Below are 72,089 nucleotides of genomic sequence, written 5' to 3'. Positions count from 1 at the left end.
CTCCTTGTTAATACAAGATTCATTTGTTTGTGGAGATGAAGATTACAAGGAACAAAATTCATTGCGGCCCCCACGGGGACTCGAACACCGGTCTCTCGCTTGCCGGACGAGTGCTATACCATCTAAGCTATGGAAGCAGATAGCATATGTCAAACTTGGACCGTATATATATATGTTGAAAGGCTTCGTGGACGGCGGCAGCAATCAACTAATAGCTCGTGTATGAGTCATTCATCCTCCCGGGGATTCTTGTTAATGACATTGGGGGAAGGAAAGAATTTCCCAAATAAAAACATTTTATAAGGAATTTATTCAATCTTTTGCCACATAAATGGAAAATCCAACAGGGCTGTAACTAGGATATTTGGGGGGGGGGGGGGCAAATATGGTTTTGCTGCGGCAACCACTGTAAAACTCCATGATTTGATAATGGCATTTTTGTTCCCAACGTTCTAAAGTTTGGCACCCGGGGAAGTTGCTCCCTTTAGCCAATCTTGTTCTGGCCCTGATATATGTATATCAAATCAATATGTAATGTTTTAACCCTTAACTATTTGAGAAATTTATCACAAATATGTTAAAATTCTGCATCTTTCTGCAGTAATGTTGCTCACCGCTGATTTTGTTCTCAAAGAATTTTCAGGGATTTTGGAGCACTGAATCCGAATCGGTTTCTAATTTTTGAGTTAAAGTGAAGGTTAAATTCTAGTGGTAATACATAAGGAGCATACAAATCACATTCGAAGTGTGCGGAATGTAAACCAATAATAAACTTAATATAAAGAAACAAAGACCACACCGAGATGTATGATTATTATGCATAAGATTATGCGTACAGCATAAATTACACAAAACGGTAGTTTTTTCGCTTCCTTGTTTTCTATTATTAATATTATAGTTTTGTGTTTAGTGGGGGGGGGGGGGGGCATTATCAGCTCCGTAATCGGTAAAAAATATTCTTCTTGAAAATAGGTGGCAATTTTTAAATAAGGCTTAGTGATTTCCACTGTGGCAGTTATAAATGCGGATCAGGAAAATTTTAAGAACCGCTCTTAAAAGTTTAAATAAGATGTTTGATGGTAGATGGCCATGTTGGAAAAAAATGGTCAATTTTCTGTACTTTTTTTCATTTTATTTCGAACGAAATTTGAAATTTGATGTTCTTATGCTGTGTAGCTATTTGTTTGGACACATGACTTTTTTTGCTGGGGGTGTTGCGTGACCCACCTGAGAAAAAAAATTTACAGTGGAGTAAGTCACACTGTACAATTTTATCGATTTTTGTACGTGTTTAAACATGCCTTACAGACTCCATTCCCAAGCCTTTGATGTGCGATTAGTTGGAGTGATTCCATTGCTCTGATTTTCAGTCGAAAAGGTGGTAGCCGGCTGAAGTTGGTTTTCTGTGGTTCCTAACTTCGAGGCGCGAATGCGAGCCAATTTTCCCTGTATAAAGTCTCGCCACAGAGAGCAACGGGCGTACAATGGTGCAATTATTCAATCGTTGCCCTTCACTCACAGTTTGAAAATTTTATGGCAGATCGCAGCATTACACAGAAACAAACTTAACGTTAGGTTCACAATACGTACACTCCAACATATACCAATACCAGTTCGTTAGAAGTTCCGCAGAGGAATATGGAAGAGGTGCATGTGTGATTTAGTAGCAGTGGTCGGAAAGGCGATCTTTCTTCACAAATGTGCCATTCAAAATGCCTGTAACATACAAGATATACTGAAAAACTGGCTGTTTATGTAGAGATACTGAGTTCTGAAAAAATTTCACCTTTGATCCTACCGGGACACGAACCCGGATCCCGCGGATGCCTGGCGAGTGCTCTACCAATTAAGCTATATACAAATACAAATACAATGCCACAACAGACAAAACGCCCAACGAGGTGGCTGAGAAAAAGATGCCCATAATGAATATGGATGTCATGTATTTCAAAAAATACAGCAACTCGATTAAAAATGCAATTACAAACAATATATATGGTGGCAGAACGTTTGTCCCTTGTAGTTCATGTATATGTTGAATGGCACCGTGCAATGGACGGTAACAAAAATCAGCTAATAGCTCGTAAATGACATCAACGCCACCAGATGCCGACAAATGTACATAGAAAGATGTACTTCATCTGGTGGCCTTGATGTCATTTACGAGCCATTAGCTGATTATTGTTGTCAATCGCTTGTTACCATCCACTACACGGTATGATAGAGCACTCAGCCGGCATCCGAGAGATAAGGGTTTGAGTCTCGGTAGGAGCAGAGGTGAAATTTTTTCAAAAGTAATTTTCTCTACATAAACAGCCATTTTTTAAGTATATCTTGTTTTCACAAATGGGTATAGAGCGTACTTCTTTCTCTACGTTTGTCAACATATTCGTTGAGATATATCGTGCTCTCATTAGATAAATATACCTTCATCGCCATTTCTCTGATCTTCGACTATCATTTACATCAATTCTTTCAGAGATTCATCTTCGATTGACAATACCAACATGACAGTTTTGGAAATATAATATATTTTTTTTCTTTTTCTTGGCCTTCACATCAAGAGACTTTGTAGATATTGTATAGAGGAGACCTTTGGAAAGAAAAGCCGGTTGTCTGGTTTCTGTGGTGTAAACTTGCCGGGATCGCAAGAGTTTCACGGTTCGACTTCCTGTGGAGGCATCAATCTACCTTTTCTTCCCGAAATTCACAGCGACATAATACCCAGAAGGTCTCTTGATTTGATGAAGACATCTTTGATCGGATGAATACAGTTCAAGACAATCTCAAAAATAAAAAGCTCATATGTAAGGACTTATTTCTCATTTTGGGAGTTCATACTGTATATGTAGGATGAACGTGGCATGCTCTGCCAAACGAAAGGGGGTGATAGACGAGCCCAAGTGGAACATGAAACACCCTACTAGGCTTGCACCTTTGAAAAGAATGCGTCAAGTATGAAACAACCAAAATTTGTGAAGTTATTGAAAACCTACATAAAAACTAAGCACATATTTGGAAAGAACAGAAAAACTCCAATATATATATAGAATGATACCAATTTCATCGAAATGTCTCTATTTAATGGCAAGCTACAAGCGCTGAAAGATTGGCCAAGTTCAAAATGTAATTGTCGCCAAAATTTTTCACACCACACACACACATCGCCAATTACGCAAACACCCTTCTAGATACAATCGGTTACATTTACCAAAAGTTGTCCATTGCACCAGCTTCTGGAAGTAAACAACTTCAGGAAGCTGGAGTTTTTACAATAAACCGTATCGGTTTTCTGATTCAGGAGAAATTTAGTCTTTTGTTTGCAATATACATCACTGAAATCCGCGTTTGTCGAAGTAGATATTCGACAAAAATTCGGAATTGGTGGATACAGCTTTTATCGACAATTTGATTTTTCAGAAAAAAATCCTACAAGGTGACACTTCCTCCATCTGCAGGATATCTCTATTTAATAGCAATTTGCAAGCGCTGAGAGATAGGTGAATTGAAAAATCGAATTGTCGCCAAAACCTACCAAAATTATTTCAACAAATGCAAATGTCAGTGATGTATTACAAACAAAAGATAATTTCTCCTAAACTATATCACCGATATGGATTATTGTAGGCTCTTTTGAAAGCTGGTGCACTGGACAGGGCCGTTATAAGAACATCATGCCCACCCCGCGGGTCAAGTGATTTTTCTAACTCCACCTAGTTAATTCTAGAAAATTTTAGGCAGATCTCATTTTTGTGGGACCCCTCTCACTGGCAATGAACAACGTTTTGATAAATGTGGGCAATTGTTGCTAGAAGAGTATTTGCGTAATTGGCGTTGAAAAATTTTGGCGACAATTCGATTTTGAATTTTGCCAATCTTTCAACGCTTTGCAGCTTGCCATTAAAAACAGACATTTGATGAAATTGATGTCACTTTATAGAATTTTTCTGCTCTTTTCAAACATGTTCAGTTTATGTCTAGGTTTTTCAAGAGCTTCACAAATCCGTGTTGTTTCGGACGTGACGCATTTTTTTCCCCATAATCTTCGTATCCACCATAACTCGAAAACGGTTCGAGATAGAGCAGGGTTGGTATTGTGTTTCATGTTCCACTTGGGATCGTTTATCATCCCCCTTTGGTTTGGCAGAACATGTCACGTTAACCCTGTATACTCAGAAAATGGTGGCAACGACATCACTACGACGACATCAGTTCTCTGCTTATTTTCGTAATGAGAGCAGCTACAAAGAGGGGGGTGGGGAATCAATAGCTGTAATTCATGGAATTTTCTTTTTGTATATGTGCTACATGGAACATTCCACAAAACCGAATCAAGCCAATGGGTGAAAAGGAAAGATTTAAAAACAACTCATGTCGTCGTCGCATCGATTCTTCGGCGACGGAAACTATTGGTCAGTAACCTGCAGTTACAGCAGCAGCAGAAGATGGTCTCAACTGACCATCACCTTCTTCTTTTCACTTTCTAAAATAAAAAAAATTGCTGAATGTCGTTGTGCGTGATGCGAAACATTAAAAGTCTATTATTTTGAATACGTGAATAGGATTTTTTTCCCCTTCCTATTTTTTTACCAATAAGGCTTTCTTACTCTCGTGCTCAATGTCAACGAACCAAAGATTGCACGTCATTCAAAGCCTTCTGAGAAAAAACTCTCGTTCCCTCTTCTCTAATTCAGTATTTTTTTCTCTGAAAAAGAAAAAAAACGCGTTGTTATATATTAACTTTTCCAGATGATCACATGCTCTACATGAATTCGTTCCGATCAATCGTCATCACACAGCGGAAAAAATATTGTGCGGAAAAAAAACGGGTGAGAGACATTTATAGGCATTAGCTAGTTTTTTGACAAATGTTGGTTCATCAGCATCGCAAGTACATTTTCGTAAATAATATCTGTACATTAAATACTGCGAATACACGTTTTTCTTTACTAACTTTGATCTTTATTTTAAAAAGGTCATCAACTGACAGCTGATGGGTGTACGAATGACACGACGATTAGTTCGTAAAATCAATTCAATTAAGTTCTGGAAAATAAAATCACACTAAGCATTGCTAGATTATCCCGAATGGCGCTCTTTTTCAAAGTCATCAGTTGTTTTCTCACCTGACGCTCCAGAACAAGGTCAGACTAAAACATACAAGAAACAGATTCGATTCGATTACGTCTAAGGCCATTCGACTATCGTTCAAGAATGATTTTCCAACTTCGAGACGCAAATACAAAAGCCGGCTTGTCTTATACGCCAGAGGAGTGCTAACAGGACGTCTCGTGCGGGTGACAATTTTTTCTTGAGCCTCTCCTGCGAGTCGGTCTACCATTTTGAAAAAAAATATTGCGCCACAGCGAGTAACAGATTTTACAACATTTAAAATTGCTTAAGTTGGTATATTCATTCATTTACAGTTTTAGACAGCTGCATCTGAACGCATATAAGCACGAAACTTACAAAAATGCACAGTTTATGTGGCAATAATTAATTACATCCCTCATCGTTTCAGTTCGTTCAGAATAAATTCACCGATTCGTAGAAGTAATATGCACTGTTATTATACACGAGAGAAAAGCTTTACGCGGGGACTACTGCTGCCACCTATCGAATAAAAACAAAACTGTTTGTTATTCTCGAAGTGTAATTGATTGCTGGGTTGAAACCAGTGTGCAGCGTGAAAATGAAGAATATGTGGTATGACGTCGTATATTGGTTTTTTGCTCTCTAAGAGTTGAGTTGTTTTTCCTAGCTAACATCTAAAGCATAGTTTCCCAACCTTTTTTGTCCCATCGCCCCCTTCTTCAGAAATTTTTTTCCTTCCATCGCCCCCAACGCAATCTAACCCATAGGATCCTATGTTATATCCGTAGCTTCTACCACCCCCTGGAACATTCCATCGCCCCCCAGGGGGCGTTAACGCCCACGTTGGGAATCACTGATCTAAAGGAAAAATCGTTTTTCTTCATCAAAAAGATCAATGAAATTTTTTTCTCCCATGCTCAAGATCCAGGATTTCCTCCAGCAGTGCAAGGCTGGTCCAAGTCTTGCGCTTCTCTTACTTTTCTTGTCAAATACCACGACTTACTTTTTCATTTCTCATCTCATAATATCACTACTGACATCCATTTGGCATTAACCAACTTTTTTATATAAACCAGCTAAATTAAAAAAAATTTCCAATCTCTTTCTCTTTTATTACTCTTCCCACACACACAGTCTAAACATAAAACTTCTATACTTTCTCTCTTCACCAGCTCGCACGGAGCCGTAATAGTAAAAGGAAAAGTAGAAGGAGATCAACAGATGATTAACCCTTTCACTCCCATCGGGACATATTTGTCTATACAGGTTCAAAAAATGGTAATGAAAGTCGTCATCCAAAAGTCATTGGAACAGTTGAAGGGTTAAATAGTTGTACTTAGTTCCTGTGAAAAGAATTTGAAGCATATGTGTCGAAAACTCACGTCAAAGCAATTCAAATCAGTTTTTTTGTAAACTCTCATTTCGAGCAAACACTATCTATAAATAACAACGTCCTAAAAATAATGCTCTCCCAACTCTCTTATAATATTGTATATCAAAATTTTATAATACACAATATATTAATAAAGGACAATATCCGACACGGTTGTTTGTCGTCGTACGGAAAGGATTATCTTTGAGAGCGCGTGCTTCCATCGACGATGTTAGTGGACGGACAGGAAAGCAAAAGAGGCTCTAATAATGAACGGAACGAAATATACGAGGCTTTAAAATGAGCGTGCGTGTCAATTTGCCATTGAACAGACACTCGAAAGTGTCCCTGTCTCTCTCTCGTAAATTCCATCTGGAGGTTAACAAGCACTAAAAGCAATAAACAAGGCAATTCCACGTGAAGAGAAGGAAAAAAAAGGAGTTAAAAATCTCAGATCTTCTTCTCCCCATGTTCAAGCTACTTCTCTCGCGTCTCTCTTTCTCTCCTCTTTTTTTTCTTTCTTTCATGTGGAACATGAATGGCCCACGAACTGAATTATTATGAAACCGAAAATAAAAGTAGCTCTAATCTTAATAGAGCGCGAAAGAAGCACCGCGACTGGAATGACAATCAATAGTAGCCAAAAAGGAAAAACATAGCATTGAAAAACAAAAATATTGAAAATGCCATTTAAGAAGTCGTAAATAAATCAACGAGTTATTAATTACTTCAGCCTCGTTCGCTCTAATACGATGATAATGAAAGAAAAGAGACAGAATACACACGCACTACTGTGTGTCTTTTTATATCATAATCTCAATGGCGCTATTGATCCGCATCAAAATCCACAAATGATGAAAGAAGTAACAACGTTAAGAAAGTATTAAATCGATTTCAATACAAATCTTTTTTTTTAATCGTTTTAAGAAGTCGTAGTTTTTTTTTTTTCAAAAACAATGTGTTATAGGTATTAAACAAGTACGTAAAGGTGTTTGATCGAGTAATTGATGTTACAACTACAGAATGACGCTGGATATTTTCCGACAAAGTGAAGCCTTGAAATGGATATAGGCGATCTCACTTAAGATTGCGGGCTCTTAACGGGTGGGAGAACGGGGATCGGGCCCATTGTTCTCTGAGTCCAACAGAGATGCCAAATTACTGAAGTTTTTTTTTTTATTGACACTCACATACACAATGAAAATCCTACATGATAACACTCTTTACCAGAAATGCACGACCTTTTCAGTCCGCAGGCCAAATATGTGGCATTTCTGCCGTTTGCAGACCAAAAACTGATATGCAAGTTGATTATAAAACAGGGGGTATGGCATTTTAGTGGCGAACCGTTGATTCTAGAGAAATACTTCTAATTGGAAACAGTATCCAAATAACGTGTAGTACCCAGATGTGTCATTCATGTTTCAAGGGATTGTATAGCTATTAAAATATAAAAAAAATTAACTTTTTATACAGTCCCCGTGTGCCCCAAGACTTAATAAGAAAGTTGTTGCCCTGTCTCTCCTGATGCCAACAAAAAACTTCCACTTTCTCAAGTGCAATATTCACTGAGATATTCGAATTCGAAAAAAGGAGGAAAATTTAAAAAAAAAAAAACCAGCATTAAATGCGGGTAAAACGGTTTTTCTTCATTCAACACTGTTTTTTCCCAAATGTTTTCCGTTTTTCGAATTCAAATATATCAGCCAAATATTGCACTTAAAAATGTGGAAAATTTTTTGTTGGCATGAGGAGAGACAGGGAAACAACTTTCTTGCTGGATTTTGAGGCACACGAGGACTGTATAAAAAGTTAATTTTTTTATTTTAAAAACAATAGAATCCCTTGAAACATGAATGACATATCTGGGTACTGCACGTTATTTGGATTACTGTTTCTAATTCGAAGTATACCTCTAGGATCTCCAGTAAAATGCCACACCCCTCTGTTTGCTATGCACCCTATATATATGTTACTGCCAAAGTTAGAAGTGCGGCCAATCCGCGATGGGGCCGACCGTCGTGAATTGGCCAAAATTTTGTCCAAATTGCAGAAATAATTCGGACTTGGGCCGGTCATTTCGCGAAATGACTAGAGATCCCTTGCCAGATCTCGATGTGCTGATGAAAGACGGCTCGTTAGGAGCCAAATTCATTTTTTAAATCGCCACCGTGTGATCCATGTTTATATGTTGCAGCTGAATTGGATTAACTCCATGTGACGAAAAAAAAAAAGTGAAATTTGAGAGGAAAAAACTATAAAAATAATTCTATAAACATATAGCTGCCAAATATTTACTGCCAAATTTTGGGGAGAAAAATGATTACTACATTGTGAGTGCAGTTTGATGGGTTGCCATAACTAAGGTGGACATAATTATCGAAAAAATATGCCAACTTGACAATGATCCTGAATCATGTCTTTTGTTATCGGACTTTGGCCAAGACTCCCCTTCCACTTAACGAACTGGCCGTTTTAATATTTAACGAAATTGGCCAATTTCGGGCTTTGGCAGCAACATATGTATAGAAAGAGCTACCACATTACCCGTATTCTGAGGCATTCAGTAATTTTGGCTGTCCAGACATTTTTTAATTCATTTCTGGCTGGCCATATTTCCTCTGAAGAAATACAAGAAAACGTGAATTACACGGTGGCAAAGGTAAGCAAAGTCGTCAATTACTCAATAAAAACTCTTTAAACTCGCTAATGGCGAGCAATGAAGTATATACAACTGCGAATCGCGATGTATTAAAATGAATGAATTTAAAAATCCCTTCACACGACAAAAGTGAGATGATTATTCATCTATTCACAGCCATAATTACCGTAATATAATTTGTTAGGTGGGAAAATAATTTTGATTTTTTTTATGTCAGAGAATAATAATATCTCGAGTTTCTTTGATGAACGCACTGGAAAAAAAAAGTATATTTTTATTTTTAAAAAAATCGATGTGGCCAAAATTATGGGAAATACGGGAATCTCCCAGGAATACCAGTCATGATTCCTCAAAAAGAGGGGGCTGACAGGGGTCCAGCTCTGAGCCTGGAGCAATTCTTAATTATTACTATTATTATTCTTTTCTTTTGCACTATAATTTCATTATACAGAGGCCCGGGCTACTAGAAACGTTGTTGCAGAATGTGGCGGGCCGTGCATATGGTCAGCCCATCCATTTTTTATACTTATCAAACATATACTTGTTTTAGTGAATTACATTTTAATTCATTGCTACTTGCTGTAGCCCTCTACTATCGCCATTGGTGATTTTCCTGCAATTTTAGCGATAGTTAACATTTCTATTAACCTCTGACAACGTTCTTGGCTATAATTTTACATTTTACTTTCTTTCGACAATTTGTTTAAGATAATTTTCCATGCGACGATATGGATTCCGATTTTCCGTATTTCATGAAGGAAATATGGTTAGCCTTTTTAGTATTGATACTTTTCCACCAGAACACCTTCTGTGGGCCGGATGGAACCCCTTGGTGGGCCGCATTTTGTCCGCGGGCCAGAGGTTGTGCATCCCTGTTCTTAACGATAATCACTTCTCAACGATAATATTCTCTGGTCTCGATGCACTTTTCATATCGATAACTTCTTTATAACGATACCTTTCTCCGTTTCTTGAGTATCGTTATGTGTATAGACGTTTCATTGTATTTACAATGTACATACAATAAAGCCTGTCAGTTTTGGATACCTCCCTACATTGAAAGGTTTTGAATTGAATACAAATACAACACAACTATACCTTTATATTTTGGGCAACTCGCTAACTTGGACAGATTTTAATGGAACCCTAGGTATCCAACTTTAACAAACTTTACTAAATAAGATTTTTTATTTTCAGATCCAAGTGTAACGGAGCCCAAAATGTGTGGGCCCTGGCATGGCACGGCCCCCCCCCCCTTTTAATCGGGGAAATTGGGGGAGGGAAGCCGGCCACAAAAATATTATGCCCACTTTTCCCTCGTTCAACCACCCAAATCAGTATTAATGCACGTTACAAATTTTCAGTGACAGAGTCCAGTTTGATTTAGTGAGATAATTGTGATTTATGTTTGCGATTATTATGTTTGTGAGATAAGTTTGATTAGTGTAGTGTAATGTTATATGCCATTGAGATAATAACCATACAAAAAAAATACAAATACAAATAGGCGTTCGGAAAATTGCCCAATAAGGTGGCTGAAAAAAGATGTCCATAAAAAAGATATGCCTACCAATATATGCCCAACAGATTTACACGCTAATAACTAATTACCAAGAAAGCAAATATTTCAGTTAATTTGAATTAGAGACAAAGTGCTATTCGGTTTGCTCCTATTTGCCAAACAATACAGCTTTTGCTCTAATACGTTCATAATTCTATTATTGAGCCAATTTCACCCCGTATCGTCACCTGATAGCTAATGGTTGAAAATAAATTTCAATAAAAAAAATTGACAAATCTTAAAATAGCTGTTGGATTTCACTATGGAAACGAATGACATCACAATGGCACATTCCTCGGGGTGCGAGGAAAAGTCGCCAGGGTGGATGGGACGATATTTACCGAATGCGGCATTGAATTTGTGAGAGTGGGCGACTGCTGAGAGCAAAAATAGATCGATTTAATCAAGCCAAATTTAGTGGTGGCATCTATTTGGCCGTCAACATCGTCTCTCTCTCCTCTCCAGGAACACATATATGTACTCTCTTTCTTGAAGGAAAAAAAAAATTGAGCTAAAAGAATGATGGTTTCTTGGAATCGACAAGATTGGCACGTGAAAATTTTACGGGGGATCGGATCTGAATTTGAAATTGCAAAAATTGGTGTTCCAAATATCTATTTTGATGTTGAAGAACAAGGATGAAGTCATATTATGTTATGTCGGAGAAAAAAATTTTCAACTATATACTGTATGTTACGGCCAAAGTCCGAAGTGCGACCAGTTCACGAATTGGCTGGAGATCCCCGGCTAAAATTCGATGTGTTGCGCCATAATTATGGCCGTAATCAAGGTCAGACAAAAAACATATATTACAAATAGACATAAAAATTTTATATGTCTGTTAATTATAATTTATATAAAAAATCATTTATATACAGGGTGTTTCAAAAAGAATCATCCGATTTTAAAAAATCATACCTATTTAGCTTTTAATCCGTTTTGATCAAGAGGGAAATTTCGAATTTCACGCAGTTGCCAACAGGTAGACATCAACAACAACATCATTTTCATTATTCAATGCACTCATTGTAGTTTTCTACACCTTAGTGAACTCTGGGTTTGGCGGGTTCATCCTTGTCAGAAACTTTCCTGACGCAGGAGTAAAACAGAAACGGCGACATGGCCACAGAACAAGATTGCTACCGCACGGAGTCTCACACCGAGGGTTTTATAGCACTATCCTCTCGGTGAGTATAAAAAAATACAGCCGTTCGGAATCGGCAATAAATTGTAGGTCCCGGCCTAATTAGCCCTCGTGTGCAGAAAATGACTGTGATACGTGCGACAAAAAGAGTTCCGTGAGCTTCCCTTTTTGTGGGGGGTTTTATGCATTTCCGTCTCAACATCGTGAGTCCCTGGGCAAAGTGATGATCTGGGGCCCCACACATTTAGCTGGAAGTAATAGCTTATATATTCACATTCAAAAAATCATTTTAGAAGATCTCATCATGTGCTCCCCCCCCCCTTATGGATATCATATTACCTGTTATAGCCCAGGACCGCAAATTGGGGAGGGCAGAGGGATCTAGTGTCCCGAGCGCTAAACCAGGAAGGGTGCCGTGTCCCTACGGCCGTCTCAACGGCGTCATAGCTCCAGGAGGCTCCAAATGAAGGAGGGTTTAGTAAACAACTCTTATTCAGGGGCGTACACAGGATCAACCTTCGAAGGGGACACAAAAGACTTGGGGATAAAAAAAAATAAAAACTTTATGATTAGCCATATATATATAGGCCTATAATATAAAATTACATCACACTCTTAAGTGTCTTGTTCAATATTTTTCGTAATATGCGCATTTCAAATCGGGTGATTCTTTTTGAAACACCCTGTATGGTTAGTTGGGCCTCGACCGTAGGGAGCAGCCACAGCTTTCACTGTGGCAATTATCTTTTTATTGATTGATACAAAACACAAATCGTGACCGCAATATGATTGGTTTCACGCGCGATTTAATGTAAAGATAATCACTATAGAATGAGTGGGAACTGTGGCCGCTCTCTACAGTCGCTGACTTGACGGACGAAGTCCCGTATCCCCGTCTCCACGTTCACAAGTTGGCGGACCATCCCATTAAACCCCTTTTAACCAATATGAAGCCTTTTTTGTCACCACGTGCACGCATCCGTCAAACCAGCAGGGATAGATGTGACGCCTACTGGACTGAAAAAAAAAAACACTAATTGCACTAATTGTCGGACTTTGACCAGAAATCTCGACCAATTCGCGAAGTGGCCACACTTCGAACTATAACCGTGACATATATAACAAAAATTGTAGTCTGATATTATTTGTTAGGTTCTGAAATTATTTCTGCTGTGCGTTTGCAGTGTGTGAATTCATGAAAAAATAAGTTTAGATAAGTCAAAGAGTCAGAAGTATTTAGAAAACTCAGTAATGAAGTAGCCTGCTGCAATCCGCGCTCATTATAACTTCCATGCATTATTCGACCGCTCCATTATAACGAAATTTATCCTATTCATCTTATGTGGTATTCTCCCTTCAATAAGACCCCTAAACAGACCATTCGATACAATACAACGTTCGAACTCGTGTATAGTTAAGTACAAAATTACAACATCGGTGTTCTTCGTTTGTCCAACTTTTGTTTGATCTTGACCCTTGACACTGGCGGTATTCGAAACATAAGTGCGTGCATGTGTAATTAATTATTAAAATTTTATTATTATTTTCTAACCAGATGTATTTTTAACTGCATCGGTTTACATTGTAACAAAATGGATGATATAATTTTTTTTCCGTCCCAATACAAATTGTCTTAAGAAGCTATTTTTTTACAGTTTTATATACAATGATCTCCCAATACAACGTCCGTTTTCCCCTGGAATCAGGAAGACTGTTATAGACAAAGTCGACTGTATATAGAACAAGGATGTAGTCAAACTTTTTTTCATACCGATATTAACACCATATTCGATGTACCTGCCACTATTCAAATTTATATGCAAAGCATGTACTTCTAGTTTTCGAACGAGATATTATTTATCCCCCACCCCATTCTTTTTTCTTTTCTTTTTTTTAAAATGTTTTTCGTAAAAAATGTAACATTTTTGTACCTCAATTCGGTATCCCTTATACAAATTGCATGTTTATTGGTAAAAGTTCATCTTATACATGTGTGCTATTTGTTAGGATGAGTGTTGGAGCGTCTTTGGCGTACTCGGAAGGGTGTGGTACATGATTTGGCTGGATCTCTGAGCTAAGCAGGTGGTGGATGACAAACTTTTCTTCCAGTGCCTCCCTTGGCCTTGTCATCGTTTATCCGTGACTCCTCAGAAAAGTTCAAAAAAAATCATTTTGAAGCACTGAACAATCAGTACACCAACTCTTCGCGAGGCACACTTTGAGAATCATTTAGCTTAGCATATAGGGGTTATTGAAGTATTAAGTCAGCATTGATGGGGGTTCCGATTCGCTGAGTTTTGATAACAAGGGGGTTTTGGATGATACTTACGTCATCAACCACCCTTTATAAAAATATGAAATATTCTTAATGGCATCTTACTCGGTGGCCAAAAATGAGAAAATCCTTTCGCTAGTTTTTGGGGCACCTGAACTAACATTCTCCCTATTTATAAGTCCCCTACAGAGCCACTTTAGTGATCTCTAAAGGTTTCGCGGATCCAATTGATCTGATAATGTGTCACGGGCCGCTCAAGTGCTCTGGACCTGTGCCGCCCGTCATACAAGTGAACGGTGATTATGTCGTGGATCACTTAAGCAATCTGGGAATGTGCCGCGGGCCTACTTGAGTGATCGGAAAATGTGCCACGGCTGTCTAGCGATTTATAAATGTGCCGCTTAGTTAATTTTTACAAAATTAGGTTTGAGGGGGCAGGCCACATCAGATAAACCCCCAGGGTCAAATTTGGGCCAAGGGGTAACTATGTATGGCTTAAAGAGTGGGTCGTAATTGATTTCTTAAAAAGAAATTTTGCGTTTTTACCCTTCAAATAGCATTTAAATTAACATAAATTGTTTATAACATATATAAAGGTAATTTCTTTGGAAATTTTAATATTTTAATATTTTTTAAATAATTTTTGCATAAAAAATAAATTTTTGATCATCTGAGCACCCCCCCCCCCCCTCAGGTAGGTCTCTGATCCCACAAATATGCGTTAGGAGGTAGGAAGCAGAGCTGACGAAATTTTGGGATGGGAGGGCTCCCAAGTTTGCTGACTTATGCTGACAAAGTTGGCAGGAGGGCAATTTGCTGACGTAATACTTGAACGTCCCCATGCCATTAACAACTAGTACGTAGCTTATAATACGACGCACGTTATAGAGATTGTTCTTATTCTATTGAAGTTTTTCTTTCGCAGTAACGATTACACGATATAACGTCTGTTTTAGACGGAACGATGGGGGGGGGGGGGGAAACATTATAACGAGTGTCGACAGAAGTATTTATTTGGAAGAAGCGAAAAAACATAATTATCTTGAGATTTTATGCACAGGAGAGACACGTTGAATGAACATCCGGAATCGAAAAATGTTGCATTAGACGAATGTACGTAGATATCGAAACGAAAATATATGGAAGATCCCTCTCCAGTGATCGCCAGCATGTTTTCGATCGTGTGACAGCTCTGGGTCTGATCTGCAGTTTATCACACAAGTAATAGCTATATATACGGGAGACGATTGGTTCTAGGAAAAATCGTGACACGAGACAGAAATAATCCAACACTCTATTAAAATGAGCCGCAGCGTATTTTACGGCAAACTGCAAAGATTTTCTCCTTTATACTGTACCTCAAACGGTTCGGTAGGGCGGGAACAACCAGTAAACAGGGAGCAATCAAATGTGGTGTTGACGCAAGAAAATATTATCTTCCCGAAAGTTTCTTAGAAAGGAAAATTAATATTTTCTTGTAAAAGTATTTTTACACACACAGACATATACTGTCCTGATAATGACGTTTCGGGAATGTGATGATATATGAAGTATCAAGAGCACTTCTTCTTAACCGAACATGCACGTCGTACACATTCCTCTGGGAAATTTATAATAAATCGGTACATGTCGGAACTTGTTGTGTGAGTGCACGGACCTGACGTATTTTTGTTGTTCAAGTTGTGCTTGCTTCGTGTTCTTGCAGTGCTACCATCTGTGTTCCATATTTTGAAGTAAAGGTGGCAAATGTGCTTGAATTTTGATTTTATGTAAGTATCATGTTGAAGGTCTGCCTGCTCTCTGCAGGGAGACCAGCTCACATTCGCACTTTGAAGTTGGAAAACCACAGAAAGCCAACTTCGGCTGACCACCATTGTGCGTTAATGACGTTCGAACCTGCTGGATCCTCACGAGAGTCCAGCCCGATGGCCACGTGACCGCACAGCGGCTATCAACCGACCACCACTGTGGCAACGGGGGGGTTGGAACCCGGACCTCGCGATGTGAGTCCGTCACTATGAGAACTGGACCACCACAGCACTATCAAGTGCTGTGGTGGCTGGATACTTCAGTGGCTTGATAGTGCTATGGTGGTCCAACCTTCTCATAGTTGCGGACCGGTAAAATTAAGAAATCATTTGCAAACCCGAGGAAAAAAAACTTCTCTTACATTTAAAAAATAAAGTTCGGTTGGACCTGTGCTGCCACCTATCAAATAAAAACAAAACTATCTGTTAGAATTCCTGAATTGAAACTGGTTGTTTGTTTATAACCACTATGCAGCATCAAAATGAACAACAGTTATGGTATGATGCGGAAATTTGTTTATTTTCATGCTGCACACAGCATGATACGCCCTAATACCAATCAATATGTTTTTTTTTGTTTCTCGCATAGCTTCAGCTATCATTATTTTTGTAATTATATTGTGGCAAGACTCAAAATAGGACAGATATTCAAGTATCATTATTAACTCGACTGCAAGACTAGCCATTAGCAAGATATATTTTATTCTTGTCTTTTATTTTATTGTTTATTTTTCATGGAATGTTCGGAGATGTTCGTGTGTTCTTGTTGGATTGTGACTGTGTTTGTAATTGCTCCGTAACGAATATCTAATAAAAACTACGCGACATATTTGGTGGAGGCGCCGGGTAATCCAAAATTACGGAAAACTCAATCAGAAGAAGCCGTAGACTGCAAGGGCTAGGTTCTGAGCCCGTATCACTGCTTGACTCTTTTAGAAGACGTCGGTGCCCGATGGCTATGTCCAAGAATCCGGAAGGTGAGTCGTTAGCTCCATCTATTCAACCTGCTCCCAATGCATATGCCCCAGCTTATCCCATGTACCAAGTGCCTCGCGACCACTGCATATTCTCCGGTACTGATGGTCAAAACCCCGAAAAGTGGCTGAAAGATTATGAAAGGATCTCCAATTACAATCGTTGGGATGACTCGATTCGCTTAGCTAATGTTGTGTTTTACTTGACTGATACTGCTAGGCAATGGTTTGAGAACAATGAAGATCTCATTACAAGCTGGACAATTTTTCAGCGAGACTTCAAAGAGACATTCGGACAGCCCGAGGACATCAAGCGACGATCGGAAGACCTGTTGAGAACCAGGGCGCAGCGTCCGTGTGAGAAGTTTGAGTCCTATATTCAAGATGTTCTCTCATTATGCCGCCAAGTTGATCCATCCATGACAGATGACCAGAAAATTTCCCATCTCCTGAAAGGGATCGCAGAGGATTTCTACCAAGTACTGATAAACAAAGAAGCAGCTACAGTAGACCAGTTCATATCTATTTGTCGACAGATCGAGACTATGAGGAGACGTCGTGTAATCAAGCCACAGTATGAAAGGCTACCAAACGTGACGGCTGTATCTTCGACGACCACAGAGAGTTTGTCAACATTGATCCGACGCATTGTCAAAGAAGAAATTCAACGAGTGATTCCTCAGATAGCTTCGCTTGCACGAGACGACGAAACTGAATGTCGGGAGGATATGATCCGGGAAGAGATACAAAACATGATCCAGGACACGCTAGCCCCTCTCACCCGAGACGACACCGAATCCTTGATGCCCGTAGAAAGAGGTAAGAGGAATTCCTGGAAAACCAGACCGAGACGTCCACAACAACCGGCAACTCCAATCGTAGAGAAGAAAACCGATCTTTGGCGTACACCTGAAAATGTACCGGTCTGTTTCCATTGTGGTCGAGCTGGACACGTGATCAGATATTGCCGCGATCGAAGACGTGACCTCACAGATATAAGGGCCAGGAGGGAGTCAAATCAACAACTGAATTACAACTCTGGACGATCAAGGATGGAACCAAATCGGTTTCAAACACTGGGTTCTAATTTTGTAGCCGAATATGGACATGAGAGTGGAGACGACGACAGACGTTATAGAAGCAGCTCCCCATACCCCAGACGCAATGCAGTTCGCCGACAGTCGCGCTCCCCAGGTCGCCGTCCAAGCCGTTCGCCCGGTCGATCCGCTGAGGAAAACTAGGCTGTGCGACCTGTTACGGGGGTGAGGCCGCAATTGAAGGAAATCCTCCAGTGCATACAGCGGCTAGACTGATGGAAAATTCTGTATTTGTCGTGATAAACGGACATAATGTGAAAGCTTTGGTCGATTCAGGTGCTGACTATTCCGTCGTTACAGAACATTTACGTCGCAAGTTGAAAACACCGTTATTCGCTGAACGTGGTAATATCCTTCGTACTGCCAGTGGAAAGCTAGTGGAAGCTCTTGGACGATGTGTATTAAGAGTGGACTTTAACGGAAATGTACAACCATTCGAATTCTTGGTATTCCCGCAGTGTAGCCATAATCTTATATTGGGTTGGGACTTCTTTAAAGCCACAGATGCAATAATTGATTGTGGCATGGGTGAGATCCAAATTGGTGAAGCTTCTTACTACAATCCTGAATCTGGAAAGGTGATTCATCTGTACGCTGCCGAAGACCATATGATTCCTGGAAATTCTGTCCGGAAAATTTCCGTGGTGAGCAAATGTCAAGAAATCTGTGGAAATGTTATGGTTACTGGCAGAAAAGAAATTCAACTAGAGAAAGAACTGAGTGTACCAGCATCTGTCATCGTGCTTGAAGATGGTCGAGGGGACGTATGGGTATCAAACATTTCATCGCAGTCTCAACTCATACCCCAGGGAAGATCTTTAGTTGAACTCACAGAGCTGGACGACTGTCAATTGTGTTCTCTATCTTGTGATACTGGATCAGAAGACGAAGAAAAGCATAAGTATAAAGTCGTAACAGACATGCAAGGAAAATTAGAGAAACTAGAGCAATTCGTGGATCCTCATCTTGACGACGGAGAACGAGCAAAAATTTTAGAATTATTGAAAGAGTTCATTCACATTTTTGATTTTGAAACCCAATCGGTGAAGATTTCCAAAAGTGTGAAACACAAGATAAACACTGGTAATGCTCTTCCCGTAAAACAGAAGCCTTACAGAGTTTCACTAGCAGAAAGACGTATAATACAAAACGAAGTCGATAAAATGCTAAAACTGGACATAATTGAACCATCTGAGAGTCCTTGGTCTTCCCCAGTAGTGTTAGTGAAGAAAAAAGATGGAACATGGCGCTTTTGCGTAGATTACCGTCGCCTGAATAAGATGACCAAAAAGGATGTATATCCTCTTCCGCGAATTGATGATGCATTAGACAGTTTCGCAGAGGCAGGAATCTATTCTTCTATGGACCTAAAATCTGGCTACTGGCAAATACAAGTAGACGAGCAAGATAAGGAAAAAACAGCATTTATTACTCCCGATGGTCTTTACCAGTTTAAAGTCATGCCTTTTGGGCTCTGCAACGCACCCGCTACATTCGAGAGAATGATGGACAGTTTACTCAAAGGACTGAAATGGCATATTTGCTTATGTTATCTGGATGACGTAATAGTTTACGGATCAACTTTTGAAGAACATCTTTCACGTTTGAGACTGGTAATGAAATGTATAAAAAGAGCTGGATTAACTTTAAACCATAAGAAATGTTGTTTCGGACAGAAGAAACTCAAGATTCTGGGTCACCTAGTGGATAAAGATGGAATTCATCCAGATCCAGCCAAGATAGAAGCCATCGAAAGATTTCCAATCCCGCAAAACATTTCCGACGTGAGGGGATTTTTAGGAATTTGTTCCTACTACAGACGCTTTATTAAGGATTTCTGTGTCATAGCTGCACCATTGCATTGGTTGTTGAAGAAAAATGCAAAATTCATTTGGAAAGAGGAGCAACAATCATCATTCGATCAATTGAAATCATGTCTCACGAAACACCCAGTCCTTGGCTACTACAAGCCCGAAGCAGAAACCCATATACATACGGACGCAAGTGGATATGGCGTAGGTGCAGTTCTTGTCCAGATTCAAGATAGAAATGAAAAGCCGATCGCATACGCTTCTCGGTCACTTTCAACAGCAGAAAAGAATTATTCAACAACCGAGAAGGAATGCTTGGCCGTTGTATGGGCCATAAACAAGTTTCGGCCATACCTGTTCGGACGCCCTTTCACAGTCGTAACCGATCACCACTCTTTATGCTGGCTCGCCAATCTAAAGGATCCTTCTGGACGACTAGCGAGATGGGCATTACGTCTGCAAGAGTATGACGTAACGGTTGTTTTCAAAAGTGGGAAGAAACACAGCGATGCTGACTGTCTTTCTAGGCACCCAGTACTTGAAGCTAAAGAAGAAGAAATAGCTGACGACATCCCCTTTCTCAATGCCATTTCGAATTTTAAAAACGAACAATTAAAGGACTGTCAGTTACAAGTTATCCGAAAGAAGCTTGAAGAAATTGGTAGTTACCGAAATTTCCAGATACTAGATGGGATTTTGTATAAGAAGAACTACGATCCTTTGGGAAAACCATGGCTCTTGGTCATGCCAAAACATCTTCGAATGGAAGTGCTAAAAATCCTTCATGACGCACCCACAGCTGGCCATTTAGGTTTGGCAAAGACTTATGATAAAGTACGTAGAAAGTTCTACTGGCCTGGAATTTATAGAACTGTACGACGTTATGTGTCTCATTGCAAGGAATGTCAAAGAAGAAAATCACCATCACAACGACCTCCAGGATATCTTCAACCGATTAAACCTGCTGATGCCCCATTCCGAAAAATAGGGATAGATCTGCTCGGACGATTCCCGCTGACAACTCAAGGGAACCGATGGATAATTGTATGTACAGATTATCTCACCCGATTCACCATCACGAAAGCTCTGCCAAGCGGTGATGCAATGGAAATCGCAAAATTTCTAGTTGAAGATGTTATTCTAAAGCATGGATCACCAAGAGAAATAATTAGTGACAGAGGTCGATCATTTTTGTCAAATCTTGTAAGGGAAATAAATGAGTTGTGTAAGACTTCGCATCTACTAACTACGGCATATCATCCGCAAACCAATGGCCTAACAGAAAGGTTCAACAAGACTTTGGCAGATATGTTATCTATGTATGTCGACACAGAACAAAAAGATTGGGATTGCATACTACCATACGTCACATATGCTTATAACTCGGCAAAACAGGAAACGACGGGCTTTAGTCCATTCTTCCTCGTTCATGGACGTGATGTAGAGACACCACTGGATGCCATACTACCGGATGATCCCGATCATACTCCCAGTGACTATGTGGCCAAATTAATAAAGAATGCAGAGGAAGCTCGAGAACTTGCAAGATTGCATATCTCGAGAGCTCAGGCGAAAGATAAAAGCCGTTACGACGAAGCTCATCGCGATGTTCAATACAAAAAAGGTGATCTCGTGTGGATTTTTACACCGGTCCGAAAACTCGGTTTATCAGAAAAGCTTCTTAGACGTTACTTTGGACCCTATCGTGTAGTGAAAAAACTATCACAAGTCACATATGAAGTAGAACCTTGTGAGGAAAAGTCCCGAAAGCGGCAACTGAAGGATATTGTTCATGTTTTACGGATGAAGCCGTATCATGACCCAAAAGAGCAACAAGAAGATCCACATCCAGAGAAGCAGAGCCGTACACAAGCGAATGCAAACCGACTTTCAGCAAGTATTCATAATCTTCCTGGACCTCTGACGAGGAGTCGTTCTAAGCAGTTACAGCGAGACGCTGAACATTTGAAGAGGGGAGATATGTGGCAAGACTCAAAATAGGACAGATATTCAAGTATCATTATTAACTCGACTGCAAGACTAGCCATTAGCAAGATATATTTTATTCTTGTCTTTTATTTTATTGTTTATTTTTCATGGAATGTTCGGAGATGTTCGTGTGTTCTTGTTGGATTGTGACTGTGTTTGTAATTGCTCCGTAACGAATATCTAATAAAAACTACGCGACAATATTAAAGAAAACATTATTTAAAACTGTGTTGAATAAGTTTAGTTAAAACTAACGGAACCCTGGATATTTTGCTAAGCATATTTTTTATTTCTTGTAGATGGCAGCAATGCTTCTAATGCATCAATATTATTGCACAGGAAAAGGGTGAAAAAGCGTTGGACTGCTGCAGCACCTATCAAATAAATTTTAAACTATTTTTAAAATTCGCAAAATTGGTTTGTTCGTTTGAAACCTGTGCATCGTCAAAATGCACAGCATATAATATCACATCAAAAATTGTTAATTTTAATGCTGGACATCGGTGTTACTTTTAACTGGTTACTATGTTTTTATGTTTGTAGTAGAATTTTAGAGAGAAATCTCGATTTAAGCTGGAACTGCTGCTGCCATCTGTCCAGTAAGAATAAAACTGTTTGGTTATAGTTCTTCGAATCCAACAAGCTTTTGGTTTTAAACCAGTGTAGCGTAAAAATGAATTTAAGGTTGAAAAACCGATTTTTTTTTTTAACATTTCTGCTGTACACCGATGTAAATTTGATGCGCCATGTGTGATAACGGTTATTTCCTCAAAATTTTAGCAATTACTTTTTGGTGTGTGTCGAATTACAAATATTTTAATTGCGAGATCGATTGATTCTTTATGAAAAAATTTATTATATGTTCGTTTTTTTCTGTGATATAAAGCACTGCATTAAGTAACATTCGATTTCTGTTTAGTTTTGATTACTGACCATGATGGAACAATGTTATTTTTTATTTATTTATAGTTTTACACAAATAGAAATTTCTAAAATATCCTTCACATCCCGCAACAGTGCAACTCGTTGGCGCAACAATTTGGGAAAATGTTAAGCGGACCAACCGTTAAAGTATCGTATGATTGTAATCAAAAAGCATATAAAACTGTAATCAAACTGTTTCCGGTTTATTTGCTTTTTGGTTACAATCTTAGGAAGAAAATTTGAGTGAGTGTTTGCTAACATTATTTCATTACTCACAAACATCAACTGTTGAAGTTTTGCAGCAAACTTAACAATTTAATCTATATTATTGCTCAAAATATTTGTTAATATCATACTTTTTTCATACGGCATATAAATAAAAAACCGGTCACCAATTCCAATCTGAGAGTCATGACAGTTGCATTTTCTATTTGATAGGCGGCAGAAGGGGAGAGAGTGAGTTCCAGTTTTATGATATTTCTCAATATAATGCATCCTGTACTTTGTATAGTTATTTTCAAAAAGGCATACTGTGTTTTGGCTCAATGAATTTTATTTTTACTCATTTGTTGGTTAGACAAAATTAACTAAGAAAGGCACCATTTTTTCATGGTGAATAAGTTGGCAAAATATGGATGTTTAGTGTGAGAATGACTAATGAGAATACTTTCGTGTAGAGAGTTTTTTTGCTGTGCAGAAAAACACCCCACATTCTATAAGGTAGCATGATACTCTTTCATTTCGCACAGATATCAAAATTCTGTACAGGTGAAATTAAAGGCAATTTGCCCACTATCTAGAAAATGAAAAGGATCTTTGGTAACACCAAAATAAAAATTTTATTCAGCTCGGCAGGATTTTCTTAGCCGCCAAGGGTTTCAATGTGTAGTGATATTATTTGTTTACGTACTCAATATGAGAGAGCTTTGAAGTAGGATTGCTAGAAATTCTAAAACTTGGGAGATGAAGATGCGTGTGCCTCTGGCTATGTTCCTTCCATGTTTACACGAGATGGAGACACTACAATGAATAATTGTTTTCCAACCAAAAACAGACCCAAACCTCCTGTGCCTTTCAATGAAGGGTATTTATTGTCAAGCATTGTGTGTGTGTGCGCGTTATTTTATTTATTTTGTTTCTGAGTTGAAGGAAGATATACTGCCCGATTCTTTAATAAACTACCCCAGGGCTGTCTTAGCATATGGGCCGGCCAAGTACTGCCTGGGGAAGGGCTTCTCATGTACTATGATAAATAGCAGGTGCTACTTTGGCAAATACCTGATTTTTCTAAGTGGAAATTTGTGGCAATTGACAAGGACCACATAACTTTAGGGCCTTCCACCGAGAGCTTTGCCCGGGGGCCCCCCCTTTTCTGGAAGTGGATTTATCGTTTTGTGGCCTGTACAAATTTTACTGTCATTCAAGTCACTCTTTGATCCCTCACATGCTTTCACCCTTTAGGTTGTTGTTTTGGTTTCTCACATGCTTTCACATTCTCTAGGTTAGTCCTACAAGAGTCTGGATTTTTTTAAAAATGACACTACCTTATTAAACTCAAAACAAAGAACAGTTTTACAAGTATCAATAACAAGAAAGTTTTCTTCTTTGAAAAGTTCTCTGGAATCCGGGATTTCCAACAGTTCCATAGCTTTGATCACGTAGAACCCCAGGGTTCCACGGAACACTAATTAGAAACCCATGCTCTAACCAGTCGTTTAAACCAGCGTTTCTCAACCTTTCTTGACCGCGAAATCATTTTTGGTAAATAATTTTTATGGTGCACAATCGCACTCTTTGTTTTTTAAACTTATTCATCAAATTTACAAATTTATTTCATTTTCTCGAGCTGCTGCGAAGCCCCTGGTAAGTGCACATGGAACATAGGTTAAAAACCACTGCTCTAAACATTTTTATGAATAGCTGAGGGTGCCATCATATCTTCATGTAATTATTGTATTCCAACAAGTAAACGCAAGATACAAAACACCTATTCATTGGAATTAAACAAAAAAATAATTTTCTTTCAACTTATTCACATCTCAGCAACAGTAATTAAAACAACATTACAGCAACTACTGCTGTGCATCTAAAATATTTTTTATTCATTTCATATTATGGTTACAGTATTTCCAACCTAGGCGCAACTAACGTTTCTGAAGTACTCTGCCCATTAGTTAACAGTGATAAATAAATTTCATATTTATGTACATAATTAAATAAGAGAGGAGAAAAAAAGAATATATAATTTGTATGTATATATATAAATATGCAATAACATCTTGAATGCTTTCATGCGAACCACTTATACTGCTTTCTAAATCACTGTAAAGTAATACAACGACACCCAGAAAAGATTTGTATTGCAAAATGACCGCATAACAATGATTTCAGATCATATAAAATACATTTCCATAATAGAAGTATGATGTTTTCACTAAAAAATAAAAGATTATAAAAGTATATAACAATTACACATTTAGAACACAACAAAACAAATTGGCACGGATAATAGAAACTCAGTTCCCCTTATTCATACATAAGACAAAAGTTCACAGCAACGAATTTCTGAAAAATTACAGAGATGCAAAAGAAGATTTTTGCATGGTTGCTAAAATGAAGTTACGTCATGTTTCTAGCTTTAAATGCAAACATTAAAAATTGCATTTGATAATGCAATAAAAATGACATAACTGGATGAAAAAATAATTTGTTTTGTCTTGCTAATCAAAATTTAACCAGAAAAAATTGTTTTTAAAAAAAAGTTAAATCATGTAAAAATATTGCATTGTGCATAATATTTGTATGTAATAAATGACATTTGATATTTGAAAAACACTTTATATCTACAACTGAATTCCAAGTTCCAGTGGTAAGCTCAAGCTGTGCAAAATGCACCTCTAAGGCATACTTTAATACCCTGACAAATAAATAATGGCAGAAATATATATGTGTGTATGTATATAAATAAGAACATAAATTTGTGAGAAAAAATAATCCCAGATGACAAAGAGGTAAATTATTACTGTGCATACGAGTTAAAAAAATTATGGTAAACCAGATTTCATAATATGATTGCCATTCATAAATAATGATCACAGTAGACACATAAGATATAAATAATACATTCGCCTTTTCCTATTTAGATAAGAATTTTTTCATGAAATTGTCTCTGAAACAGATTTTTGTTTTTTAATGCTCATAATCATAGTTTGATTTTATGTAATATATAATAACATACATATTATCAACTTCCTGATATTGATAAAATATTTTTATTTTCAGTACTAATCAAAAGGATTTAATCTAGTAGTTAACATCCAATTGAGTATGTGCACAAAGTTATTAGAATACAAAAGTGAAAAATGGGGCATTTTTTTGAACTGCACTTGAGTAGTGTAACTAGAAATAAAATTTCTTTGAATATGAAAAAAGCAGAATATTTGGATTACTTCTAATTTTAGAAATGTTTGTCTCTTTTACATCAAAACATAATTTTCATCAGCAATATTAGTGAACTCTAAATTTTCTGAATTGATTTATATTATAACACAAAGTTCCAGAATTATTTCAGAAAGATAAAAACAAAAATAATTAAATTGTGATTTAAGTTTTTAATATAAGATTGATTTTTATGTCAAAGAAATACTCAAAACATGAAAAAATTCCATCTGGAATTCTGAAAAATCAGAAAAATAACAGCCATATGTGTTTTAAGAATTTGTTTGGATTTTGTACAGCATTAAAATAAATGAGACATGTTCATTTACATATCATTCAGAAAATTTTTTTGAATATCCCTCATGACAGAACATTTGAATGTTATCATATGTAATGTGAATGATAATGTTTATTCAAAATCAACACAGTCATATTTGGTTATAAGATAGAGATGTAAAATTCTTGGTTATAATCTTTTGAAGAATATTTTCTACAGAAGGGCTACAATAATAAATAACTGCATCTTAAGAATTTAGCTTTTGAAGTAATAACTAAAAATATAGGAGGAAAGTTGAGAATATTCTGCTGGATATAAAAATTGGAGTTGTTTTTTTTGCCTCACATCTCTAAGCAGGATTCTGAACCACCTAAGCCATAGCAAACTCTTGCAACTTGAGCCAGACCTGGCATAGCAATGACAAAAGACTGAAAAAAGTTAAAGAATTATGGTGAAGATCACCATTACCAATGATAAACAAAAAATTACTTTTCTTCCTATTGGTTACATATTGTTACTTTCCGAACAACCTTCTATATAGCAGAAATGAATTTATTGTCTATGGAAAGAAATGTAAAATTATAAAGTTTTGTAGCCCACATCTTTTAAAGTAATAAAACGAAACCAACATGGCTCAATCGAACAAATTGCAAAGAAATATGAGCGAATACAAAATTTCAGTGTACGTTCATTGACGAAAATAACATCTGTATACCTTCTTGGGAATGAAGGTAATTACAAGAGTGGCTCTTTTTGTCAATCAACTTTGGTTTCATTTTTGACTTTGAACTTATTTCTAGAAATTCATCTGATTTCAAAAGAATTTTCTTTAAATTTTCAAAGGTTTTCAAAATCTCCAAGTTTTTAAACCTCTTACCATGACTGATATGACCAAAAGAATATTCTCAAACTAAAAGTTGCCATTATGAGGTGATTATGCCAAAAAAAAAAATATTAAATGCTTTGGGTAATGAAAACTGAAGATTATATTTCATAATATAAACAGAATTAGTCTTTTTCCCCATTATTAAAATAAAAAAGAATATTATCGATTATTTTCCAATTTTTACATCCAAGAGAATATTCTTGCCTCACATCTCTAGTTATAAAAACATTCAAAGGACTGTGAAACCAAGGTTGAGTGATAAATAAAAATAAAACCTTGGATTACGAGTAAAATTTTTTAAATAAGTGTTTTGCAAAACGAGAAAAAGTTGTCAATGGATTTTGACTTGATATAAGGATCATGGTCAAGGAATATTGGCATATCAATGTCTTATAATACGAGTACATTGGAACCTCCATTAGTGGAAACTTTTAAATAACGTCATAATAATGTGGGCTTAATGTATTTTATCAACTTGACACTCCCTGTTAGGGGAATAGTCTAGTATACATTAGGAGGCATTACACATACCCTTTGTCTGCCCAGAGTCACATGATCAAAACTGAGTCAACGATTCCTTTTTTTTTTTATTTTTTCCTTTCAATCTGTTTAAACAAGGTTTGAAAAAAAAAGGTCAATTTTTTTTTACTATTCCAATAAAAAATCAATTAAAAAATATATTGTATGCATAAGCGCATCAGTAAAACTTTTAATACTTTATTTCTTCTTTCTTGAGACTCTGTGCTGCCCCCATCATAAAAAACATCACTGCCCGTGGGAAGTAGCATTCATAGCACACATGAAAAACTATCTTACAATCTTGTTGCAAGTTGATATAGGATTTCTGCAGTGAAAGATTTCCAGCAGTGAAACCCAAGCTCTCCTACCATCCAAAAAAATTTATGAATTATAAATTCTATTGTAAAAATATATAGTTGTGCTATTAATAAAATACAATAGCAAAGCTAAATTATCCTGCACTTTATCTTTGAAAAAAAAAATTTACATATCCTCATACCATGATGAGTGGAAGGCTGTTGTGAAGTGAATCGTTTTTGAGTTTCTATTATTTATGGGGATGTGCTTTTGATTAGATGCATGTTTCTAGAACAAATTATGCTCACAAACCAAGGCACCACTGTAATGATATGGATATACATTATCAGATCCTAACAAGAACATTATTTCCCCCCAGTATCTAAATTGATGGAGAAATAAACAAAGATTGCATCACACCCTTTCTTTGACTTCTTTGTATACAGAAATGAATTGAAACTTAAACTTCAATTATGCAATTTTTTGCTCTTGATGTATTTCTCTTGAATCAGACACACTGAACAGAAGTCTTTGCAAACAAATGGCAAGGTTAGGAGGGATACGGTGGGCAATTAAAGTCAGGGATCCTGATCCCTCGACTGTTACTTTTAGCTACTTTATAGCACACTAACTCCAGTCATATCACCATACAGTGATTTACTACCAACTGAGCTGGGTCGGAACTCTTCCTCTCCAGAAAGTTATGTTATACTTCTGTCCTCGTCATGGACTAACAGGACTTCTGAGGAGAGCATATTGAGGCACCATCTATTGGCGGTCGCCTCAAGTTTGCTAGGGAAAGAACATATCTGTCCTTCCTCAGGATCAAACCTGCAGAGCTGACCACAGCCTTCATGGTGGTAGAAGACCATCTTACCACTCGTACCCCAGCTAAAGATATTAAAAAAAGAAGGGAGAAATAGAGATTCATGGCTATGCCCATTGGAACTCAGTCTATGTTCTAAATAGCTTACGTGTCATATAACCGATGTCATTTTAACCAAGTTTGACTGTATTTCTGTTCATATAAAAAAAAACTAATAAATAAATATTCATATTACTGATTGAAAATTGAACTATTTAAGAAGCAGATTCTTACACATCTATACTTTATTCAAACTAGATTTCTTCAAATTTACCTATTCGACAGGGAAGGTTCAACATTATAATTTAACATTTAGAATTTCATAAATATTCAACATAAAAAGATTTACAATGTAGGATGTCAATAACAAATCAACTTTACACGGGAATACTGTTTCAAAATAAATAAATAAAGGATGGAGCCTTAATACTTCCAATACATATATTCTCGATCTCTGAGGCAATAACATGTCATACTACATGCTATAAAATGTAGAGTATATATAATGTTGTATTTCTAGACGATGGGGTTTTATTAGGTATATCTCTATTTTAGATTGGTATGATTGTAACCAGCATGTTATATATATTATTATATCTTTCTACATATTTACATGGGTACTTTCAATAAAAAAAATTTCAAGAATTTTTATGCTGTAAAAGCATATATATATATATATATATATGAGATTTCTAATAATTTCTTTTATCCACTATATACAATGTATGGTTCTCATAAATATCTGGGACTAATTAAGTACATATTTTATACATATTTGATCATCGGGATTAATTTATAATAAAAACATGCCAACACCAATACAAATCACAGTGACAGTTAAAAAAAGGAAAGACATTTTCACAGAAAATATCACAAAATGCACATGATAATCACATAAGTATCTTCTCCATACTACTTGAATGTGTAAATATGATTTTTTTTTGTGGCTAAAAACAAACCATCGGAGTAAAAACAATAAAAAGAAAATTCACTTGTTATTTAAATAACACATTTGAATATGCCTTAGCTAAAGTTTTGCCAAATAAAATGTATTTTTACTGCCATTCATAGCTTTGTATTCTTAAATTCAGTCATTCATGGCAGACTCTTTCACAGTTGTTACTCATTCAACGAATAACACCAATCTTTTTTTCTAACTTTTAATGCTATCATAAGCATTAAATGTTCACACATTGAAAGAAAAATTAATTTCAAGAGTCATAAAAATTGATAGGCAATGTAAAGTTGCATATACAGAAGAAACATATACACTGATGATTGCACCCTCAAAAATAAATAAAATCCCACATTTGGATTAATACAATATAATTTTGCTAAAATAAATATCGTGATTGCAAAGTAAAATAAGTAAAAAAATCGTGAATTATAAATAAAAATTCATATATAGTGTTATTCTCAAGTTCTTGAACAATGCAATTTATTACTCCAGGCACTTCTGTCTCTGTGACAGCCTTAATTTTCAAAAACTGATAACATCTTTATTCAGCTACAATTGTATTTTTGTTCCTAATGCACACAAGTGCATTCTGCACAAATTCATTTTTGTAGTGTCAACATGAATGAAAAATCAAATTTAATTATTTTATTATACTGTACAACCAACTTTGAAATCTAAAGAAATTTGAAAACCAAGAAAAAAAATGGTTTTTTTTAATAATTTGCATCTTTGGATGCATCAAGAAGCATTCAAAGAGTGCAAACTTTTCTTAAGCATTTTTAATTTGAATGTTCAATTTTAACATAATATAGGGTTCCCAGAAAAATCTGCTTGATCATTTTCCTGACCAAAACTCAGAAATATCCCTCACTTTTCCTAAAAAAAACTTTTGAGGAAAGAAACAATTCAAAATCTTAACCTTCCAAAATTTTGAATTTTTGTGTTTTTCAAGCCCTTCTTTTCTTTTACCCTTCACAACACTTTTCCCTGACTCTTTCATGAAATATTCACATATTTCCCTGACTTTTGCCAAATATTTTACATTTACACTTTCCCAGATCATTTTTCAGTTTCTCTGACCTTTAAGGTTGCTGGAAACCGTGATACACAACAAATGTTGCATGAATTTCTAAAATTTTTAAAAAAAATGTGTTACTAGTTTGATTAACCGTATATAATTAACTTCTAAAATACAGAAGCCTTGTGTTGACAAGGTTGTGCTATTAGAAAACTTTTTAAAAATTCAAGGAAAAGAAAATTTTTTTTTTCTTTTAAATATTCAGAATTATAAACCACTGAAAATAGAAAAACCTAAACATTCATTTAAAAAAATTATGATTAATTTATGAAAAAAAAGACTTCAATTGCAAACTTCTAAATTATCTACCTAGTTAGTTTCAAATATTTATCAAATTGATATATTGCATTTTGATACACTTGCAATCATGATTAAATATGCACATATGCTAATATTTTAAATTTATCTTCCACAGGACAGTGTATTTATCAGCATTATATTATTTAATCAACTATTTAACTTTTATCAATTTATTTAATTGATTTAAATGTGCTTGTCATAAGTATCAAAAAAACATTTTGATGTGGTTTCCCTGTGATAAGAAAAATGAGTAAAGTTAATGGAACTAGAGTACAAAATATAATGATAATAATAGAGTCCCTTCACTAGACAATATTCATTTAACCGTGTTAACAGGATGACAAAATACATTCACACAGAATTATAAATTCTCATTCCATAAAATTCAAGTACAAAATTAAGGCAGAACAGATAGGTGTTCCATTTGCATTGCAGCATCATACATATCCAGAGCGTAAGAAAATATATCAAGCATAAAATTCATTTCTGCACAATTTTTTTACAACTCTTTTTATAGCTCAATTTAAGTAAAAAAAAAAAAAAATCAGAAGCCTCAAATTTAATATAGATGGTTTTGCATAATCTTACAGAAAATGTTGGCATGATTACAACATTTTCGTAAAACTATAGAGATATTCTGGTGTTTTCCTATTCGTGTGAACATGTGGAATTCACTGATCTGATGTAAGTATTGCTTACAATTGCATTTTAAATTATTTTACTAAACCTTATTTTTAACTATGGATTCTTGATTTCAGGCTGCATTATTTTAAGTTAGAGTCAAGTTTTTCTTTTCATAATTATCAGAGTGATTTTACAATAGTCAGATTTTACATATGATTTTCAATCTTAAAATCTGGTAATTAGCAATAGTTTAAGACATTCCTGTCTATATATAATTTGCTAAATATTATTCAAAATACCTAAATATTTATGTAAATAGGAAAACATATATATATTCTCGTTAATACATCTTTTATCCCCAATTCCACAACTGACAATTTTTAAATCTAAAGAATAACTTCCTATTCAAATCTATAGCTATATCAATCTCTATTTAAACTCATAAGCATGATAAATTTCCCTAAAAAAACCATAGAACAAAGATCTTAGACATGTTCTTCTACATGCATGTAATATCATGTGCTTATATGTATATATATTTATAATCTAAAACTATTTGCAGCCGAATCCTTTCTAATATTTTTATTTACTAACTATTCACCTACAGCAATTAATAAATACTAACAAAAAAGACTTCAGGGATTTTTTTCATAACCATTCTCTTGAAGTAACATTTCCACACTCAGTACTGAGTCAACTCGATGTACTATACTGCAAATGCAGAGACTAATGGAGCAAAAGTTCTTACTGCTAATGCAGATAAGTAAAGGCACAGCCATACACTCAAGAGACGCTTTTATCCTGAGCATGCATCACTAGAAAATATTTTGAAGCTCTCATGCAATGGATGTTGTGCATGTACTAAGGTTCATTTACTTTGGATAAAAGCTGTCACTAAACGAGCTACCCCTTTTCACAATCTTTCGAGTTTTCCTTACAGGGACAGATGTTGGAGGTGGCGGAGGAGCAGGAAGTGCAGCAGTGCAGTCATCTTCTTCAGCACCATCTTCCAGGGGTTCTGTATCTTCAGGCACATCTTTGAGGTTGTCTGAAGGGAGTTCTGCCCAGCCAAGAGCAGAAAGACGATCCAAGGAGATGATTGAAGAGACAATTTCACCAACTGTCATGGTTGGCGGCTGCTCTATGTCCTTCTTGTGCCTCCATGAGATAAGCATCCAGTCCAGAAAGAAAAGGAGCCCTGATGCAACTTTCAATCCTGAGCAGACACCAATATACCTTCAAAATAAAATCACCTATGTCAAGCAACAATCACTTAATCACACACAGCTTGATTAATACACACTGTAATTATTAGAAGAAAAGAGATATTTCTATCATTTTATAGACAGTTATCGTAAATATTTTCTGAAGGTTACATTCTCAAATTCTATAAATCAATAGGTTTCCTGTGCATTAAGGTTGATATAGGGGAAGGTCGGGTAGTATCGGACAAGAGCTGTTTCCAAAATTTGTTGCAGATGGCAGCACCTGTGCAGACAACAGTGTGTTGGGTGAAGGAAGAAAATTTGGATGCCGCCATATTTAGTCAAGTGGCAGTGTTGTTGACACATGGCAGAAAATTTGATCTTTTTAATAGAGTTTTGAGTAAACGAAGATAACTGGTTGTCATAGCTTGCCTGAAAGTGAGTATAACTTGTTTTGTTTTTTGTTGAAAACATTTATTGTCCTTTAAGTTGTAGGACGCAAATCTCAATCCTTCTAATACATATGTGGTAACTGATGTTTTGTTCCATGATGTTGCGGGTTATATCGGACAGAGTTTAAGGCTAATAAAAATTATAAACTCACTGAATTTTTTTCTTTCGCTGGCTGATATGCGTAAATTACGTCAGAGGTTGGAGGAAAATAATATGAAAGAAGCTATAGAAAAAGTTGGAATGAAGGAAATGAGACAATTAGGGAATCAAGTGAAAGATATTTTTTTCCCAAAAGCACACTAAGAGATGAAATAAAATGTTTTGCAGAAGGCAAAGAGATAGAAATGAAACCATGTTTGGGAAATGTTAAGATTTTTCCAAGAACATTCAATGATGAACAGAAGACTGAGTTATACAATAATGTCGCTACATCTACAACAATTTTGAGCTTGCCCAGTCCTACAAAACCAGTAGCAGAAGAGCAGATGGAGGAAATTCGAACAGCCTTGGAAAATGATAGTACAACTTCCTCTATTATTGAGGATACTCCCGAAGCAACTGCATTTCAAAATATTTTAAAGGAGATATCACTACTTCCTAGCAGTTCAAATACAAAATTCATATAAAATCACAGTTGTGGGTAAAAAAGTGAAATTTTAAAATAGACTGTGAAATGTAATATTTAAATTTCAATTTATTTCTGTACATGAAAATATTACAGTGCATTATAAAACTGGTATGATTATTGATACAAATGAGAGCATTAAACAAAACATGAAAAATTCTACACGTACAGTTGAACCATGAAGAAAAGGGCATAGAAATGCCCTGGAGCACCGTGGCTGATAAGACATAAGGGGTCATTCAAGTATTATGTCAGCATCGAGGGGGGGGGGTTTCGGATTTGCTGACTTTTGATGACAAGGGGGGAGGGGGGTTTGAAGGTTGCTTACGTCATCAACCACCCCTTTGTAAAGATATGAAATATTCTGAGCTGCTGACATGGGGGAGGGGGGTGTCAGTGTTTTGCTGACTTTTGCTGACAAGGGGGGGGGGTCAAAAATGGCTGAAAATCTGCTTACATAATACATACTGGAATGGCCCCTAATACAAAGCCAAACTTGAACGAAAGAAAGAGAAAGAAGAAAAAGACAATCAATGCAGCTAAGATAAAACTGCTGGGGAAAAATCATCTAAATAAAGAGAGAAAAAGGAAAAAACCAGAAGACTTGTTGAAAATGAAAACAAAATGGAACTAAAATCTTAAGCAAAAAGAGGAGGCTAAGATCATGACCCCCACATCCTGTAGTGGGGCCCTAGGCTGGGATCTTTTGCGGGCTCCTCGATCAGAATTTTAACGGGCCCCTTCTGTAGTTAATTTATAGCCTGAAAAAGCAAAAAATTATGAGAACCGTTCCAGGCCCCAGGGTGAGCCCTGTCAGCCCCCCCCTATGTGGGGCCATGGCCAAGAGACTAACTGCATCATCTGTGGTGAAACCTTTGAAGACTGGATTCATTGTTCGGCTTATGAAAATTGCACCAATCTTGAAGGAAACAATCTGTTTTACGAATATGATGTTTGTTTTACCAAAAAAAACAGGCGCAGAATTCATGTCTTTAGAACAAATTGCTAAATTTTCAAGGAGAATGATAATTTTTTTAATTTTTCTCATTTATACCACTTCCTTATCATGAATCACTTTCTTTTTTATCACCTCTTAATTTTAAGATCTGTAATTTGTACTTTTACAGATTTCTCAAAAATAACTCTGCCTATTATTAATAAGTTGTTTGTGAAACCAAAAGTAGTTTTCTTCTTGCACATTTGTTCATGCCCGATACAACCCTCCTCAAAACTGATGAAAATGTAATGACTGTAAAAAGTGTAAAAAAAAAATTCATATTTTTATCTTAGAAAAATGTGTTTTAAGAGCTGTTTTTATGGAACAATAAAGTTTTGTATGAAATGTAATTTGGTCCAATTGAGCTGTAAAATTATTTTATAATAAAGGAGAAGCTTAGGTGTCTAATACTACCCTACCTTCCCCTAACTTTTTATGCACACACACTAGCTTTCTCAACAATGCTGTAATGTACCACACACACACATCAACTTTAATTTCATATAAAAAATCTGAAATTTAATGAACACAAAGCCACGAAACTGAACATCTATAAAAAATTAGTCATAATTTAAATAAAATATAATGAAGAACAAAACAGAAATTGAGAATTTTTTTTACTTCAGCCTGAAATGCTCAATATTGTACATGAGGCAAAAGCCTCCAGGTCGGCCACAGTGTGCTTTCCACAGGATGCATGTAGAATCAATGACATTGCCAAACATAATAGGTGAAGGTATGTAACCTAGAAGCAGTAAAAAAAATTAACAAATGCAAAGGAGTTAAGTAAAATATGATTACAATAAACCCCTAGAAACACCAGCCCATGTTTGAAGAGAGATATCAGAATAGTCTGGAAAATAATTAGACACTTCGATGCAAAGAAATGATTTTCTTTCTCTTATAACACTTGATAAGTACATCAAGTGTTATGTGGAACAAAATGGTTCCAAATTTTTATTTTAGTTATTTTTATGATTGTTCATCATGCATGCAAAAAGTAACTTTAGAAAAAATAGCCTAAGATTTTAGTGATACATAATTTAACACTGAACCCTTCATTTTAAAATGTACGCCTCAGTTTTGAGTACAAAATTTAGATAGTAAAATCAAGAAGCTATTTTTTAACAATGAATTTGAAACACATCATTCACTGACAGACTTGGTAACGACTAACTAGATAAATAAGCTAAAGTGAATTGGATATGATAGGATGGCTGAAGCTGAGTATACTGTGATGTTCTGTACAACCCACAGATTTTAAAATGTTAATCTATGAATATATTTTGCACTTGAGAGAGTATAGCTAAAGAAAGCCTACAATAGATATTAACAGCTTAGATCTGCTATTGCTGGAGATCAGCTTCACATTTTAACTCCTATGCTTAATCCAAGCTCAGGATTCAAAACCAATATATTCTCTTAAAAAGTTCTTGAAGGAAAAAAATAAATCTAAGAATTTATTACCAAAAAGACGGAATATAACAAATTGCATTCCTAAGGCAAATGCTCGTTCTTCCTCATCAACAGACCTGTAAAAGTAAAAAGTCTAAGTTTAGTAGAATAGATTCATTATCCCATAATTTTTTTTCTTTCTTGATATAGATTGAAATGAGTTTGACTTTTTATGGGAAATGAAGATTGTTTCATTTTGCAGAATACCATCAACAATGTTTAAAGAACCACGATTTCATAAATTTAAATGTTTCTTAAAACCATCTCAGGTTCCCAGCACTTATTCCATGACTAAAACATTTTATAATATCAGAATTAGATTTTATGTTCAGTACAAATTAAGTCCTAAAAAAATTTTTGCATTCATTAAAAATATCTATGTTCTGCAAATGCTACATTGAAGACCAAATATAGGTCATCCCATATCTTCTAGAGGGGTGGTCATGCCTCACAGGTTGACAATCATCTTTCTCTTTAATTTACTATTATGATAAATGAGATTGAAGCAGCATCCTCCCCTCCCCCCCCCCCCTTCTGAAGTGGTCTTAACCCAAGATTTTTTGTTAGCCTACTACATTTCATGTTTTAAAGATAAATATGGTTGATTAATCAAAATGAATAATTTTGCCTGAAACTGTAGGAGACCAAAAATATTGACGTGGCAAGGACAAATAACCATTTAGAAAACAGACATATTTTGGCACTCTGTGGAGGTCAGCGTTGTTTCGTTTAGTTCAGTATTTTTATTCTCAATTTTGACTTTATAGTTGTTAACATCTGTTGTTAGTGATGTCATATGTCCAGTTTGACCACTTTCGAATATCATTCAAATGTTTTTCAAGATGAAAATGTGGGAAAGCAACGGAATGGAGGGCATTGATTTTGTGTCATTTACTAATTGTTTATGAAAAGTCTTTATGTAAGTATCCTCAAAGAAATCTGAAAAAAATGGGGATAAAACTTTTTGGATCACCTTATCCTCTAGAACAGCGGTTCTCAACCTTTTTGACTCGAGCTTTTTTCAGTATATAATTTCTATGGCGGAGCCCTGTTTGACTTGAGGAGCCCTTTTTTGTACATAATTTTTTTGGCAAAACCTGGTAGGCCTCTCTTATTTACTTATCTATCAAATCTACCAATTCCTTTTATTTTCCTAGAGTCACTGTGGAGCCCCTGGGAGGTGCAAACGGAACCCTTGGGGATCAGTGGAGCACCAGTTGAGAACTGTTGCTCTAGAAAATTAAATTTGTGGTCTTCACTCCAAGTGTAAAGCTATTGTGGACATCTTGATTTTAATGCATCTTTTATGTTCGCTTAATCTACATTTCAGTGTTTGGTTTGACAGATGTAGCCTTAGGAATAATCTGTGTGTGGAATATAACAAATACCCCATTGCTTAGACGGGATCTTTTGGAATGGGGAAGGCTAGTCGAAAATTCTTGGATGGAAATTCTCAGATGACAGGTCAGTGACTTGCTCTTTGCAAAAATGTGACATCATGTATTACAAAACAGGACATATGGTTAAAGAAGATACAAGTCATATTACCTAATTCGGATATTAGAAGGTCAAACTAATGCTGGTTGTTTGACAAATTTTGTCTTTTTCCCCAGAAAATGAAACTTTGTTGCATGACTCAATGATGACAATGTACATAGCGCTTGAAACATCATTTCAGGGATAAAAATGACCATTTATTTGAGCAAGAGACCCAGGGTTCTTTTGCCCAAGTGATGATTTACCAATGGTTTCCTTGCTGAGTGATTTTTTTCTTCTTGATCTGATAAGTAATCCCAGTAATAGTAAAAAAAATCAAATGACAAAATATATTGCATAATGCTTACCTGAGGGTGATCATCAATAGAGGCATGTGTGTAATTGATACAACCAGAGTCATAACAAACAACAGTATCATGAATGGAATTATAACATGACAGAAATTTGGACATGGACCATTAGTTGCGAGTGGGAATGCCAGCACCTCATGAGCCATGCTCTTGTTTGCCGCAATGCAGGCACAATTGGAATAACTCTGAAAAAAAAAATGGATTGAATAATAACAATTAATATGGCAATAGGATAATGTAATTTTCAAAGATAAATATTAATAATATTATACAATAAAAAATTAATAAATATATAAATAAGTTCACCAAACATTGGCTTGAAGCACATTTACTCTTCTTAAATTATATATGATTTTTTGTTGATTTTTCTCTCTTCTGATGTTTGCTTTATTCAAAAACAAAATGATTAATGGATATCCAAAAATTCTAACATGTCAGAAGTAATTTCTATGGGTGACAAAAAATAGAGGGTTTTACAAAGCTTTGTCAGGTTATCAGTTAAAACCTGATGCTCAAGATACAAAACCATGTGACAAAATGAGATCTATTCTGATAACTTGCTGCAGCTCTTCCAATCTTTGTCAAGATAAGTTGCTGAAAATGCTCAGATTTTTATCTCTAATTCAAAATTCAGAAATAAATATCTTTCTATTATATTGTAACTCCATTGACGAATTCAGCAAATTGGTTTTTGCTTGATCTGTTGACAATGCTGAAGGTAGATCAAACTCCTTAAAATAACACCCATTACTAGATTAGAATACAAGTAAAGATACGAAAGAAAATTTGATTTTAAAATAAGAAAAATTAAATTTTTGTCATGTTCTTACGTATGCTCATGAAAGCAGTTTTTACATTAAAAAACATTAGCATTTTATTTTGTTTCATGATCTGTTTTTCATATCACTTGTGTCAACTCTCAACAATTCTAATGCCAATGTCATTGTAACATTCACATGATTTGATCAGACATGTCTAATCTGAAATTTTAGGAGTTAACAATTTTGTCACAGATTTCCAGGTTCTCTGACAATTTCAGGTTTTCCCTGACTAGCATGAACTTTGATTCAAGAATTGACTAATCAACATAATTAAATTTTACATTCTTGCTGCCTTTTAAAATTTTAAAACCCATCACCATGCAGTCTTTTACCTGTTTCAAGCTATTTCAGTCCACTACAATATGGATTCCGACATGGTCACTCCATGGAAAATGCATTAATCAAAATCAGAAACGAAATAGGAAGACAAAAAGCTAAAAAAACATGCCATAGCAATCATCACCATTAATATTTAGGGCACATTTGATACCATTAAACATGACCTATTAATGAAGAAGCTGCATGGCCTTCCTATACCTAGTCAACTAAACAATATCACATGCCATCTTCTGGTCAACAGAACAGTCTCTATTGATTCACCTGAGGGCTGGCCTCTAAAACCCTGATTAGGGGGCTGTCCCCAGGGATATTCTTATGTTCTGGACTACTTATGTGGAACATTGTCATAAACGGTCTCCTACATCTAGAATGGCCCAAGAATGTGAGGGTCCAGGCATATGCTGATGATATAGCCGTTATTGCCTTGGGCCCTACATTTGAGGGTATTGGAAAACTGGTGAAAAGAATCCTGAATATCATTGCAGAATGACTGCAAAAGAACGGCTTGAAAATAGCATTGGAAAAAACAAACTTTTTTTGGATATCACCAAAACATTCTATCTATTAAGATAGGAGGGTCTTTCAGTAAGAGATTATGAGTAATCAAGATACTTGGCATATACTTCGATGATAAATTAAACTGGCATGCTCACATTGGAGAAATGACCAAAAGTTCTACTAAACCAGACATGCACCTCATCCATATTCCTCTGCAGAACTTCTAATGAATTGGTACATGTTGGAATGTGTGTGTGTGTAGTGAACCTTCAATGAAGTTTGTTATGTGTAGTGCTGCCATCTGTCATCAATTTTTCTAACTTTGCATGAAGTGTAATGATTAAATAGTATACTACTGTAGGTCTGTTGCTCTCTGCAGCGAGACATTTTAATGGGGAGATCGGCTCACATTTGTGCCTCGAAGTTGGAAACCACAGAAAACCAACTTCAGCTGACCAACACTGAGATGATGATGGGATTCGGGTACTCGTGATGCGAGCATATCACTATGACCACTCATCCACCACAGCGGCAAGAGCAAAAGGATTAATCAACTTCTTCCACCTTTCTGGGCATCCACCGGTAAAAATTCATTGGGGAATCGGCTCCCAATGAGAAGAACACTTTACATAATGGTTGCTCAATGGATCGTTTGCTATGCAACAGTTTTACGAGGCACTAAGATAAAAAAAAATATGCAGACACCTGGACTCTCTTCAATGAGGTTTCCTGCTCTACATTTCTAAAGCGCATTCGACCACACTGACATCAGTATTTCAGGCCATAACAGGTTTTCCGCACTGAATGAAGTTGTAGAATTTGAGGCCAAGGCCAGTATGCTGCTGCGAAATAAATTGCTGGTGATATTAAATGGTAATGCAATCTTGTTCCCACAACAAATCCAACAAAAGAACACTGGCTGGTCACTGCATCCAGTGATTTGGCTGCTTGATCACCAAATCGCAACAAAAAATATATCCACTCATCCTGAACTGCAATATTTTCCGATTTCCACAAATGGTTCAAAGATAGAAGGTGGAATAGCAGAAGCTTTCGTCGCAATTCAACATGACAAAGTCCTCTATAGATGGTCTTGCAAGTTGAACAAAAATAACTGTGTTCCAGGAGGAGCTCTTTGCTTTGCTGATGGCTAGCAATAAGGCCCTAGAATACAACACTACCACCATGTTCATGTATTCTGATTCGATGTCATCAATTATGACAATCAAGAACCCTTTATCTGAACATGCAATGGCAAGACAAATAAGGAATATTGTCTTGCCAAATAAGGAGAATTGTGCAACAATTCTCATGTCCACCTACATTGGGTTCAGGCACATACAGAGAATGTAGGCAATGAACTGGCTGATTGTCTGGCCAAACGCAACTAAAAGAATAGATAGTGACTTCTCGTTATTTCTTCCCAAATTGTGGGCAATGAAAGAACTGGAGAAGGAACTGACAGTATAGATGGATCCACAACACAAGGACTGGAAGGAAGATCTTCGAAGTGATCCCCATAGTGAAGTTAAAACCTTAAATGAACAAAAGAAAAGGTGAAAATCTCTGAACATGGCCCCTTCCCCACATATCTACATAGATTCCACCAAAGGTCTGAGAAATGTCAATATGTGGAAGGGGGCAACATTTTACACCTCGTCATAGAGTGTCCAGTTACTCAACGATTTTACCTGTATAGCCCAACAGAAAATATCATAGGTTGGAAAAAAATATATCCTCAGTAACAAAGAAATTTGTGACAAGTTATGTACCCTGATGAAATTCATCAATGACGAAATAATAGTGCCCAACAAGAAGTACTTAATGACAGTGACTCACGCACAAATTCTATGAACCATGAGGGTCCTTATAATGTTGTATATTCATTCGAATGTCTTCTCTCTGTTGGACAGTGATGTTCATCTTGATTCACTTGTTCCACTGATTTCTGTTATATGTGTTTAATCCTGATTTGATATATGTCTAATATTTTTATTATTTTAGCGAGAAATTCATTTACACAATATGAAGAGAGGTGGAGTGTTTGTGACTCTCACTATCTTCATTCTTGAAATGCTGAAAGTCTTCTTGACCAGCAGTAGACGTGAATTTGCCATTGATATGGCGGGTTTCAGATATTTTTGTGCGTTTGTCTGCAAAAAATACTGCAATTTTTTTATTGTATGTTTTTTTAACTTTATTTTAGTTGATTTTTTTTTTCTTTCTTCTCTTTTTCTCCAGCATGGCTTCGTTAACCGTTTATATCCCTCTTTGGGACAGAGTGGGAGCCATGTTCTGGTCTGATGGTGGCTATAGCAGATCGTTGCTTGCTTTCTCCGGCAAAACAGTACCACAGAGATGGAACTCCATGGGTGCATTGCTGTTTGAAATTGTCAAATTTGGCTTTTGTTCAACATGAACCTTCTTTTGAAAGCTGCCTTTGAATTGATCTTGACACAAGAGACTTCAACTTATGATTAATGCCATTTCCAATCTCAGATAGTAGTAAGCGACAACAGTAAAGCTACAGCTTTTCCAGAGTTGGCGTGCGGTACAGTAGTAGTCTCAGACAGTCATTTTGCTACTTCTTTCTATGGCAATTACATTGATATATTCTTGATTTTTGAATTTTTTGTATTTTTCTCAGAGCAATTTTCATGATTCATTCATGTAATATCATGCTGCTCCATCATAGGGATACATGATGACTCAACTTTAGGCTACTACATGCCTCAGTTTATTGAGGCTGGGTAAATCAGGGTTCTGATGTAATACAATATGAGATATCGTGGAATTCGCAATGATATTCGAGTAGAGATATGACCAAACTAAAATGACATATAATTCTTAAAATATAAGAGGTAAAAACAGATTTTACCTTGAGTGAATGGTCACCTTCAGCTTTACATCCAGCATGGCAAGGAGAAAAATATGTTATCCCGTTGCTGCCACACACAGGCTGGATATCATTTTGACTGCATTTGCATCCCATGTTACAATCTGCAGTCAAATTCACTTGGAATGGTTCAAGTTCAGTACTGTAATGAAATAAATTTGGAATATAAATAACACGGAATAAGAATAAAAACACCAATCGAAATCCAAAAACTTATAAAATTGCTTGGAATGTCTCAATCAGTTTTCTCAATGATAAAATGGATTCCTCTATCAGTTTCAAAACACATTTGAACTCAGTTAATAGAAGTGGAAAGTCTAGCCTCTGCTTTTATAAGAAATCATTTATAAAACTTTAGAAAAAATATAAAAATGAGAAAATTACATGTAAAATCAAATTTCTAAAAGTTGATTTGTGTTTTAAATCGTTCAATATAATGACCAATATAGCATCCATTTTTCCGTGGAATGAACAGGGTCATTATAACAAGCGTCAATTGCATATAGAAATTCAGATTAACAAGACCATGAATTCCTTTTTTTAGTAAAAAGAATTTCGTGATAAGCAGGTTCACATTAATAATGTTTGGCTGCAATAAAATAAATTACATATAAATTTACCTGTTAAAATATGGCAATGTTGCACCAGCCATTCGAATATTATCACACCCAAGGAAGTACAATAATGTATATAAGCCCATGCACACTATATTGAAAAACAACACAAACTGTATAGCCCCTGGAAAAAAAAAAAAAACTTTAATTGCAGAATAATTTTTTTTGCTTTAATTGTATAGATACAATATACAATTTAAAAATTAAATAAGAGAAATATTCAGAATATAAACTAAACAATTATAATGTCATTACTTCAATAAAGTTAAAAATTCTCTGATCAATCAGATTTTATGAACTGTATAATACAAGTAAGAAATTACCTTTTGGTTTCAAATGGAAGCGTTTTAGTAAGTATCCACCCATAAATATTCCAACGCATGCACCGGGAATGGCAATACCACCTAAAATATAGTTTAGAGAATTCAGCATCACAAACATATTATGCAAGTCAGCAATTGACAAATTTTTAAAAAAAGTCAAATTTATTAAAAGCCAACCATATTTTGTGACAGTCAGTGGGATGTATATGGAGCAGTGAATATGGAAAGTTCCTTTATTCTACTTCAATACAGAACATGGAAAGTTCCTTTATTCTACTTCAATACAGAACATGGAAAGTTCCTTTATTCTACTTCAATACAGAACATGGAAAGTTCCTTTATTCTACTTCAATACAGAACATGGAAAGTTCCTTTATTCTACTACAATACAGAACAACTCTAAGTTAACATGTGAAACTGACAACCCTTAACCTTGAAGGTTAACATTGAACTCTCTAAAATGTTTTCGTCTCTTCATAAAAACTTAATCCTCCCGCATCTCACAAATAAAAGTATTACTATATGTCCTTCTTAACAGCTTGCCCATTATATACTCCCACCCTGATTTTGGGATTTCGGAAATAGTATTTGGTTTCTTACATGGTGTGCGAGCAGAGGTATGGTATATGCTGAGAGATGCCCTTGATTTCGGCTGGATCAGTGACAGCGTAAGTCGTAGGTGATCTCCAGGCTAGAACAAGGTACGGTTCATCTCATTGTGGACTGAACTTTGCCAACCCATTTTTCATTTTATGGCCAAGGGAATGTAAAGCAACAGGAGCATGGTCTTTTGCTGTATATTGGGGGCTCTGCCTAAGACCATCGTCAGCATAAGCTTTGCATTCCTTCCATTTTCGTTCCACCTGCTGCTTCACTAACCTCTTGTAAGACTTTGCATGGAAGTCAACCTACTTTCACAACTTCTCTTGTGATGGCTGCAACCTTCTGATCACAGTCTTGACTCACAGAAACTGCTGCTAAACTATATTGTTTGGCTCGGAATTCTATAACATTGTTGTAAAAGATAGTAACCTGGTGATTTGGGACTGTCCCTGGTACTGGAAAGTTTGATTTGTTTGCTGATGTGGAGGTTGGAGTCTAGTACTTGACTGTACTTCAATCTCTGATTTTGTATTTTGTATGTAGCATCAATCGAATACATCAAATCCCATCACCGCCTCCTATAGGCCTCAGCCAAACAATAATGTATAAATAAATATAAATAAAATCCTTTTCCATGACCTGTTCAACATGTGTTTCTGTTGCTGTCCTCCAACTTGTTGTAGTTGGCAGGAATTCAAGTCAACATGCTCTACCACATATTGAATAGATTTAATCCTAGACTCATTTACGAAGTGGAATCGCTTCATAGTATTTCCACTGAAGAACCATTGTCTTGGCTTGAGATGCAAGACTATATACCCAATTTCTCTAGAAAGTAAATTCCTGGAAGAGTTCTGTTACCAACGATTCCAGGTAGAACTATAAATTTTGTCCTTAGCCACTTCCATTGGATGTTCACCAATACAATGTGGATGGCACCACTGTTGGCACAGGCAGTTCCCAATTAGCAATATACTTGAATTTTTAAGAACGCCATGGGTTTTGTTACAGAAGAACATAAATTTAGTTCCAACTGACCAAACTCTCTCTCTGAGTGGTTATCGCAGGATTACAAGCTGGACACTGAGCGCTAATTACTCCAGGATATTCACATCCATAGCAGCTAACAAGTCGCTGTTCATCCAAACATCATAGGAAGCATCAGTTCATCTGCCCCAAAGCAGAATGTTCAGCATTGTTCTGCGACAAGCCCTCGGCTGACTGGAAATGTTCTGCAGTAAAAATCCCCATACATGTAATAGTTTTTTTTGCACTTTTTCTTAAAATTCTTCCAAATTGTTCTGCAGTAGCGCTAATTGTTCTGCGACGTACGTCACAGATTTTGGCACATTCTGCTTTGGGGTTCATCTGTACAGCAGGTCTGGGGAACTACTGGTTTTGATGACGTCCATGGGTATTTTTTCGGTGTTTGCCTACAACCACACTCAACATCATACTGCTGAGTGAATTTTTTTGTGAAGATAACTTCTGGCATCTTCACACTCATTGGGTTTCTCAGCTAGTTCAGATGGCGAGATCAACATGGCCCATACATTGATGAAATGCTCTTTCACATGTGGGGGTACTTCATCTGATCTACTATAACTCGATTAAGTCCTAAAAAGTTGTGACTTTAGCCTCTGCTAACCCGCCCCCCCCAGGATGCATTTTCAACTCAAAATAAAAGGCACACCACATGAACTAAGAGTTTTTCTGATGCTCTACAAAAAGTTGTCAAAATTTGTCAGCATGTAGCTTAAATCGCTTCAAAAGCAGTAGTTTCTTGACATACTGATAGTCCTCAAACTTAACAGGCAACCCAACCTAGCACAGATTCTACCCACCTCCTTCGGTAAGCTGTTGATGAGATAAGTAATTCACAATTCTTCTAGAATCTGGTGCAATCCCATGCGTTGTTCAAACAGGACCAAAAACAATGTAATGTTGTCTGATGATTCAAAATGCAGAACTGATACTTGAAAGTCCTGATTTATCATTACTGGTCAAACAAAGCTTGGCACTTCTCCCCTTTTATCTTCAGTTTCTTGAGCTCAAACTGTATTTCTGCTTGCCACTTCCTCTCTTCAGCTTCTTCTCATTGAATTTTCTCTGCAGCATCTTCTCATTGAATTTGTTCTTCTATGAGGGCCTAGCAGTGTTTTTGTGAGAAAAGACCTTGTCATATTCTTCACTAGATGTAATAAGTTTCTTTAGCTTTATCACTTTCAAGGTGTCAAAGTTTGTCTTTTCAAAATTTTGCCAGATAAACCATTTTCCACTCTTGGTTACGTACTTAGAATGACCGCTTAGATAAACACATTCACCCATCTATTTTAAAACATTCGGCGCCAATGTTGTGGTTAGTGGGGTGTATAAGGAGCTGCAAACATGGAAAATTTCTTTATTCTACTTCAGTACAGAACACCTCTATGTTAAACATGAGAAACCGAGAACCCTTTGCCATGAAGGTTAACATTGAAATCTCTATAATGTCTTTGTCTCTCAGTATAAAAACTTAATCCCCACGTGTCTCAAGAATAAAAGTACTACTGTACCTCCTTGTCAACATCTTGCTTGTTACAATTTTTCTTTTCTTTCTTTTCTAGAAATATGGTCCAAAATAATTTTTTTCCACCTGTTCTAGAATTTGGTAATTCCTTTTAATGATGGTAGAGACACAGATATATATATTCTGAAAATATTTTGCCATTGGACTCAAATTTAATAACCACATACAGAAAATTTTAGATGCTAATACCAATTTTTTATTGTCCATACCAACTAGGATTTGCCAAGCAGTGTTACTCTTATCAGATGATGGGCCTAGTGGGAAAAGAATCGATTGGGTGAACGGCCAAATACGAGGAAGAAATACTGATGCCTAAAATAAGCATCATGTTCTCACCAAAAAAAAAAAAACAGTGAAAAAGAGAGTCATCTTACATGTGAAGTCATCCTTCCAAGAACCAGTCAATAAATATAATATACTACACTAGACGCTGATTTCCCAAAGCAGAATGTTTTGCATTTTTCTGCAATGAGCCCTCAGCTGACTGATAAAAATCCTTATAATAGTGTTTTTACAATCTTCTTGAAATTCTTCCAGATTGCTCTGCAGCAGCACTGACTGCTCTGTGACGTACGTCACAGTTTTTGACATATTTTGCTTTGGAGCTAATGTATAATTTTAAAATTTTAAAAAAGAAAATTAGAATGACAAATGTCTGACATACATAGCAATTTTTTTAACTATTGAGAAAAAAATTTCATTTTCATCCAACCTGTGAAAATGCTTGCTTGAGACTTCCCAATGCTGAATTGAGTTTCTAAGTACTTTGGCAGGAAGACAAGAAAACCATTTATAATTGACAGCTCCATGCAGGAACCAAGGCATGTAACAATATATATAGGATTACTGAGCAGTCTCCACATGGAAGCAGGTATATCTGGAAATGTATGAGCATTGTTCTAGTAACCAGAAATAAGAATCACATAACATATAAAACATTGCTTCAAAGGAACATTGTAATACATTTGTTTTACATGTATTACATGTAAGTAAAACCCCTCTTAACAGTTACCTCTCAGATACAGTCATCCCTCTTTTACAGCCAAATAATTACCCCTTGTATAATATAAGTATGTATTTCAAACCCGATTAACAGTCCACTTTTATTGACACATTTTTTGTCCTGTCGGGTCTGCAAAAGAAGGGTTTTACTGTACATTGTTTCAAAGGAACAAAGAATTAAGACAACTGCCTCAGGAAACAAAGTTTACCAAACTTTTGTAAAATCTCATTGATCTCCATTCCAATAAATATTACATAAATATGCAAAAAAATTAAAAAATGTGGTCCCCTTTTGTCCAGCTTTTGGAATTATTTGAATTTTTCATCACACTGTGTTTATTTTAGAAATTCAGCTAAACAAATCAAAATCCCCATTTTTTACTTTCAAACTTTCCAGAGAAACTACTTGAAAAAAATCAAATACATTAGACCACCCCTCCAATAATCCACACCTCATCAGTTCAAAATGTACAAAAACAGTCATGTGGAAAAGAATGGGAGAAAATCAAGAGTCAATAACAGAAGTAAGAAAAACTCATAAAGTCTGTACTGTATTATATATATAACACAACTGCTTCTTCATACGTAGAATAGCAAACTCAGTCATTAGTTAATTTCTTGATCAATTGTGAAAAAGAAATCCATTCTCATTTTTGCTCATTCGAACATGAAACTAATTTCACAGATAGATCGAGCAACAAGCTCTCGTAAGTTTTTTTTTTTTAAATGAAATCATCAGGTCTATAGCTCTTATCTAATATTTAGGGATACCAACTTCCATTATCAGAGCCCGGATGTTGTTGAAAAAAACTTCTTTAAAAAAAAAACTTCTAAAAAATGACTATAAAAAGTACCTTAGAAACTCGAAAAGAATTTCCTAAAAATTACAAAAATGCATCAGAATGCATATGAAGTTCTTGAAAACCGGTCATTTTCAAAAGTCTAATGAAAATGTTTCATAAAATTTAGTAGCTAACAAAATCGGATGCTTTTTTTTCTTTCATTTTTCCCCATCTCTTTTACATTACATTTTATCAAAAAATACCAACAGAATTTTCCCAATACAAAATTTCTAACTATGAATAGGGTATGTAATCTGAAAGTGAAAATATACAAATGTGTACATATGCGAACATACATTCATTCACTTGATGAATAAAAAATATTATGTTTATTAAAACTCATCTTTTTAGACATTTGATTCATTCAAAATGCATCTGCATTACATTACAATATCAGATGTTTTTCCATGTTTTCAAAATTGAAAGATCTGTTGTCTGCAAGTAATGTCTTATACTGAAACTTCTATCAACGTCAACAGATGTTATAGGGTTATATTTAAAAAAAACCTGATTCACACACACACACAGTTAGTTCCTCTTCAATCTCAAAATTTTCTGACTTTCCCATCAAGACAGCAAAAACTTTTCTGAGAGGGTAGTAAGTTGCATAATTTTTTTTAGTCATTTTGTCCAATTTTACTGTAAAAGATTTGCCTACCCCACCTATGGCACACCTAAGAACTTCACTGACTATCTACGCAGTGGAAAGCATCAATAAGCTGGAAAAATCACAAAACACTCAGACTCTGTCGTAAGAAGTAATCTAAGCGCTTCGGCTCCGGGGGAGGGGGGGAACACGGCCTTCTCTGCTGAAAAACCAGAATTTATTGATACATTGAAGATTACATCATAATTAAAATTATGTGAATCAAAGAATCAAGTGAAAGCCAAAGTGCAATGGGCACAGATAATAAACAAGTATAGAAAGTTGTATAAAATCATATTGCTTTAGTTTGATCGATCAAGGACTGTGTGACAGAAGGGTGGAGCACCCTATTCTGCTTGGACAGTTCAATTCTTCCAATCTAATTCACTCTTGAGCACTGTTGAAGATCTTGAAAGTTTCTTCTAGGCTTTAATAGATTACAAGAATTCGTATGATGACATTGGCAACAGGGAAAGCTTCAGCATCAGTTGTTTCATCTACTGAAAAAATTTTTTTTGCCTGCTATGGTAGATCTTACCTTGTCCATTATTTCAAGAAAACAATAACTCACATAGTTTTCTCCTAGCATTGATTCATCGGGTATGCAATGTTTGGTGTACTTCTCCAAGAAATTCCTAGACGTTGAATTTTTAAGCTTTTCAAATGGTATATTAATGTGTCACACATTTCCTTGAAGAAGGGTATCTTCTTTGAAGAGGATGGTGTAAACTGCCATGGCACATGGTGTAAAATAAACATGACAAATACGTGAAATGAATATTTAGTCAAATTCACTATAACACAGTTTATAATTTATTCAAATTACCTTCACGCCAGATTCTAATAAAGATTATGCATTGAAGTAAACTTTGCTGGAAAAATGGGACATTTTTGTATGAAAAACATCAAAGTGGGCAATATACTGGAATGTCTCAAATACAGGTCATGTTAATAAGCAAGTCGTCAAACACACAATCATTTTTTTTCAACATTATTGCATATTTTCTTGCAACAGCAAAAAACAAACATTGTTTCAATGTAATAAGCTCTAATTCTAGGAATTTCTTGGGAAAATGCTATAAAAATGAAAGCAAAAGCAACAAAAACTGTCCTTATAACTGAGGTTGTTGCATTTTCACCGAAGTTATAAGCAAGGGTCATCAACTTTATTATCGATGTGAATCAGTTCAGGCCGCCAATCATTGAAGTTATATCAGCGGTGTTGTTACAACTGAGTTTGACTGTATATTATTTAAACATGCAAAGTATAACAAGAAGCTAAGAAAATGTGTTTGCACCTTTGATATCTTTTCCATATTCTTTAGACTTCTCCTTTGAGTTACCTCCACTTTGTCCTGTACTTGGTTCCATATAGGTGACCATTTCTTGAGCATTTTGTCTCTCAAGGGTATTGCTATCAGTTCTGAGTCTGCGTGCAATAGCATAATCTCCTTTCTCTTCAAAGCGCAAACGATGCTTCTCTCTCACAAGTACTTTAGGAAATGCAAAATAAGGTATTGACACCTAAAACAAAAAGTTAAACAAATCTGAATCAATGGTTTGCTTTGATAACATTGTAGCTGGAAGAGAGAAATGCACAGCTGCACTTTTTCTAAACATTAAAAAGAAAAAAAGTTGAGAGCCAAATACTGAATTTGGCTCTGAATAGCTGAATTTTTAGAATTTTTTTTTGAAGATTTGAAGATGAAGAAAATTTTTTAAAAATACTAGAAAACAATTTCAGTTAATTTCAGTATATAGGAACTGATCCTCCTTAATTTACTTCTTTTTTTTTTTGAATGGGAAAAACATTTCTCACATGGGAAATCATAGAAAAATGATAAAAAATAAAGTCATTTGGTTCTTGCAAAAATTATCATACTTGGAATTTAAGTTTAAATCAGCATCCACTTTACAGATACACAGAATGAGATTGTCAGTTAACACAGGACACCTTGAGAAACAATGTGAAAAATAAAAGTTCGCACTAATGGCAGGAAAATCTATTTGTGAACAAATGCAAATTGAACTTCAATAAGCCTACACAATGGTAAATGCAAGAACTATGCAAAAATATTTTCACAACATAAATTTTAATTACCTGTCATGTGTATCTGTGAAAGATGAATGGTTGGCCTTAAGTCAGGCCATGAGCCTCAGTTAATAGAAGCTTGATTTAAAAAATTGAGGTTCTACAATAAAATCTTTGACATTGAGATCATTTCCATAATTTAATTTTCGATATTTGTTTGTTAACACCATTCTATCATAATCCACACACAAAAACAAAATACAAAGAAAAGTTAACTCACTGTATCACAAAAAAAGCTGAATTGGAACATAAAAGAGAAATCTTACCAACAATAAGAGGACACCACAGATCACAAAGCCAGCCCACCATGCGCCAATCCACCTTGTATGGCCTGGGTACAGGTTGTCTGGAATAGTACTATACAAAAAGTAATCTTCATGGTACGACAGTAGGTAACCACCAAGGAGAAATCCACATACCAAACCAAATGCTACCATACTGTACATGCATCCTAAAAAAATAAAAATAATTGATCCAAAATAGAATGACAATTTATCTAGCTTTAAAAATACATAAATACTGCTTAAATTATTCAATGAATTTGTAAGAATATGAATATAAAACAAAAAATTTTAATAAATGATATGTAAGTTCTGAATTAGCCTACCTATATACATGGAGGAACTTTCTTTCTTTACATGGTCATCAATATAGGTTGTACCAAGAGTAAATATTGGTGTTCCTCCACTTCCTATCAAAATCTGGGCAACCATAAAGATCAAAATGTACAAGGTGTTTGAAGATCGCCCTTCATTGCACAGAGTTGGATCGGTCTCATGAGATGGAGGATTGATAAAATGACTGAAAGATTTAAAAAAACATGAGTATAAAAGTATGAAGTTTCTCCTTTAAGGGGGTTGGTGCACGCAAATTTTCCGAAAAACACATTTTTCAATTTTTAAATACTATGGAATTTTCTGCGTCTAACTGTGTTAAAGTTTTTGTTTTACCTGTAATAAAAATATTTTTAAAGTATTTTTCATTAACTGCTGGCAGGCATTACACATGCTAATGTTTTTTATTAAAATGTGTTTTTCTCAAAACTATGTTTGTTGTTAGATAAGGAACATTTTTTCAAACACCGCTCATTCAAATGTCATGAAACTTTGTGTGTCTCTTAGCACTGTAATGTTACACACTTTAACATGAGGATTTTTTATTAAAATTATTTTAAAATTTTTTATGACACGAAATATGGGAAAATTTTGATGATTTTTCAAAAAGTTGCATGTTGTTGGAGTTAAATTTCTATAAAAAAACAACCAACAATTAAAATCCTAGAAGCTCATGTTAAAGTATGTAACACTATAGTGTTGAGAGGCACACAAAGTTTCATGACATTTGAATGAGCGGTGTTCGAAAAAATGTTCCTTATCTAACAATAAACATAGTTTTGAGAAAAACGCATTTTAGTGAAAAACATTAGCATGTGTAATGCCTGCCAGCCGTTAATGTAAAAATACTTTAAAAATATTTTTAATACAGGTAGAACAAAAACTTTAACACAGTTAGACACAGAAAATTCCATAGTATTTAAAAATTGAAGAATTGGAAAATGTGTTTTTTGAAAAATTTGTGTGCACTTTAAGATAGACTAGAATAATATTTGATACTTTGTTGAAACAGTTTTAATAGAAATACTCATGAAAATTTATTAAATAATTGTAAAAAAATAATAATTTAAATTTTCAATACTTAAATTACTTAAAAAATATTGATTGGAAAAAAAATGGAACTGACTTTAAATAACAAATGCTTCTGTTGATGAAATCCTTTCAACGAGCTGATTTTGATCAACAAGCTTAGTACACTTACTGAATTAAAAGAATGAAGAATGGGAACAAAATGTAAGAAAGAAAATTCTAAAACAGGGCCTAATAAACTGGGGGGGGGGGACGTGGGTACTAAACAAATTATTAGTGCCTAAGCACAATTTCCCACCCCCCTTAAAAAACACACACAAACACACACACAGTTCAAGGCAATCTTCAAAGTTTAATTGAATCATTTTCTTCAACTTTTCTAGGAGTTTCACCCCTTACCTTGGTGACAACTTTTTCTATGTATGATTATAATCACACATAGAAAATTTTAGGCACCAATACTAATTTTTTAGTTACCATAGTGGTCTGGCATGTTAAATTCTTCCTATAATTTACTGTTTTGTAAAAATTAAATAAAGTGGAACTTTGGTTAACAAACTTAATTCATTCCGCCAACGTGCTTGTTATTCGAATCGCTCATATATCAAATCAAATTTCATAGGAAATAATGGAATCACAATATTTTTAGTGTTAAAGCAACAAGAAAACGAGAGCCCCTGGAAATGAAACCATTTAACTTCCCCATGAAGGTATACATGCAATCCCCCCGGATACACCAACTTTGTGTGTTGGGAGCACTTTTGTTATTTGTATATTACACATCTAAATACCTCTCGGCATGACCCCCACAAGGGCAGAGCTGACAGGGTCCGGAACAATTCTTATCACTTTTTGATTTTTCACACTATAAATTAACCACAGAAGGGCTCCTGTAAAGCTGGTTTGGGGGCTCGCCATCTATTCCAGCCTAAGGGCCCTGCTGTAGGATGTGGGAGCCTCTCGGTACATGAACATAACTTGGTCCCGATATATGCTAGAGTTAAATGAAAACTTGACCCAAAATCGTAACAGATTTCCGTCACAAAAAATGTCATCCACTTCCGTCACTAAATTTGGTTGCATAGAAACAGGCCCTTTTCGAGTTTGTGATTTTATATTATAGAGTAGATTGGAACTCAAAAGACTGAAGCTCACCCAGAATGCCCTGCTTGAGGAGACTGGACGGAAGCTACTGGCATTTGACATGTGTTTTCATCCTTAGCATGGCTAATGTTATTCCTTGCTGATACCGCAGAAGAATGTTGCTCCAAAAAATATGGAACAGAAAAGACAAGAGATCCAACTCCCATCACAATTATACCTGAAACAGAATAACTCTAATTTAATAAAAGTGAAATATATGAGAAAAATTTGAAAAATAATATTTTCAAAAGGAAAAAACCATACGCTTTATCATTTATTTAGTTTCATGCAATTTTTGTTTTGATATAAAGGTGCTGGGTATAATTCTTTTTTTATTTCTACTTACCTTTTCCAATCCAAACTGGAATATGGCGATGACTTCCTAAATAGCTAACGAAAATAATGGTCAAAAGATTCCCAATTTCAAAAGTGCTGGCAATAGCACCAGATACTCGACTTGGAATATCAAACCTTTTTTCAATTGTTGTGATGACACTGAAAAAAAAGTTTAAACATAGAGATTACAAATCCAATATAGTGAGACGTGCATAGTGGGCATAGTGATAAGAAAAATAAAAAATTGTGTGTCTATATCTTTTACTTTCTTGAATGATTGAGCATAAATAATGAAAAACAAACTAAATTTCATTGGCACCTATGAAAGATGAACACAGGAAAGACACATTTTGTTAGCCTTCATTTCCCATTCTTAGGCCTTACAGGATGCACTTTTGTTACTTCCAGTGACTAATAAACTAGCATCATCTTTGACAGAAAAACATGCAGTTTAAAGTAATTTCTGAACAGCAAGACAAAAGATGCATAAAAACCTTCTAATTAGGGGGGGGGGGGGTCTGACTCTATAAAACTATGAACTTGGAGAAGACTTTAGTATCTTGGTTTTTACGGTTGTTCATGTATGCTAATCATTGAATTAAAATCCAGAGAAATATATACAGCCATTAAAACACTGAGTTACCACAAAAAATCTTTTCAGATAAGCATATAGGTTTATAAAAATTTCACTAACCTGTTGAAATAACCTGATGATAAAGCTTGTTGGATTGTTACTAAAACGCAAGAAAGGAAGACAAAAATCCGGATACTAGCATAATGTTGCAAGAAGCGAGGACGGCAAGACAAGATCCCACATTCTCGAAGGTCAAGATCCTCTGAAAAATATTCTCACATTTAATTATATACGGTACATCATGTGTGGGAGAAAACTTTTAATCAAGAAATGAGAGCATTAAGAACTGAAAATGAGAAAGAAACAACTTTTTGAAAAACAGAAGTACTTGCCAAGTGATCTCTTGTTTGTTTAAAAAACATAGGAAAAAGTGGGGAGGAATGGGACACTTTTCACAAAAATATTTTTAAAATTGTTTTCATAAGTTTTAAAATGTTTTAATTGATAAAGCAAGAACATTATCACTTTCGGAATAAGAAAAATATACATAGTACTAAAAAATAAATATTTTATTTTTTATGTTTATTAAAATAAATATTTTATTTTTTATGTGAAAAAATAAATATTTTATTTTTTATGAGAAATCTAAATTTGCAAAAAATTTATCTCATTCCTCCTCCCACATGAGAGGATTGGTATGGGAGGAATGGGACAATCATCAAAAAGTGAAAATTAAATAAATATTGGAGTGCAATCAATTTAAATTAAATTTAAAATTAAAAGACCTATTTAAATCACAACCACAATATTGATAAAGTGTTGAAAAATTATATCCTGTAGCGAGATTTAAATAGAATAATCTCTTACTATGTGAAAAATTTGAAGGTAAAAAAAATTGTATCTGTTGAAGAATTAAAAATATTACAGATTCATTGAAAAGAATAAAGGTAGCATCTGAACAAAAGTCAAATGCCTCTAAATACAAGAAAAACCATTAAATAATCACAGTATCAAATATTTTTTAACTAATAAGTTAATTACACTAACATTAGTGTCCCATTCCCCCCCCCCCCCCAGTAGGTTCATTTACAAAAGTCAAATACAATTTACATAGTTTTTCGGATGAATGCAAATGCTTGAATGCATTCAGAATTGATCTCTTTTTAACTATTATCCATCTAATTTGCATTCAAAAAGTGATAAAAAATTATGTCATAAAATTAAATGTGCGTATTCAATTACTTTCAAACAATGAACACAATTTTTTTTCAATTTATTATGTAGAAAATCTTTGTCCAAAGCTTGTTGGCAATAAATATTAAGCATTGAAAGCTTCATATATTGAAAAAAAAATTAAAGCAATCTATTAATAAGTAAAAGCCAGTGTGTGTGTCCTATTCCTCCCCACTCTCCCTGCATCTGAAAATTCCACCTTGTGCCATTAGAATTTGACAAAATTACAACCTCGATATGAAACATGTTTATCTAATTTTTGATCAAAAATATTTTAGTTTCATGTATTTATTCTATGAAATCTTAAAAATTTTTCATATTCAATATTTATACATATGAACAGGGTTGGCGAGTTTTTGCCACAAGTGGAAAAAAACCACTGTAAAAACAGTCTCGCCAAAAATAGGTCATTGCCAAGTGGCAAAAATTTATCTCCCCCCCCCCCCCGCATTTATGTATGCGAGGAATTTTATTTTATTGTGTATTTGATTATTTCTATAAATACAAATAAGAGATAGTTTTGAATAAAAACTTTACTATAAGAGTAAATAAATATTCGAGTTGGTGAATTTTTGCCATTGCTGGAAAAAACTGCAGGAAAAAATATCCTGGCAATAATGGGCTTTTTTCAAACATAAAAAATTGATGCTTCCCACGTATTTTTTTCCCCCTAGCATTTCAGAAAAAATATATTACAACAAATTTTTTTGAAACACACCAACTCTGGCTTAAGAATTATATTAACATGATATATATACAGTAAAACCTCCTCTAATAGCAACATATGAACAACGGTAATCTCCAAAAAACAGGCACATTTTATTGGAACCAAATGAATCCCATAGAGTTAACATTACAAGAAACCTCTGAACAACGATTCCTGAATAACAGCCACTTTGGACATGGAGACGGGGGGGGGGGGGGGGGGGGGGGATATACATATCGCTATGAGAAAAATAATTTCCAAGCTGATTTTAAAGGAAATTTCCCAGCTCTCCAACTTTATGGGGAAAAATTCAGATTATGTATGTATGCTTTCTTTCCTTGGGTACAAATGCTAGATGGGTATATTGAAGGCAGTGGAGAGAAAAAAATCTTGAGATAATATAGAGGACAACAGAAGAGATGTTGTCAACACTCTTAATGACTAGAGGGATATGCAAGTTCACTGCACTCCCTCGTCCAAAGGATGGTTCTGTCCAAAAGAAATGTTGCTCGCAAATAAGAATAGAAATGCAAAGATTATTAATTTTTTGAGAGGGATGTGTCAAATCTTTTTTTTTAACAAGAATGCATATCAGCTATGTCTTCAGCTATTGAATTGGAATCAAGAACGGCCCAGAAAAGGTCTAATTCAGTTTCCCAAACTTTTTGTTCCATCGTGGCCCCTTCTTCAACATTTTTTGTTCTCATTGCCCCCCAACTCAAGCCAACCCCATAGGATCCTATATATTATACCCATAGCTTCTATTGCCCATTGGATCATTCCATCACCTCCAGGGGGTGATATTGCCCAATTTGGGAAACACTGGTCTAGTTGAAGGTCCAATGTGAACAAAGAACTATTTGGGGTTGCTGGTACACCGTCTTGGTTCATATCAGTTTTTCTTGCTTATTGTGTTCTACCTGAGCCCTACAAGCCTGAATTTTAAAATGTTATAATAGGCTGTAGATTGATTAATCAATTATAATATTATAAAAATATAATCATATTTTAATATACTAAATTATATAACTATCGTAATCAGTTACAGAATGGATTGGGATTTCACATGCTATGTACGTGCATAGCAAATTTTAGTTTTCTTTTCCAGAAATAAAACTACCTCTCCCAATAATGGCTACCTCCCAATTGTGGCCACTGTTGGGAGATTTTACTGCATATATATATTTATGTATTTATTAATTTTTACCAATCAAAGAATGAGCATAAATTATGTTTTATGAAAGTGTTTAAAAACATCTAACACCCTACCATTCATGCAATTGTGTTTGCTGTGAAAGTAGCAAATTTTGTCCAAAGTGAACCAATTCCTTCTGAAATAGATGAAGTGCAGTAACACCCCCAGAGTTATGCAATAGGTAGGATTGGCAAAAACCATATAAGTCTGAGAACAGTTTTCCATAGAAATGCATATAGATATTAGTTGAATGGGACCAAATTTTAGAAAGAGCACCTGTCTTTTTCTTTCTTACCATGACTATAATACTATGGCACTCTTTTACGTGAGCATTACAAATGCTATCTAGAAATTACTTTTTAAACTTGGCATTGGACTTCAGGTATAAAATTGTGACCTTCTCTTCTACAAATAGCAGATACCAAAAACAAACCTTGGGACTCCATTCCAATATCCTGATAAAGTTTTAATTTTTAGCCTACATACCATAACCTCTCAAAAATGGGTGTAATTTCATTAAATATAATGTTCTTGATCAAATAAAACAATTTTTTTACTTTATTATCATTTAATGTTTCCACTATCTCAGCAATAATCCAGTGATTATGCTTGAATTTCAAAAATGTGTATTTTTCACAGAGAAAATCTCATAACTCTGAAATCATGCAAACTTGGGTTAATGCAAGTCAAAGTATTACTGTACAGTGAAACCTCACTGCAACGATGATCGATATAACAATAAATCAAACTACAATTTTTTTTTTTCTTGATCCACAGCGCATCATTAAACCAAGATTTAGCTGCATCAAGGTTGGCAAATTTTTGCCATAGGTGGGAAAAACTAGAGCAAAAAAGTCCTGACAAAAATAGGTTTTGCCAAGCATAAAACAAATCGATACTTCCCAAGTTTATGTCTAGGATTATTTAAAAGAAAACAATGTAAAAGTATATTGTTATTATGACCATGAATCACCCCCAACGGCAGGTGGATGTTGTATGAAAAGAAAAACATAGGATAGCTATATGAAAACATTAGGGACTTTTCCTACCAATCATTGTAATGAAATGAACACTATGTGGGGTTATTATAATAAGCAGACTATATATTTATTTGTACACATTTATTTTCCACCAGCTTACTTCATAATAAAACATTATGAAGTTGATTGTTGTAATGATCTGAAGTCTCAGCTACATATAATACACATCGAGTCTATTTTTTTCATAAAACCATTTTTGCCAATTTTTGCCGGCAAAATGACCAACCCTGTATATGAATGCAAAATCTTAATAATATTTAAAATTAATATTATTTGTGAATGACATCGAATCAGTATTAAATTACTGCAATCAAATTTACCAATGCAAATCTTACCTTGTTGATCTCGCGAATGCAGAGCAGCTCGATCGCCCTTCTCCACTATCTTGATCAAGTCATATTTACAGCTGAAAGATACCTCTCCAATCTTTTCGACAGTGACCGAATCTTGTGCAGGAAGAGTACCATGGTGAGCATATAAGCCCATGGAAGTATAAAGAGATAGATCTCTCGATGCATTGCTACCAGCACTTTTAGTTCTCCTGTGACAACGCCATTGTGATACAAAATCATCCTTGCAGGTTGAAGCACTGGGCCCACTGAGGTCAAGGCAACTGGAAGTCATAATTATGACTTGATGAGGATGAGATTGTACAATTGAAAACAAAACACAGAATGAATGTTTCTTTCGATCAAAGAAACATCACCACGGCTAGATCTGGGGCCTCTGCCATGTCTCACAACATTCCAAACTAATCTGAAAGTAAAATAAAAATGTTTTAGTAAAAAGATAACGGCAAATTATATTTAAGCAGGGCTTAACTATACCCCCCTCCCTTCAAGAAATGTTGCCACAGCAGGGAGATGAAACGATTTCATTGACAATGATGACAGATTTTCTCCCAGTCATTGGTGGCCACAAGGTGCCACACAAAGACATGGGATAACGAGTGATGATGTTACTCAACATATATGTTCTTGAATTTACTGGGACATTTTATATTTTTGCATTCCTAGCATCTTCATAGTTGTATTTTTCTGTTCCCCCCCCCCCCCCATACATTTGTAATATACTGTAAACTGTACTACTTTGTTTTTCCATATGTTGGCACTGTCTTTTGATATTTCATTTTCTGCAAACCCATGTTTGTTTCCCCAACCCATCCACTGTACAGCTTTGCTTTTCCATATATATTCACATCTCAAACTTGGAGAACACAGGAAACCAATTGCAGCTGACTACCATCATGTCGCAAACAGGGTATGCAACTGGATCTTCAAGGTGTGAGTACAGCACGATGCCTACGTTTCAATTGCTAATTAGTATCTAGAACTGGAGTATAATGTATAAATGCAAATTTTCCATAACACTTGGGAGAAAAATATTAATTTTCCGGCATCTTCATGGAGCACCAAGAAACCTTTCGCAGAGCAGTTTGGGAACCCTGCTAGTATTTAAATTTGGGGACTAAATAATATTCAGTTTTATAAAGGTGCAAATAAAAGCACTAATCATTGGAAAGACTATATATTGCTTCCTTTTAAGACTGATTTCCATCTCATACAGTGCCCACCTTAGACAGGTTTCTCTGTGCTATAAATATTTAGATGGGGGGGGGGGGGGCTGTATAAAAAGAATCAAAGGAGATAGATCCATTAATGCATCAAGTTCTTTTGACAGTCAGCAAATATCAATCAATAATTGGAACATGGTAAGTTTTTTGTACCTACTATTCAGAAAAAAAAATGATGTAATGAACCTAATATTTGATTACAAAAGAATCAAAAATTAAACTTCTAATTCATATTTAAAAGGTATTACAGAAGAAGAAATACATACGGGTAAACACACATACACTCACAAGGCTGTGGTGGGGGGGGGGGGGGGGGCAGCGAGTTTGATTCACCCAAGATGTTAGGAAATAACAGATAATATATGGAATAGCAAGCTTAAAACTATTCTTCTATCAATTTGGTCCCCTCCTCTTCTTCCTCCCCGGCCCAAAATGACAATATATTGTCTCCATCCGAAATAAATTTCTTGCTACAACCTGCACACACAGGTTTAATCCTCAGATTTGTAGTAGTGTTTCCCAAAATGGGCAATATCACCCCTAGGGTGATGAAAGGAAAAATTTTTCTTCAAGGGGGAAAATGGGACAAAATTTTTGGGAAAATATGCACTATAGTAACGTCATAGTTAAGATTATAGACATTATGAAGACACAGTTATGACTGGCAGAAGATATATGTTTCAATACATTGGTAGAAAATTCATAAAAATACTGGCATAAATTTTGTGAAGATATAAATCCAAATTTCTAAAATATGATTAATCTCAAGAAAAGTCAGAATCAAGTTCATGCACCTTAACATTTTTCCTTTCCAAATCTTCATCTAAAGTTCAGAATTATATTAGTCATAAATTACAAACATGATCAGAAAGCAGAAAAAAAATTTACAATTAAATCTTACACACAATACGAAAATTTATCTTTATACATTCCCATCCTCTCCTGAGCCACTAAAATATTTTAAGCATTCATTCATTTATGAAAGGGGAAGAGGATTCTCTCATTATAGACTTAGCAAATTCATTTTGGCTTTCCTATGCATTAAAATAATTATCTAATAGGGTCAGAAAAAAAAAATTCAACTTCAGAGTCACTTAAAGCAGTTAAAAAAGCACAACAAGAGGGGAGGGGGAGAAAAACAAATGAAAAAAAAACTTAACGGTGGTTTCATGCTGGGAAAAGCACTCATGTTTATAATTTTTAGGCTGTTCCACCAAGTGGTGTTTTCCTATTTTTAGAACTAAATGTCAGCCTACTTAAGATAACAGAGGGAAGTATGATACTGTCAGTTTTCAAAACTGAAAGAACACTCTTCAAATCTACTGCTACCTACCAGTACAATTAACTAAAAATGAGGAAAGTGCTCTACTTTCGTGCTTGACTGCACTTGCATAAAAGGATCTAAACTTCCTGTCAAATCCAAACACCCGCATATATATCACATCTACAGATTTTTTATAACTAAGTAGTCAGTTACTTTTTCTCTCTGATGGATGTCATTGAAGTAATTTGATAGGGGAAAATGAGAACATTAATTAATCTAAATGTTTGCTGGAAGTTATTTACCATGATATATGCACAAGTAACACTCTTATTAATTAGATGCAGGGAAGGAGAACAAAAAGGAAAAAAAATTATAGGCACATGAAAGGAAATTTAAAAAAAAAACTAGCTTCCCAAATGAGCCATGAAATACATCAAATCTTACAGTTCAAAAAGATGTTCAATACTCTTGCACACAGCTTAAATATATATGTGTGTGATACACTGTCAGATTTTTCTTCACATTGGTCATTTATGTCATATTATTGATCTTTATGGACTCGTATACCTATATGTATAAATGATGATGGTTACCAAAGCCTAAAAATAAGAATGTCATATCATTACTTTTAGTGTGTGTGACTCACAGAATGTTTCAGAAATCTTTCTTCTTTACTCTTTTTTTTACTTTGGCAATCTTCCCATGCCCTGAAAGCTGTCCACTTGACCTCACATAATTTTCATTTATGTGTGTGTGTGTGTGTATATGTCTCTCTTATTCTTTTTAGCATATACCCTGTCTGGCTTTGTAAAGGATGAATAAGTCAATGCCTCATTGTCACTAATGGACACAAAACATTGAGTGGAATACCAATTTATTTCTGTTTATTGGCACCAGCCAAAACTCTGTAAGCGTTGTAACTCTACCTGAACTTCAGTTGATACACTTGAACAGTGTCAAGGTAGCATCAAGAAAAATCAATAATTCCAACAAGGTCAGGTACAAGTTTTTTTTGGCATTCTGCACCAGATCAATATTTGGATACTATGACCATGCGTTTAGCTCTGGCCAAAAAAGAAAAAAACTGCACCTGCTTGAATTATGAAAGAAAACAAATTCATCCGGTTGCTGCATACAAAAAAAAGCCCTTACTCGTGCAGCTATGTTTCTGTGTCTTGAGCCGACATTAAAATGAAAATCATGTTTCTGTAGACAGAGTGTCTAGGTAACAAAGCCAACAAAATGAGGGAAAAAAATTCTTGAGCAAGAAATTTAGAAGATTGGATGACAAGGTGTTACACATTTTCACTGTGTGATGGAAAGAAATTTCAATTTTATATAAATTGAACATGATACAGAATTCTATCCTTGAACTAATTCAAATAATTGAATACAATTTTATTTCCTTGTGTTGATTTTAATTAATGAGAATTCCTTAACAAAATCTTTACAGGTTTATTATTCACTGATGTGGAGAAAAGAAATTTATTGGAATAAAAAAATTTAATGGATACACATATGGCCCATATGTGTATACATTCAATTTTTATACCCATATGATATGTGTGGGGGAAAAACTGAAACCTTCATCATTGTTATGAAATGAAGAGCTAAAAGTATTTGAAGAACCACACAAATCCTATATTCTAACATAAATTTCATTGCTGATCATAATATTTATCAGTTGCATATCACGGGGGGGGGGGGGGGGAAGAGTAAGCTACAATGTTTTTAAGGGTAGCCTATCTACTAGGATTAGATGCATGCGATACACAATATCTTGATATGAAAGCTCTGACTGACAAAATTTATAAATCATCAAAGCAAGCCGGTAAAAGACTGAAAAATGAAAACGTTTAGGCTACAAGTTTTATCATAATTAATTATTAGCAAATTGAAAAAATTTGAGTAAGGGAGTAAAGGTTTATTTGTATGAATAAACTACATACAACAACATAACAAAAACAACACAACACATGAACTACACACAAACTGTATACAAGGGTATGATCTCCCAAGGGACCTATGTCCACCCAGGTCCGATCCATGAAAATAACACCAAAATGTTTTCTCGTGGCACACACAAACACATCGTTTAATATAGATGTGTATTAATTTTATGAATCACATATGAGAAGGAATTCATAATAAATTAGTAATTATCATTAATGTGTAATTATAAATTTTATACAAATCAATGAATCACGAACTTATCACTTGATAATCAAAAATTTATAAAAAAAAGTGTGTGCTCAGTGTGTTTTTGCCTATTGGTAAAAGTAAATGTTGGCATTTATTAAACTGGTTTGATAAAAGCTAGAAATTGGAACATTAACGAGCATGTTTAAACATTTTTTTCCAGTTTTATTTGGTGAATCCTTGGTTTTAACAGTCTCCAAGCATTTGCCATTAAGAAATTTCACTTCCCCCCCCCCTTCAGAACTGTCTTGAGCATTCAAAATTTCAGATACCATTTGTATAACTTATTTTTGTCTCCCAGCATAACTAAGAATTAATGAAAGTAAATACTCATCTCAGATTTTTTTTTTGAACAGATTTGAATACTCCTGATAAAAAAAAAAATAGGGTTAAAATAAGCCTATTCTTTTGTACTTTTTCCTTTGTACTCAAGAGATTAATTTTATAGACCAAGAGATTTTCTTTGATCTTTCCAGGAAAATCAATCGTAGAAGCAAGTTTCAAATACATTTATGCCAAACTAAAATTCAAATCTAGATTAAAGCATTGAAGATTAGGAAATGTCAAACACTGGTCTACTAGGCAACTTTTTTTTAAATGAAAAATGAGAAAATTTTCATCCCTAAATTTTCCCAAGTTTTCATTCTTCTTTGAAGCCCTCAATCTTTGAGAAAATTGAAAGCATTAAAACTGAAATAAGGAAAACTGCCTTGATGGCTGTGTGAAAATTGGAATAAATCAATAAGATATAGTCTAGATCAGTCTTTTGAACTCAATTTTCATATAACATACCTACTAGGGTGGAACAAAAAAAAAAATTTCGAAATTGCCATTGTAATAGAATTTAAAATATGTCTATGTGAAGAAATGTAATTCCTAATTTTTTTTCTCTAAAATTCAAACTTCATGAGGAACTGTAATATAATCAAAAACTGTTTCAATTCCTACAGTTTCTCACCAATGGATATGCAAAATTTTCAACAACTTTTACTGTAAATACAAGAATTTTCAGAAAGATGTGAAAGCAAGGAAAAATTCTCAAATTTTGAAGTTGAACTTAAAATCTTTTGACATTTTGAAATTGTTTGACATTTTTGCAGCATGCAAATGTGATTTTGAAGACTTTCAGTGTGACAAGTTGAGAAAAGTCCCAATGTAGAGCAAGATTTCTTGCGAGATCAAAAAAAGTACATGCAAGATGGCGATTGGTCAAGTAATGTCCTAACAACAAAGAAATTGAAAAACAATGAACAAAGTAAAATGAAAATGGTATCCAGTTTGAAGTCATCTCAAGAAGAAACGGTGGAAACTAATTCATCAACCACTGAAAACTCACCTATATCCAACGATTCTAAGGAAAGTGATCTATATGAGCCAAAACACAGTTTGCTGTTGAAGTTAGCATTTCCATCTACCAGTACCTGAAGCTGGTCTGTCAATCAGTGCTGAAGCAAGTGCTTCATTTGCTTTTGAAGTTCTACCATTATTCTCACAGATGAGAACTAAATTACCAAATGTTGCTCTTGCTTGTGATAGAGCCGGTGTGTCTCTTCAATCAGCTGCAATTATTGCGAATGCTATGCTGGAAGATGCTGGGTTATTGACGAAAGAAAAGCTAAATATGACAATAGACCGGATGAAAATAAGGCGTGAAAGAGCATCACAGAGAATTTTTTTGCAAGATAAAATTCCTAGAACAAATGTGCGAGGAATATATTTTGATGGTCGAAAAGACAAAACCTTAGCTAATGTCAAAGAAGGTGATTCTTTCCATAGAAGAACCATATCTGAAGAACACACATATATATATATATATATACACATATGTATATATCACATTATATATATATATATATATATATATATATATATATATATACACACATATGTATATATCACATTATGTATATATATATATATATACACATATATATACACATATATATATATACACACACACATATATATATATATACATACATACATACACATAATAATGTTTAAAAAGATTTTTATAATGTACACTTAGAAAAGTCTTTTTGCTCAACCTTTAGGGTCCATGAAAAACCTCAAGATATTAAAATAATTTCCTAGATTTTGGTATGTCTTAAAACCTTGAAAGGCATTTTTTGAATACTAAGGCAACATCAATTTCCAAAAAAAGTGAAAAACACTCTTTTTCGTTCCACCCCCTAATATCCACTCCTCCACCTCAGTTAAAGCCTCATATTATCCCATGTTGTACAGGTAAGTTTTCCAGCCTCCCCCCCCCCCCCACACCCTGGTTGATATCAACAAATTGAGAAACACTGGCAGAGATGCCATTGCACTCTGACCACAGGTTATTCACAAAACCAGAGTCCTTTTTGAGTGAAAGTGGGTCCTTCTTGAAAAAAATTAAAGTATGGTTCCCAGCTCTCCCATCATTCACTGTTGTTGGTATATGGCAGTGTGAAAATACCATAATTTCCGGTATGTAACTCACAGGGGGAGGGGGGGGAACTTGTTGAAATTGGAAAATTCAGTATACAAACTCTTATTCAGGGACACAACTAGATGTCTCGTCATCTTATTTTTCAACAATTTGAGGGTTACATCAATACAATACAGCAAAATGCTTCATTTGTACTTTAAAGTAATAAAACTACTTTCCAAGGTCACATGATCATGATAGGCAGTAGAAAGAGGGAAAAGTTGGGGAGAATTTTTCTTTCTGTATTTTTCTTCTTAGAATTAAGAAAGAACACACCCCACAGGATGCGTAAACCAAATTTGTATGTGTTCTTTTTCAAAATTCCAGTGTTTTTGACGCACTATAGTATGTCAGTGCCATCTCTGACTGGTCTAGATGTACTATAGGTTATTATCAAGAAAACCACAATGCATTTGGAGGGCTCAGAAGTCAATTGGTGTGAGTCAATTTTCTTAAAATGGCTTTCGTATTGCAAGTGCCTCTTCTTTGTTGAAACTTCCAACAAGTTGTCAAAGCATTCAAGTTGCTATCTTTATATTACAACAGCAAATGGCACCACTTATACTGACCACAGAACAAAAAAGATCTTTGTCACATTTTTAATGTTTATTGACTTAGTGATTGCTTTCTGAGCCCTCCATTTGTAAAATAAAAATGATTCCATCATGTTAGTTCCTTCATTTCACAGAGGAATGTTTACAGGGTGCATGCATGGTTAAGTAGTAGGCCTATTATTTAATAAAGTTCTTTGTTAAATGTTATTACTTACATCAATCCCCCCATAAACATTTCTCTTTAAAATTTCTAATGAACTGGTACATGCAGGAATGTGTGTGTGGAATGAACATGAATACTCATGTTGTTAGAGTTAGGTTTGTTCTCATGTTATACTAGTGCCATCTGTCTTTAATATTTGAAAATGATAACTGCAAATGCCTAAATTTTCATGTTTTGTACATAACTGTGTCGACCTGTCTGCTCTTCGCAGAGGCACTTTTCAAATTGGGAGAACGGCTCACATTTGTGCGTGCCATAAAGTTGGAAAACCACAAAAAACCAACTTCATCTGACCACAACTGTGTTGCCAAGAGGGTTTGACCTAGATCCTCACAATGAGAGTCCAGCACGATGCCCACACAACAGCTATTATCAAATAATACTGTGAAGTAATTAAGAAGAGAAATCAGAATAAAAGAGTGATGCATTATGATAAGAATATAAGACATAGAAGCTTAAGTACTATTTTATTGCACACCAACTCCAGTCATATATCGCCATCAGGCAATTTCCAACCAGTGGAGTTGGGTGGGAAATGAGGGCACCATTCATTTGTGGTCGTTCCACGCTCGGTAGATAAAGAACTTGATTCTGAATGGGGTTTTTTTTTTTGGCCAGATTCAATTCAAAACTGTGGACCTTGACGATAACTTTCATGGTGGAAGACGAGCACCTTACCACTGTGCTACTCAGGCACTTATATAAGGTACTGCAAGACCAGTCTCTGTTCCATGAGGGAATATTTATAGCTTAGGTACTGTTCAGTTATCTGGATGATCACCAATCAAGGAGGAAAAAGTCAAGCAGATTTTTCGGATTGCCACTTAAATCACAGGCACAAATATACACCTGGCCACATCTTTCTAAATCTTGCTAATGGTCATCTTAATAATCAGACAGTACCACATAATGGCTATACAGGGTGAACTTCACCTAATCTGCTGAACAAAAGTAAAACATTAATGAGTCCATGAGCCCAAGTGAAACATTAAAAAAACCCCATAGCAACGCTGTGTTATCTTATGTTGGAATTATGGAAGACAGAGGGGAATACATCAAATCTGGAAAAAAAACCCTAAATTTGTAAAGATTCTAAACTATATATACACAAACTAAGAGTACATTTGGAAAGAGCAAAAAAAAAAAGTCATATAAGTCAACACCATTTCCATCAGAATATCTGGACTTGATGGTGTTGTAGGATTGACAAAGTACAAAATGAAATTTTCACCAAAATCTGTAACCACCAATTCCAAATTTTTATGGAATACCTACTTTGATGAATGCAAATTTTAATATTGATGTATAGCAAACAAAAAAAAAATGTTAAATTACTCTTGAACTAGAACACCAATATGGTTTATTGTAAACTTTCTCGAAAGCTGTTGCAATGGACAAGGTAAATCCAATTGTAGCTAGAAGAGTGCGGAATTTGCGGTAACAGATTTTGATGAAAATTTGAATTTGCATTTCACCAATTTTTTCACACTATCAAATCCAGATTACCCTGATAGAAGTAGTGTGTGTGTGTCATCTTATAGGATTTTTTCTAAATATATGCTTAATTTGCGTGCAGGTCTTTCAGAAAGTTCACTAATTTGGGGTTTTCAGATTTGAAAACTCAAACTTCAAAATTGGTTGAAGACAGATTAAAGCACAACTTTGTTTGCGATTATGAAATATTATGAGATTTATTCTCCACTTGCACTTGTCTATCACCATTTCGTTTGGCAGTCTAGTCAAAGTTCACCCTGTGTAAGTCAGATGCCGCTACTTTTATATATTCAAGGACTTATGCCAAGAATCAACTGATCAGATGTGAACTAATGTTTAACTGATTCCTTCAGGCCTGCTGCAAGGACTTCATGGTCCCTCAAGGTCACAAAATGTTTGTTTATATTATATGTGTATGCATTTGTGTATCATGTGTTTGAATTTGTATATTGTAAGATTGTATTTGTCTATTACAGGGCTTCACAAATTCCAGGTGGTCATGGCAACTAAAAAATTGGTATTGGTGCCTAAAATGTTCTTCGTGCAGTTACTAAATTTCACGCTGAAAGCAGCACAAAATGATCGGAAGTTATAGTAGCATATTTGGCAACATGGAAGAGGGTCACTATGCACTGAAAAAGTCAAAGACCGCATCATTTCGGACTTTTTATCCGGGTAAAAATATCTTGGCACCTAATAATTTTTTCTGGCAGCTAGATTGATTTTTCGTGATTTGTCCAGCCATGGTCTATTATATGTTTGTATTGATGAAATAAAAAAAAATTAAAGAAGATTTGAACGCATTATTTGAAATGTCTTATGTGATATGACTATGTTTTTGTCACATACATAAGCAGAGACAGTAGGTTTGAAGGGAGGGACCAAGATGATGCATAATACATGTAAGCTGTACATGTTACTGCCAAAGTCCAAAGTGCGGCCACTTTGAGAATTAGCAGAGAATTTTGGCCAGTCTGATTTGCAAAAATGATTTGGACTTTGGAGAGCCAATTCGTGAAGTGGCTAGAGATACTTGATCAATGTTTGATGCGCTGATGTAAGATGATCCGGTAGGTTCCTAAATCAATTTTTTTATCGCTAATGTGTAATACATAGCTATATATAGATTCAATCCAATTTATAATGTTAATATGAACACAGCTCAAAACATTTTCCAAGCACCGAAAATTTTGCATTAAGATTAAATTCAAACACGAATGTGATAAATTGTAGCGCAACAACATGCTAAACAAATAACCTATTTTAAAAATATTTTCGTTTTACCTTAAAAATCTGTCGATTTAACATCAGGGAATTGTTGAAGCAAGCTTGGAATAAATATTTCCAAGCATCGCTACGATTCCAATATCACGTAAATATTTCATTGGTCCAGTTGTTGTGGATCCCTTTAACAAAGGAATTTTACGATGTACAGGGTGTCAATATTACCTGTCAATTAATTTTTTTTTCCCCAAGAGGTCGCCGTCACTCACGATTTAATAGACCGTCACAGCGTACGTATTTAGGTCACACAATTGTAAAAAAAAATATCTCTACCCACGTATGGTACCAATTCATGTCAACGTTGTCAACTTTAACGTATCAGCAGCCATCTCTTTCTTTCCCTTGTCAACATCAACAAACAGCTGGTGGCTCCTCCGTGTGTGTGCTTATGACCTCCAAGTGTGCGCTGCTTAAGCTCGCATAAATGAATCAGCGCCACCACCAAAATACACACACACATGTAAACACAATTTTACATAGATATGATTCGGACTTTTACCTTTCTTTTCTTTGCGAGGCTTTCAAGATACCATCCTTTGTCTTGATTAATGACAATCGCGACCACAAAAGTTGGTTTCGTGGCGGTGGCCTATCGCCGCGGTTCTTCTTTCTCTCGCTTCCCTTGACATTATTTCCCTTCTCGCTCCAACCATCCAACTCAGGCAATATCACAGCTGTGCTGCTGCAGGGAGCAACGCTCGTCGGCACTTGCCTACGTGGAGCAAACATACACGCACTCATCAACTGACCATATTTCGTCATGAAAAATATTGGAATTCAAATACGGGACAACGCCAAAAGTAAGCAAATTGCCAACTCGAGCTAAAATCCACGAAGGAAAGAATAACCATTCTTACCGTTTTACTGTATTCTTTCCTCCATGGCTAAAATTACAGAAAAGTCGCCAATCGCGGGAAATGAAGCGCCACTTCTAATTGCAGTGAATTAAAAAAAACATGACACATATGTGAGATGAATGATTTTAAGTCGTAATTATCTTAATGTAATTTTTGAGTTGAGAAGATAATTTTAATCGTTGATGTCAAGAATAAAATGTCTTCGTAGAAAATACGTAAAAAACCGGGACATTTTTGCAAAAAAAAGGTGGGAGAGCCAGGAAAAAAAAAAGGCCGATGTGGTGGTCGAGTGGTAATAGTAACGAACTCGCGTCACGAGATGCCGAGTTCGAACCCCACCGTCGCCACAGTGGTGGTCTGCTGAAGTTTATTTTCTGTGATTCTCAACATCAAGGCGCGAATGTGAGCCGATCTCCCCTTTAAAAAGTCTCGCCACAGAGAGCGACAGACCTACAAATGTGATTCAATCATAACACATCACTTCACTTCACTTCTGAAATATATAAGATGACAGCACT

The 72,089-nt window shown here is 35.2% G+C and overlaps 1 protein-coding gene across 2 annotated transcripts; it reads right to left on the bottom strand.

Annotated features, from left to right (window-relative positions):
- Window positions 1-29,936: 29,936 nt before the first annotated feature.
- On the bottom strand, window positions 29,937-71,378 carry Oatp30B (Organic anion transporting polypeptide 30B). Of its 2 annotated transcripts, none has more exons than XM_089230964.1 (16): window positions 71,214-71,378; window positions 59,986-60,406; window positions 55,597-55,738; window positions 54,913-55,061; window positions 54,579-54,744; window positions 52,388-52,581; window positions 52,047-52,231; window positions 50,987-51,212; window positions 47,911-48,075; window positions 44,027-44,107; window positions 43,710-43,827; window positions 43,072-43,231; window positions 38,533-38,720; window positions 36,701-36,765; window positions 35,855-35,978; window positions 29,937-33,189 (listed from the first exon to the last, which is right to left on the bottom strand). In XM_089230964.1, exons 2-16 carry the CDS (start codon window positions 60,272-60,274, stop codon window positions 32,826-32,828), a joined length of 2,616 nt encoding a protein of 871 aa, XP_089087090.1. In that variant the 5' UTR covers window positions 60,275-60,406; window positions 71,214-71,378; the 3' UTR covers window positions 29,937-32,825. The 2 variants fall into 2 exon arrangements, with proteins under 2 accessions (XP_089087090.1, XP_089087091.1); XM_089230965.1 differs by lacking the exon at window positions 71,214-71,378 and adding an exon at window positions 70,715-71,098.
- Between the last annotated feature and the right edge of the window lie 711 nt (window positions 71,379-72,089).

This window comes from Pholcus phalangioides, unplaced genomic scaffold, assembly GCF_987345545.1.
Source record: "Pholcus phalangioides strain wild (caught in Gottingen) unplaced genomic scaffold, Ppha-v1.0 ptg000004l_1, whole genome shotgun sequence".
Taxonomy (NCBI): Eukaryota; Metazoa; Arthropoda; class Arachnida; order Araneae; family Pholcidae; genus Pholcus; species Pholcus phalangioides.
The sequence above is the reverse complement of the archived record's forward strand: the minus strand, read 5'-3'. Positions and strand labels throughout refer to the sequence as shown.

Excerpts from the sequence above, each read along its gene's own strand:
- Oatp30B (XM_089230964.1), bottom strand. The coding sequence starts at position 60,274 with ATGACTTCCAGTTGCCTTGACCTCAGTGGGCCCAGTGCTTCAACCTGC. Across the intron at positions 44,108-47,910 it reads TCAAGCAAGCATTTTCACAG|GTGGTATTGCCATTCCCGGT; the intron begins GTTGGATGAAAA and ends ACTATATTTTAG. Across the intron at positions 38,721-43,071 it reads AAGGTGACCATTCACTCAAG|AGTTATTCCAATTGTGCCTG; the intron begins GTAAAATCTGTT and ends TTTTTTTTTCAG.